General features: G+C 39.5%; 1 protein-coding gene and 1 pseudogene across 2 annotated transcripts; one reads left to right on the top strand and one right to left on the bottom strand.

Annotated features, from left to right (window-relative positions):
* The first annotated feature begins 2,393 nt into the window (after nt 1–2,393).
* On the top strand, nt 2,394–8,335 carry LOC129734959 (molybdopterin synthase catalytic subunit-like; annotated as a pseudogene).
* Nucleotides 8,336–44,396: 36,061 nt separating this feature from the next.
* LOC129734122 (polyadenylate-binding protein-interacting protein 1-like) lies at nt 44,397–65,605 on the bottom strand. 2 transcript variants are annotated; one of them, XM_055700216.1, is made up of 11 exons: nt 65,277–65,605; nt 63,874–64,055; nt 57,321–57,509; nt 54,128–54,240; nt 52,112–52,223; nt 50,706–50,831; nt 49,619–49,725; nt 47,772–47,889; nt 47,591–47,645; nt 46,883–46,976; nt 44,397–44,780 (listed from the first exon to the last, which is right to left on the bottom strand). In XM_055700216.1, the coding sequence occupies exons 1-11, from the start codon at nt 65,482–65,484 to the stop codon at nt 44,687–44,689; spliced, it is 1,398 nt and encodes a 465-aa protein (XP_055556191.1). In that variant the 5' UTR covers nt 65,485–65,605; the 3' UTR covers nt 44,397–44,686. The 2 variants fall into 2 exon arrangements, with proteins under 2 accessions (XP_055556191.1, XP_055556192.1); XM_055700217.1 differs by lacking the exon at nt 46,883–46,976.
* Nucleotides 65,606–72,089: the final 6,484 nt, after the last annotated feature.

Below are 72,089 nucleotides of genomic sequence, written 5' to 3'. Positions count from 1 at the left end.
GAGAGGAGGATGGAGAATGTCTAACCTGGCAGGAGATGAGAGAACAGCTGGGTATTGTGAAGGAGAGTAAGAAACATAAACATGGTTATCTAGTAGCAAATAGGTGTCTGCATGCTTGTAGTGATATATAGCTATGTAACTGCATGGATGGTTTCTGCCCTGAGCCTGGTGGTACATATAGCTGGAATTTGTATCCGGGCTCAGAGATATAAATATGAGCTTCTCTGTACAATAAAGGGTCTCTGGTTGCACCACAACTGGAGTCTGTGCCTTCATACGCCACAATGGTGTTTTAAGAGTATGTAAAGATGTGCATAAGAAGACAGAGATATAAATTTTCTTAAAAGGAAACAAGAAAATTTAACATGGTGTTGGACAATAATTGGACTATAACAAGGTTAATTTGATATATTGCCAAGTGATGAGTGGTCCAGACTGAGATATGAGGGACAAGAGTTCCTTTCTTAGTTTTGCAAATGCTCTAGTTCTGCTATGTAACTCTAAAGCTCAGTCCTCTTCTTTCTGTTACTGAAATTAGTCTTCCCAAATTTCTGCTCTTCAGCACCACCAATCCTCTGGCTTCTTCCTTGTCTGGGGCACTGAGAAGTCATGAATGGGGTGGTAGGTCACGTCTTTCAAATGCTCTTCACTGCAGCCCTCATTTAAGGGCAATTAGTTTTTCCATTTTACTCCTCCAGAGCAGCAGATTCCAGCAAGTCACATGATTCCAGATCTGTAGATATTAAAACTAGAGCTATATCAATAACTGGATGGCTGAATAACCCAAATATCACTAAGTGGTGACCTGAACCTCCTTTTTTCTTTCTTTTTCTTTTTCTTTTTATTTTTCTTTTATACCTTTCCCTCAGAGGGAGACATGCATGCACACCTCTCTCCAAATGTTTCACTTAGTTTTGAGGTGTTGCACCACTGAAAACCAAAAGAAACTGTCTAAATGGAAGTTTAAGGTCCACTTTAAAACAAAAACAACAAAAAAAAACCCCAACAAAATATTTCCTCTTTAGACTGCAGAGAAATTACATCTGTTCTTAAATTCCTTCCCCCATTATTTTCGTTCCTAGGCAATTACCACATTTGACCCAAGTTTGCACATAAGTCTGCACCAAGTTTGCACCAAGTCTGCATTTTTCTGTAGGTATATTTCATCTACTGTTAGCTGAACAGTGATAGTAGTGTGCCAAAGTGCACTGCAGGGGATTTTCAATCCTCTTCATGCTAGTAATCTGAAAGTGAATGACCTGGACCAAAAAACCCCAAATTCCCCCGCACCAAAGACACCAAAGGATTTGCTAGCTCCCTTTGAAGGAGCCATGGAGGGCTAGCAATGCCCCAGAACCCACTCTCCCTTCTCAGGCACTACAACAGAGGCTTCTGAATCCTGCACTTAACCTTCCTGTTTGCTTACTAAGGCAGAAGCTCTGTGGATTCCTGTGCAAAAGCTATTTAGCTCTCTTAACAGCCAACTCTTCCTGGCTCATGTAGTTGGTCATCTTGCAGGAAGCTCTTTTTTCTTCTGCAGTTGTTTAAGTAGCTGAGAGTTTAGGCTAAATTATCTCATAAAAAGCTCATTTGCTGTTTGAATAATGATACTTCAATATTTATACCATCTGAACTTCCTCTTCTGTGCTCTCCCAATATGCAGTTTTATTGCATTTAGCGACTCAGTACAGTTAGTAAATATTATTAATGTTGGCTTGTTTCCAGAGCTTTTCTTGGTAATAGGTTGGATATTCAGAATATAAGAATAATATTTTTATTTTCCTAACAGAATGCCTTCTGCCAAGCTAGTTACCCTGTAGATCCCTTAAAAGATCAGCACTGGGAAACCATTTGTGTTGCCAAAAATAAAAGAACCTACAAAGGATACAATTATGGTAAGCCTACGCAGAGTATATATGTTCACCCTAGATCTTTGAGCTGAGTATTTCTGCAACAAATATGTAAAACCTTCTTTCAAACTGTATCCTATGAAACCCACTTTGTCATAATAGCCTGAAAAGGCATCTTTATGTAGACCAGCTATATTTTTTTCTTTTTATTTGGCTACAAAACTGTATGTGGAACAGAATTTGTTGTGTGTTGGCTTGTTTGTTTTTGTTGGTGGTTTTTTTTTTTATTATTTAGTAAATGTATAAATAACAGTAGCACATTTGACAGCTGAGTAAAGAATCTTCACCTTCCATATTCCTATATATATATTCTATATACTACTAAATAATATTTTTAAAGCTTCTCATGTCCTTTGCAACATTTTTAGACACACAGTTGGAAATACTTTCAAATGCTACCACTCTGATCTGGCAGATTTCCATGCACTTGGTAGAAATATAATTGATGACCCCATTTGGAAAGGATTAGCCTCTCACATTTAGATGGAAGAGTTGCAAAGTATTATTTTGCTGACATAGTTATATTGGCATGTCAGGGGGAAAACCATCATACTGCCTCCTCAGCATAGAGGTACAAGTTGAGTTTCTGGTGTGAATGAAACCAAGCCGTGAGAGGAGTATTTTGCCATGCTTATCATATGTCCTTCAGAGAGGTGATAAAGGTCCAGGTTAAGCAAATGTTTCTTCTGCTGCTAAAAATTGCTGCTAAAAGTACAAAAAGTCTCTTAGCAGTTTTCTTCATTCCAAGGTTTTTCAGCATCAGATTTGGCGACCCAGATGGGACAATCTCCGCTGAGCTGCAGAGACCTTCAGAGCATGGGACACCCTTAGTGCACACCTGGGTAAGGTTTACCAAGAGAGACTCCCTTTCTCTGGGTCTCTTGCATCCAGTGGACATGACTCACTGCATTCTGATAAAAAAGGTATTTATATATTTTCCTGATCTGTTCTGTCTGGCTGTAACCCATAAGTCGACACAAGAGACGTCTTGGTCACAGGATGGAGAAGGAGAGATGTCTCCTTAAGAGGGATTAATTCCCTGTACAGGGATCCACTCCCTCTACCTGGTATGTACAGCATTCCTGGAATTAAGGATGCTTGTAGTCCTCCGGAGGGAAGTGGGCTGTGTCCCTGGTGTGATTGAATGTGGGGACCCCTCTCGTCTTGATGTCTTGTTTTGACTAAGCCTTTAGTGATTGTATGTTGTGAATTGGAGTTGTGATTGTGTTTGGCGTTTTGTATGTTAGTATTGTCATTTTGTGTTGTCTCGGGTTTTTTTGGAAAAAGGTATTGTGGATCTAGAATATTTTTGTCACCTTGTCCTGGTTTCAGCTGGGATAGAGTTAATTCTCTTCTTAGTAGCTAGTATAGTGCTGTGTTTTGGCTCTGATGTGAGAACGATGTTGATAGGACACTGATGGTTTTACTTATTGCTGGGTGATGTTTATACTAAGTCAAGGACTTTTCAGTTCCTTGGGCCCTGCCAGCCAGAGGGCTGGGGGGGCACAGGAAATTGGGAGGGGACACAGCCAGGACAGGTGACCCAAGCTAGCCAAAGAGGTATTCCATACCATATGACATCATGCTGAGTATATAAACTGAGGGAAGAAGAAAGGTGGGGACATTTGGCGTTATGGCAGTTGTCTTCCCGAGTAACCGTTACATGTGATGGAGCCCTGCTTTCCTGGGGATGGCTGAACACCTGCCTGCCCATGGGAGGTGGTGAATGGGTTGTTTGCTTTGCTTTGCTTGCGAGCACGGCTTTTCCTTTACCTATTAAATTGTTCTTATCTCAATCCCTGACTTTTACATTCCTTTCCGACCCTCCTTCCCATTCCTCTGGTGGGGGTGAGTGAGCAAGCGGCAGCGTGGTACTTGGTTGCCAGCCAGGGTTAAACCATGACACACCTAAATCATGTGAAACACCTGTAATTGTTTCTTTGCCTGAGTCGCTGGAGGAAACTCATTGCTGAGGGCAGTGTGCCAAATGATTTGGTTCTTGAAGTCTTAGTAGCTACATCGTTAGAAGATTTATGGGAGGTGATGTTGAAAAGTTAACTATAAGCATACTGCACCATGTAAGACCAAGAATAAGAATATGTTTCTTTTGTAATTGCCCTCTTTATGTTAGATGTAAATGTAATAGATGAGATAAATATATTTTGGGACCAAGGGGAAACCAGGAAATAAGATTAGATAGAACCTTGAATTTGTGGTGTATTTGGTGTGGGTTTACCCAGAGATTAGAAGAAACTCAGTGGACTAGATACTATTGCCGTTTAACTCATGCATATGTTTTTTTTATATAGATAGTTGTGTGATTGATGGATAAATGACCCTTAAGTGGTTTGGATGTCCGAGATTTGAATACCTTGAAAAGTATACTCATAGTGTGATTGGAAAACCACGCAAAGGCACGGAAGATTGTAGTGGGATATATTATACCATTAACAGTAGATACTTAGCCCTAGATTGGGAACATAAAGACCCAAGACAATTTTCTCTGAGAGACCCCCAGGTATTTGAAATTCCATGCCTAGAGTGTCCCACTTTGAGAAACATACCACTTTGAGAGACCATACTTGGGTACTGTGTGAATGTTTAAATTGTAGTCACAGGTGGTATTGTATATCTTGGCGGTGAAGTAAATTGTGTCAGGAGTGTGGGAGAAAAATTAGATTTTCTAATCAACACTGGAGCTACTTTTTCTGTTTCAAATCAGGACTTGGTACCTTTGTAAGCAAAGATGTGCCAAAAGATTTTATCCAGCTCAAGTCTGAAAAGCTCTCTGTAGATGAAGTGTCAGAGCTGGTCATTTCACCATACTCTGGGGCAGTGTCTCTGTTCATTGGTGAGTTTAACGTTTCTGAGCTGGGTCTCTGGGTGTGTTAATAGTTTAATAAAAGGAACCTAGATTTTTCACACCCTAAACTTGTGCTTCTCAAATAAATACATTCCTGGACTGAACCCAGGAAGTTTAGAAAACATTCTGAATTATTTAGAACAAGACTATGGCAACTCTTAAACAGTTGCATTGGAACAAAGTGATAAGAAGCTTCCCTGCTGGTGCGGCTATCCTAGGGCTGAACAGAACAGCAGCTCTGGAGTACAGGACTGCTTGGCAGCTATTCTCCTTGGACATAGCTTATTCAGGGTGGGAAGTGGGATGTTGTGGCTATACAAACCACAGGTCCACACCTGTATGAAAGCTGCTGCAACTCAGATCTTGGTTGAAAGCAAAGTACTATTTTACCCATGAGCTGGTGAAGGTCAAGGTGGATGGCTCTGTCCTGTTCCTTAATGTACATGATACAGATCTTGAAACTCCTTTGTGCTCAAACCTTAGTGCCACTGGGCTCCTAAATACTGAGCACAAACACTGCATGGGCAAATGCCATAATAGCACCTTAGCAGTTACCAGAGAAGATGTCCCAGCCTTGGGCATTACAGATTGCAGACTTGTGTATTCTGTAGACTAAATTCTTCCTTGTATATTATAGATTTCTCTTGTTCAAAGAGTCCCTTTACACAGTCATGATTAGGGGAGATCATTTATGTTTGCACAGTGCTGACCTTGGCTATAGTGGGAGATCCTGGGTTTTACTCAGTATTTATTGGTGCTTTTGGTTGATAGCTTATTTGTGTTTAGGTACTACAAGAAATAATTTTGAAGAGGAAAAAAAGTGGTTCACTTAAGAGTATGAAGTGTATACTTCAATGGCATAGACCAAAATAAAGAAAATCAGAGATGTTAGAAATGGCCATCAGTCAAACACACTGCAGTGCACCATAGATTTGCATATGTGTGGCCAGACCACATCCTTCTGCAAGTGGAATATTAATCCTTTTCTGGTACATGGTTTCATGCTTACATAGTTGCAAGATGTGCAGGAGTCTATAAATACTGTAATACAGTAAAGCTAGCTGCAGGTCAAGCTCTCGTTGCACAGCTAAATTTCAGAATTAGTCTTTTTCAAAATGTATGTTTTGGTTGTGCTTGCTGGAATCCATGTTTAGACTGCAGGAACCTTGATGCTGGTGTGATAGTTTGAAAGTGTGGAGAAGGGATTGAGATCTCATTTCTGGGAAGGGGATGCTGTTTTTTTTTTTTTTTTTAAGACATGAAGTTGGCACCACTTTGCTTTTTCTTCTTTCTTCCACTGAGGTGCCACAGAATATTGGTTTCTTATTGTCAGATTTAAGTCAAATTATGCCATAGGGAACCTGAAAGCTTAGACTATGGGGAGGGAGAAAGGCAAGTAATTTTCAGTCATGCTTGTAGGAGAACCTCCTGTAGTTTGATGCACTTAATTTCTTCTTTCACAAATTCTTGTGCAAACGGAGATGACTTTTCAGGTTTTCAGATAAGAACTGGCCATTCCTGACTTGTTATTGTTCATTATTAAGACAGCTTTCAGTGAGTTTCCTATGCATTGTTGCAAGTTAGCAAATCTCTTAATTCCATAGATTTTATTTAAAAAAAAAGAATAGAAGAAAAAAGCCTATGGCTGGTGGGTTTATTTATTCTAAAGCATGGAATTCTCATGTCTGGTACTGATTACGATTGTGGTTTTCTTTTTCTTAAAAAGTGTATAACCTTTTGGGCATGGCTTGACACTTGCTCAGTATGAATGAGTCAGGACAGCATGTGGCCAGAATACTGACGTGACATGGTCACAATTTTTGGGTGCTCTTGATGTTGAGCATTAGCTAAAGCTGCTGTTTTTCCTCTTCTCTCCCTAGTGTAGTTCAAATAACTGAAGCAAGTGTAATTATTGTAATCCCCTCTTCACACAGAGCAGAATACCTCGAAGCTGTAATGTACTGCATTACATGTCTCTTCTCCCAGATAACTAGTGACAGGACAAGAGGAAATGGCCTCAAGTTGCACCAGGGGTGTTTAGATTTGATATTAGGAAAAACTTCTTCACTGAAAGGGTGGTCAAGCATTGGAACAGTCTGCCCAGGGAGGTGGTGGAATCACCGTCCCTGGAAGCGTTTAAAAATGCATAGATGTGGTGCTTAGGGACATGGTTTAGTCCTGGGTTAACGGTTGGATTTGGTGATCTCAAAGGTCTTTTCCAACCTAAATGATTCTATGATTCTATGATAACACCTTAAAAGCATCTGTCCCAATATGGAAAAAGGTATGTTTGGGACAAATTTGGTTGTAGGCCTGTGCCAGTCTTATACAGATGGGCTGGAGGCTGCTGCTGCTCTTAAGGGAAGGAGCTGAAGCATTATGGGCAGCAGTTGCTCCTGACGGGATGCCAATGTCTAGCACCAGTGAGTTTCCTCTAATGCAGCTGGACCCATCTGTGGCAGGTAGGGCACCTGGGAGGGTCTCCCTTGACTGTACCATCCAGCTCCTTTTCCTCTGAACTCCATCCTGGGGTCAAAGTGAAGGAGTCCTGAGCTCTCTTCTTTTGGGTGGCGAAAATTCAGTTCTGCACAGGCTTGTGGAAGAGCTTTGAGTCAGCTCTGCTTTGGACAGTGTCGCAGTTTGCAAGTAAAAGTGGCATTTCTTGTCTTTCTGTTTTCCCCTCATCCCCATGGCCTTGAGAAAGCACAAAGCATTAAGCAACAGCACATAATGAAGGGATGTGCAGAGGTCCCAAAGCTACTATGGGCACACAACAATGTGTGGAGAGACCAACCTGGGTCTAGAAAGTCTCGTTGCATAACAAGTGTTGCATGCAAGTAATGAGCATTACCTCTGCCTTCTCTCCCAAGCAAAATTTGGCATGTGGTAACAGTGATGTTCTCCACATTGCTCCATTTTTCTGATATCTCTTTCAGGAGACTGGAGTTCTGTGGTCTCAGAAAGAATAATCAGGGGCTCAGAACCCTTCTGAATCTGCTTCTTAGGATTGAACAGCTGCTGGATAGTCCAATCTGTGCTGAGGATGCAATACTGTATTTTGGGTATTGTTGTAATCTTTATTTTTTTAATATCAACATTTTATATACACTTAAATACTCTCATTCCTAAATATGATGGTACAGTAGGTTAACATAGCAACATGTGAAAAGGGCAGTGTTTCAGACATGAGTGCTGTGTGCTCTACAGCTTTTACATCATTTCTTCTAGAGCTCTTTCCTGAAATGACTTCAGCATAGATAGGCCCTTCTAAATTTAATGGGACTCATCCCAAGGTTCAGGATATGCCCATAAGTAAGTCAGTATGTTCTAAGGATGCTGCCCTCTTTTCTGTTTGCCAGCTAAGTGCTATGTAGTCCTGTTGTGATCAGTAAATAACAGCAGGATGGCTGTTGAGTTGTTTGGCCTGGCTTGTGGCTGAATGTAGCGGACTCCATTATTTCCCATTCTTTCTTTATATTTCCAGGAGATTTATGAGGATGAATATTCTTGGAAAGAAAACAAGGAATGCTTTTGGGCAAAAAGTGCTCTGTGCTCTTTTTAAAATAAAGTGTTCCTAATGAGCGTTGTGGTTTAGCTTTGAGCTGTTTTACAGAGAATCTATGTGTTTTCAAGCAGTTGTAATAGACATTTCAATCTGAACAATTTAATTAAGACTGAATTAAATGAATGAGTAATAAGTAGGGGGTTTAAGTGTTATTGACTCTCCTTTGAAACCATCTCTTTATACTTCTTAATATGGAGTCAGTTTTTAAAACAATCTTCCCTAAAATTCTTGGTTGCAAGGTATTTAGTCCTCTAATATATACTGCTTTAATGCATTTACATTGGTAGTCTGTGTTCACTGTCTGCATGGGAGGTCACAACAGGACAATTGGATATATTTTTTTTAACCTTAAAATCATGAGTTTAATTTTATATAAATGCAGAAATAGTTTGCAAGATTTATGCTATTTTGACATTCTTGTAACATGAAGGCTACTTGAAGTAGATTAAACATTTTGGTACAGACAGAGAAGAAAATATAAACTATACCCGAGAGTTATTAACTTTTAATTAGTGGTTACTTTCCAGTAGCTGTGTCTCACAGAAACATTTTTACTGTGCAGCTGATATTACAAGACATTACATTAAAAAAATATGGACAGACCTCGATTCAAAGTTAGATCTAATACTCTACTAGCAACAAACTTTGATTAGCAATAACATGCAAAGCTGTAACTACTTAATGATGTCTAGACATGATTAATATTGAAGGAGCTTTTTTTGGCTGTGTAATTGTGTGGTGCTGCAGGGGAAAAAAAAGCCAGCTATTATTACAAAAAGGCAACTATAAGAATAAGTTTAATATTTTAGTAGTTTGACTTTAGACCGGTTAGGATTCAAAGCCATCAAAGTGGATTAGTTTTTCCAAAGGAAAGTGCATCTATTGAACTTTTTGCAGTTTTTATATTTATTTATATTTGCATTTATGTTTTTAATAGTTTTTCTCTTGTTACTCTTTTGAAACATAGTTAAAGAGAAAAAGAATGACATAGTATGCCTGTGCTTCCTCTGGAAACAATGGTCTGCTCATCTGAGTAAGATAATTTTATTTATATTATTGTTCTGTGCTATGATAGTGTTTAGGTACTAAAAGTTCAAAGTCCAATTGTGTATGGCATTTTTACTCATACTGAGAGGTAATTTTATCTAGTATTCATTATCAATGTAGACAAGATAGATATAAATGAAGGGAAATGAGGTAAAGAGAAATAAAAAGTGATTTGCTCAAGCTTATATATCATTATATCACACAACACTTAAGCCTCAGCTGTATAAACCATTTCATTGTGTCTGCAGTAAAAATCTACAAACAGCTGCTAGCTGCACAAAATAGAACCAGAAAATCAGGCAATGATCTTTTTTTTTCCCAGTTATATCAATCAGTTTTAATACTTAGTGATGGTTAAAGTATCCATCTTAAGTAAAACTCAGTGAAACAGACAACTTCAAGCAGAAGCATGGTTAAACTGTGCTCATTAGCTTACTGATGTACCTTCCTCAATGGAAGTGAGCAAGTCCTTGCTTTGCAGGACAACAGATGCTCCTTGTGTGCATACACATACACAGCCTCCAAACCGTGTGGGCCCTGTTATCTAGGCAGAGCTGAGCAAGTTCAAGGTTGATTTTTCCTTTGCTTTGGAGGTTGGAGAGAAGCTCCCTACTATTTGAATGTCATTTTTACCATTAATTGTACAGAACCTTGAGTACAGATCACTTCCTCTGTCAAATAATTCTTTTTGGGTTTAGAGGGGGAAAAAAGAAAAAAGAAAACTAATATGCAAACTTTCCCATTTTTGGTATTCATTTTTCCATGTTCATGTTTGCTGTTACCATGCAACTAATTAGTGTATTATTTTCATAAAAATAAAAATAAATGCCTAATTTGCCTTGAGGTGGATGGTTTATGAATGAAATAAAACCTATGCAGTGCTTGCATACTGGTGCTCTGCTTTGATACAGAAAACTAGTGGTATTTAGAAAAGTTAAATTATATTTGGTGACCTATGATCAGGGGCAATTCCTATGGATTCACTGTGTTGCACTAGTGCTTCTCTAGTGCTGCAGTCTCCTGGAAAATTTCTCCAGGGTGACCTTAAGTGTACCTTCCCCATCAACAATGCAGCTGGGAAGGAGGGTGCAGAAAAGAAGAGAAAGAATAATTGTGTACTTCCCCACAATTACCAGGAACAACGAATGGAAGAGATGATGTACTGAGTCACAGCTGAGTGTTACAATGTGTGTATGCTACCATGGTCAAAACAATGAAATGTAATCTTTTGTCCCTAGCTGTGCATGAGGCAAATACTGCTTTGTTCTGGAACAATGATGTATCAGTATTGTGTAACTTCAGGTTCTTCAGGTGGCATCTAAAAGCAAAATGGAAACGCCCTTAGGAGAGATGATGTGCATACTTAGAGGTAAAAGCTCTGTCACTGCGCAGAGCTCAAAGCTCTGTCACTTTGAGAGTGACAGAGCACTGGAACAGGCTTCCCAGAGAGGTTGTGGAGTCTCCTTCTCTGGAGACATTCGATACCCACTTGGATGGGACTCTGCAACCTGATCTAGATGAACCTGCTTTAGCAGGGTTTGGACTAGATGATCTTCAGAGGTCCCTTTCAACCCTAACCATTCTGTGTTTTTAAAATGTCTGTCACTGAAATTTAAGTCCATACTCAGAGTTCAGTGTTCCAGCTCCCTCTGTAGGCCTACTCTCTCTGCTAGGGAGATCTTATCTTAAGAGGGCAAATTACTCTGTTCTAAGATAGTTGCCTAAGGCTATGTCTAGAAGTGCTTCCAAATTTCCAGGCCAGGGGATGAATCCCAGCTGCATCTGACTGCATGTCAAGGAACGATGTGGCTTCACATGTCCTGGTTTCTGCACACACAGGACTAGGCTGCTGGATGAGGACTAAACTGTGTTCTGGTGAGGTCCATGAGTGGGATGATAGGCAGCTTCAGATCAATATACAATGCAGTCCTAGCTTTCTGGGACGAGTTCAGCTGTTTCTCTGCCTTGGCTATTAACCTTGAGAGGTTTATCGCACCTCTCTGTGGCTCTTCCAGCTGTGTCACAGCATGCTGCAGAGATGATAGCTCCAGGTACAGACAGATGTTCCCAGGAACAGATACTGAAGACCAGAGGGTAAACATGTGACTTGAGTAGAGATCTGCCAGATGAGTGATGTTTATGGGAGGGAAGCACATCTCTTCAGAGTGAGAATTTGTCCTGAAAAGATGTCTTGGTCTTGGCTGGCAATATTTGAATACACTGATCCCTTTGTCTGGAAGAATGTTCATATACTAGCATTGCTTAAGAGTTTTCTGGCTCAAAATCTTTCATTTGTTCTATTCTCAAGAGAAGCTCAGCCCGATGCATACTATGAAAACAGTAACCAATGGAAGATTATCATGAAATAAACTGGCGGAAGGGTTGTGTTATAAGGAGCCTACTCAGGAGATGGCAGCCAAGAGACGGCTGTTGGGAAGGAGCAGCTCCCAGCCTGCCCGGCTTGCCCAGGTGCTGCTGTGCTGGGAAATAAAGGTGTTGGCTTCGGCTGTCACTCATGAAACTGCTACAGTTGCACTCAGGAATGAAGCTTTTAAATTGCTCAACTTTAAAATATGTTTTTTGGCCTTTCTCTCAGCTCACTTTCCCCGTAGCTGTCAAAGGAATTTGTAGTTTTACAGACTAATGCATTTATTTGCTCCATCAAAAACATTAGAAAGAGGAAACTGCTAAAACTAATTATTAATTAAATGTAATGAAAACAGACAATGCTAACCACCCCCCTTAAGCTCTGAAAACTCAATCTTGATCTCTTCCATTAAGTGTCCTTTGAAGATACTTGAAGAAAGGGAGTTAAGAATAGGCTGATGACTAAATCAGCAGGGATGGTGGGTTTTTTTAATACCTTAGGCCTGTTTTTTTAAAAACAAACTATGCAATTTGATCTTATCAGTTGTTACAAAAATTAGCATCCTGATGTATCTTTATAACAGTTCTGTTTTAAACATTTCATTTCTACTGCTTTAAGAAAAAGAGGCAAATAATACATTTTAAAAACTGCTAGCACACCAAAGCCAGTGGTTGCCTATGAATAATCAATCATAAATGAGGGCAGAAAGGTTGATTTAAAAGACAGAACTCAACTTTTCGGAGGCTGTGAAAATTATGTACACTTTATTACCTCTAAAGGCAATAAAAAGTTGAGGCAATTAGCTATGGATTTTGAGATGCATTTTCATACCTTCATTTTCTTTAATCTTTAACATGCAAACTTTTGTTGCACCACAGTTTTGGATATAAAGGGTAATACACGCAAGTCAGGTTACAAAGAATCTGTCTTTCAATTCTGCAGAACACTGAGACTTGCTGAAAGATGGAGTTTTGTGCCTTAAGATTAGGGTAATCTGATTCTATATTATAGAATTGTTAAAGTTGGTAGCCTAAAACTTTAAGTACCACTGTTAAAAAATGGAGGAGTTAGAAGGAAAAAAAAAAGGAAAAAAAAAAGAAAAGGAAAAAAAAAAAGAGGAAGCTCCATGAAAGTAGCTATTTTTCAGGTGGCAGTAGCTGCCGTGACTTCCTATTCACAGCCAAGTTCCTCCCCCAGCATGCTCCTGCTGAAATGTTGCATTTGGTTTTCCAACACGTGATGGGGAATAGCCAGAGCTGGTGTCAGAAGATGCTACTGCCAACCAATTCTGTGCATGGTATAAAGTGCAGGGTACAGGGCTGGCAGAATATAGTGTAATTTTAAATGCCAGTGAAGATAACCTCATGTTTATAGGAAGACCTGACCATGGTAAGGTTTTAACACCAACATGGCTGCACTCAAAGCTATCCAAATAGATATTTTGCACTAATGTGAACTGACTTATACTATAATATAGCTTACTGGTAGTGCTCTATTCATAACTATAACCTACAAGATTTTAACTGCAGCTTCTTTGTATACCTAGCAGAGTCATTCCCTTAGGGTTTTCACTGATTGCTACTGGAACAAAGATATATTTGCCCCCTTTTTATACAGTGCTTTTTCAGTAGCATTTCTTCTCTTGAGAGTGCTGTGTAAAAATAAATGCCATATTCAATAGTACTCTTGTTTTTATTGCAGTAATGCTGTTAGGCCCTCAAGTAGGCACCACAGAGATACAGTCCCTGCTCCCATAGAGCTCTACACGCTAGCTTTCAGAAGTCAGTTTGATTATAAACTCTCTTGTACATCCCAAATCTGCACATAGGCTCATATGAAAATAACTCTGAATTTGGACTTGATTCTAGCACTTCAAGAAGTCAGCAGCTAGATTCAAGATCAGAATCATACAGAACTTAATTTTGCTGAAGGTATTCCTGACTTCTCTTGCTGAAAGCACAAACAGAAGCACATGCCAAAGCTCAGCATTTCAGAATATTATTTCACCTGTAACATGCTGTTTTAAAAAACTAAAACAAACAAAGCCCTTGTGCATAATACAAAATATACATATTTCTAGCATTATTTGCAGCTATGCCAACGTAAAAGTACAATAAACTAAATTATATAAAATATATTAAAATTATATAAATTATATAAACTATATAAAAATAAATAAAATTACAAAACCTGAATTATCCATTCAAATTGTAAAAGAAAACTAAACCCAGTAACTTGAAGTAGTCAATCCTAACTAAATCCTAACAAAACCTTAACCATTGCTATGTCTTTCCTTTATTTTGGGAAAAGTATTACGGCCAGGCTGGGAGGAAAATCCTGTTGTCTGGAACAAAATAAAACCCAGTGAAGACTAGTGAATTGAATCATTGCTGCCTAATTGATAAACTGTTAAATCCCCCAGGAAGTTGGATGTCAGATATTGACCTATACCTCCCACCTAAGGTTGAAGAAGGAATTCTGGTTGAATGCCTAAACTTCCTTGCAAAGCAGTACCAGAAATGAAAGATGCTGTAATGTGCTCTGTTGTGAAATTCTCCCTCTGGCCTAGAGTGCATGACCGTAGTTATGTAGGAGCTTCCCACATGTACAGCTGTAGGGTTTTTTTTCTTCCTCACAAGTTTATACAAGAATTGAGGTAGACAAATTTCTATCTTTATTGTCAGAGCATTTGCCCTCAGAGTTCATAATTACAAGTCAGGAGCTTATTCTTTAGATCTAAGCGTCTATTACTTTTTTTTTTTTTACTTTTAAAATAATTGTTTCAGTCACAAACTCAGCTGATGGCAACAATCTGGTTTGACAATTGAGATAATAATCTAGATTGCTTTTCAGAATGTTAAAAAACCCCACCCCAAAACATAACATTTCATAGATTTATAATAAAGGCCAGTGTAATAGTATTGGTAATGCTTCTCAAGATGAAATTTGAAAACCCATCATAACATTGCAGAGAAGATGCTGTAAGTGATTACAAAATTCATATTTTCTTATCAGAGAGAAGGTTCCAAAGGTTTGCAAAGGTCGGGAATGCATTTAGGACCTTGGTGGCAAATTCTGACTACTCTTTGCCAAGTGTGGACTAATTCTACTAACGGTGCTAAACCAGGGGAGGCTGTAAATTCCACCGACAGCGCGACTCTTCTCAAGACACCGTCAGTGATGGCGATTCCGTCCACACCTCCTCTGCCCCCAAAGCTTCTGTCACTGACTGCAGCGACCCTCACAACACAGGACCAAGCACGGGAACAGGACAACTCGGACAATGATTCCATTGACACTGATAAACCTTTTGATCCAGGTCCTATAGATCTGGGAAAGGAGCTAGACTCTTCCCCCCACCCCCCCCCTCCGGTCTCTCCGATGCATTGACTGTATTTTCGGGGAGGGTGAAAAGGGGGTCTGAGGGATCGGTGGCAGGAATGCAAGTGGGAAACGCTTAAGCGAGGGGATTTGGGAGTTGCTATGGCATGTTCAGTATTTTGTCAGACAAATCAACCTCGAGAGTGGCAGCCTGTGCAATACGAGGCTGTTAAAGAGTTAAGCAAAGCAGTGCGGGAAGGGAGGATTCATAATTCATTTGCTATGTCCCTTCTTGAAGTGATGGCAGAGCCTTATACACTCACACTGCATGACTGGAAGTTATTGCTTTGTATGGTACTAACTCTGATACAGTATATGATGTGGTTATCTGATTTTTGTGAGCTATGTGTAGTGGCCTTGATTGAAAACCTTAATCGGGGAATTGCTGTTAACTATGAGCAGTTGGCTGGAGAAAATGATTGTGCCGATTCTGTGACTCGGGCAAGGTATCCCAGGGACAACCTTTTGCAAATGAATGAGATGGCTATTAAGGCAGTTGGGATGCGGGAGTCTTGCCACAGTCTTGCAGGGTCCTAGAGAGTCACTAACTTTAATACTAACTTGATTGATTGGCTTCAGAATATTTTGCAACAAGTCGAACATCAGGAAGCTCAAGGGTTGCTTTTAAAACAACTAGCTGTGATAATGCCAATGAAAATTGTAAACGGGCAACTTTCACAATCGCAACCCCAACATGTGTCAAATGATTATAACGCAGAACTCACAGCAGACTGTAACTCTCAGGCTGAGTTCTGGAATGCAGCATAACACATTTTTTTTGCTTCTCTAACCTCTTCTGTAAGAATAGTACACGCTCTTAACTTGCTTAGTAAATTAGGCTGCTAGCTTGCAAAAAAAAATAATACTACAAATACTATTCTTTTTTTTTCTGGCTTATTAACAGATGTTGATTCTGTCCATCATATGTTGCTACAGAACCGAGTTGCTATTGATTTTTACTATTAGCACAGGGACACAAGTGTGAAGACTTTGATAGGATGTGTTATGTGAATCTGAGTGACCACTCTGAATCAATTCACAAAAGCATACAAAACTTAAAAGCCTTAAAACAAAGATCTGCAGCAGAGCCAGGGGCGGGATGCCTTTGGTCTCTTCTCACAGCTGGGAAACTTTGGGCCGTGGATCAAAAGTATTACAGGATTTATTATAATAATCTTTAACCCCCTTATTGATGTTTGCCTTATGTCTCCCATGCCTTTTTTCCTGTATTCAGCGTTTAGTTGTTCGTAACATAAATCAGGTCATGGTCACCCAGCTACAGACAACCTTTGCCTCGTCGCAATTAACAAGCAAAAAAGAGGAGGACAGAGAATGTCTGAAGAGAGATACAGGAGAGGAAGCTGGAGAATATTTGACCTAACAAGAGATGAGAGAACAGCTGGGTATTGTGAAGGAGAGTAGGAAAGATGAGCATGGTTCATGGTGTTTAATAGGTGTCTGTATGCTTGTAGTGATATATAGCTATGTAACTGCATGAATGATTTCTGCCCTGAGCCTGGTGGTGCATGTGTTACCGAAATCTCGGAATGAAAAACTTATCGACACCAATGTGATGTAGATAAGCAGACACTTCTTTATTAACGGCCGGGTGCGTGAGCGAGTCTTCTCACGATCAACGCACACCAAGTCTCAAAATTAAACACCATATATAGAACTTTTTCATACATATTCATTAAGTATTCATGCATAATCATAATATTCCCCGTAAATCATTAACATATTCTCCTCCTATATCCGATTCTGCGCAGTAGAGCTTAGAAAGGTCTAGAAATGGGTCTGGGGTACGATTTGGGTAGGTGGTGTATGAGTCGGTGGTCGCGATCTCCCCCTGCCGGAATTACCTTTTACTAAAGTTCACGATTTCTTGGCAGGTAACTACAAGCTGTTCCAGTCGACTCTCCCCGGTTTCCATTCATCTCATATTCTGACATTTCAATACACCTTCTACATACAGAAGACTGGTCAAATACAAAGAAACCTTTCAAACCCCAAAGTTATTACCTAAGTTTTAACAATGGTTCTAGCCCCTTCTTCTAGCCGTGGTACGGGATATACAGAGGATCTCATAGCAGCTTTTACTGTGCAACTATAAGTTTCATTAAAATATATTTCTTATCCTTCTATATTTCTATTCTATAAAATAATTTTATAAAATCAAATAATCAATCAAATAAAGTCAATCAATCTTAACTTATTAGCAAATCTATAACACATGCAGCTGCGGTTTGTGTCCGGGCTCAGAGATGTAAATATGGGCTTCTCTGTTACGGTAAAGTGTCTCTGGTTGCGCATATATATATAAAAAAAAGAAGAAAAAAAAAGAGTGAGGGAATGAAGGGAATGACCCCAGAGGCACGTTCAGAGAAAGCATGCTATGTTTTGAACTTTTTGACTGAACCAGTCCTTGAAACTGACTTGCAGACATTGTTGCAAAAAAGTGAATGTATGTGGGGAATGAAGAATCTTTCTGAAAGCCTTGATATTTGGGATAATTGATTACTTCTGTATAATGTTAATCCAAAAGAAGTTGATATTGTTTACACTTTGAATGTCGATAATTTTCTTTCTGCAGATGCTAATGTAGTAGGAGGCTGTGATGGGAACGTATTGCAGCGGTTCTTCTCTTATCCAGAGTAACAGCAGGGAAAGCATTAAAGAGTTAAATCACCTTGTTTGGTAGGCAGTTCAGTATGTGAGTCAAAATTGCCACCATTACATACAAAACAGAGCAACTATTGGCTTTTGTTGTTGGCTCAAGGACATGGCTGTGAGGATTTTGATGGTATGTGCTGCGTGGATTTTAGGCGCCCCATTGCAGCAACGTGTTATCAAAATCTGAGAAAATGTCAGCCTTTTTGGCATCCATTCACTCAATTGGCAGTGTTGTTTGTTTGCTATTGCCTTGGTTGCTGTCATGTTTGCAAGGGCCCTGCAGAACATGTCAAACCTGGTACTAGCTGTTCAAAAACAAAAAGGGGAAATTGTAAAATTGTACGGAACAGAGACAGTGGGTTGTTTTGACATTGATAATGTGCAGCTTTGGCCTTGCTTTGACGATGTGCAGCTGCGATCCTGCAGCAAAGAGTTAAATAACTTTGAGGGAGTATGAGAAGAAACTAGGATGAGACAGAAACAAAGGAGGAATGTGATCTCACCTCTAGAAGATAAGGAAACAGCATGAACAGTAGAGAGTAGCCTAGAGTGAACAGCACTAAGGAAAGTGTTGTGTGAATGTGACTGATCACTCGAACTCTATTCATAAGCAGCTTGCTGAGTTAAGAAAAAAATGTACAGGCCATAAAGACTGAGAACGGGTTAACGGACTGGCTTTCAAGCCTTGGGTTAGGGGGATGGTTACAAAGTATAACCAAAGGAGCATTGATGGTATTGACAGTATTGTTGGTTTTAGTATTAGGTGTTCCTTGTTTGTTTCAATGCTTACAATGAGAACATGCAAACGGGATTTGGATTGCTCAAAAACAAGAAGGGGGAGACGCAGGAGGGGGCCTGGAAATCAGGACCTTAAGCACCAATCAGTCAGCTGAAAGGAATATGCTCGAGCCTGTAGGCCACAAACCCTGGGAGGACAAGGAGGGTGAGTAAATAACAACCAACAGGATGAGTCAGGCTGAGAAAAGATAAGGGAATGAGGCACAGATGGGCCAAGGTAACACCTTGCTGTTAATTGATGACTGTAAACACTTACTAAAAGTGTCCTTTGTTTGTAGTTAACCACCAATCAGGAATTGCCTAGCCTGCAATGCTTAGCTTAAAGAACCAATCTGTTTAAAGCGTGCAGCTTCTGAAAACATATATAAACTCGTGATTGTGTACAATAAATTGACATTTGCTTGCATCAAGCAGCGTCCCGTCTCTCCATTGCAGCACTAGGACAGAAAATAACTGTACTGGTTTCTCACACAGTGTCAGCAGTGTTGGAGCGGAAAGGAAATCATTGGTTATCACCCTCTTGATTTCTGAAATACCAGGCAATCCTGGCCGAATCAGAAGACATAACTATTCAAGTGACTAATATTGTCAACCCAGCTTCCTTCCTAGAAGGAAAAACCTCAGCTGAACCTGTCATGACTGCCTGGACACCATTGAAGCAGTCTATTCCAGCCGTCCAGACCTCAAGGAAGAACCTCTCCCAGAAGCAGAAGATTGGTTTTCAGATGGGAGCAGTTTTGTGAGACAAGGCGTGAGAATGGCGGGCTATGAAATTACCACAACAGAACAGGTGATTGAATCAAATCCTTTGCCTGCAGGAACTTCAGCTCAGAAAGCAGAACTGATAGATCTCATTCGAGCTCTAGAACTGGCAAAAGGTAAATAAATTAACATTTGGACTGATTCTAAATATGCCTTTGCCATTGTTCACGCACATGGAACGATCTGGAAAGAACAAGGACTTTTAACTGCCCAAGGAAAAGCTGTAAAATATGCTGAAGAAATTCTACGATTGTTAGAAGTCATCCAACTCCCGTCACAGGTGGCTATAATGCATTGCCGGGGACACCTGAAAGGTAACACTGTTCCAGAAATAGGTAGCAGAAAAGCTGACACAGAAGCTAAATTAGCTGCTGCAAGAAGCAAAGAAATACCGGTAGCTGCACTGGTACCAGAAAAATTAGATGCAGAGAAAAAGGTTGAGTATGAAGAGTCAGATTACCAATGGATACACGAAAATGGAGGTAAGTTGCTAGACAGTGGATGGGGCCAATTGAAAACGGGTCAGTTAATGCTACCAGGGAAATTAATGTGGCATTTTGTGAAAACAGAACATGATAAGACACACTGGGGATTAAATTCTTTGTATCAGCACTTGACAAATCACGAGAAGTGGTTAAAGTTTTGCTAAACAAAATTATACCACTATTTGGAGTCCCTAAAAGCATATCATCGGACAGGGGCTCCCATTTCTGTGCACAAATTGTACAAGCAATAAGTAAAGCACTGCAAATCGATTGGCGATTGCATACTCCATACAGACCACAAGCAAGTGGACAAGTAGAAAAGATTAATCACCTCATTAAACAGCAAATAGCCAAAATTTGTCAAGAAGCAAATCTACATTAGTATCAAGCTTTACCTGTTGCTTTAATACGCATCAGGGTCAAGGGTTAAGATTTATGGGAGTGATTAAGGGTGTCCAGGGTTTAGATTAGAAACACTGCAGAGAAGCCATAGCTGTGATGGCAGAAAAACGCTTCTTGCTGTTACAGGCTGTGCCTCCTTTAGGAGCTCTACTGATTCCTTTTGCTGTGCACCTACAGTAACAGAGCTTCCTCAAGGCTAAGCGAGCCTGCAAAAACTGGGACTATTCTACCACAGCATGAACATCTCAATTCAGTTTATATACTGCAGTGTCATTTTTATGTGAAAAGCCCCAGTAATTAATACCAACTTAGTGTTGATGTCACAGCAAATCCATACATTCCAGTTTACATGTTTTTATTTTAGTAATGTGAAAAATCTCTTACTATTAACTCATGCTGGTGGCTTTTAAACAGGACTGTGATACATGCAGCTGTGCATCTATTAATTGTGCCCTGGTCCCATCTGACATATCTCAAGTGAATGTTTCATTAAGAGTATGGAAACCTGCCATCATAAAAGTAAGTAAATACCATTTGCATTCAGAATACTCTTGGGTTTGAGAAACTTAAGCCACCGTTTGTAATGTCTATTGAAATTGCATCTTTAATTTTCTTAAGTTTCCATAGTCCTCTAGTATTTGAAATAATTTTTCTGGCTATTTTTAAATTTCCTCAAAACTAACTTGCATGCATTTTATTATCCTTAAAGTAGGTACTTAAAACTTAGGAATTTCAAAACACATAAAAAAACCCCCACCCCTTATTCTGTATTGATGATCCTTCTTTTTTACTAGTTACTTATGCACCCACAAATTCTAATTCAGCAGATGTAAGGAGGGGGTACATAGAAGTATATAATTTTAAAATAAGTTTTAATCTGGGAAGTTTTCTTAGGTCTAGAAAGGGGTTTTTTGATCAAAAAGAGCAGAGGAGAGAGAGTACACTTCAGAGCACACCTCAGTATTGTCTTATGGCTATGACAAACACCAGTATGTTGTCTATTTTCCTCAGTTGATGAATATTTGATATTGAGTTCCTGTTCTGTGTCTTTGTTTTTCTCTGGAAAATAACAGGACAGGAGGGGAGATACAGCAGACTTTTAGAAAGCCAGAATCTCTCCCTGTGGCCAAAGTAGTATTTCAGGATTGATTAGTATTTCTTTGAAATCTCTGCTTTCTACTCTTTCAACACTGTATTGCTGTCTTGCAAACAGTGATGTGTGTGCTGAAGGTGACACAGATGAGCAGCTTCTCTGACTTGTATTTTTCAGCATCTCTCCCAAAACTTTAGCATTAAGTTTTGCTTTCATCCTTCTCTCTTCTACAAAGCTTTCTGCTTCAGAATACCTAATTGTGAACCGTAGGCATTTCTCTCTTCTTCCAGGCAAATATTCGCAGCTTAACCTTTGTTGTGAAAGCATTACTTAGGGGTGAAAGCTAATCACTGATTTTAAGAAATGACCATCAAAAACTGGAGGTAAGAACATGATAATTCATGGATTTACTTTTTCATAGGATTTATTCTACTATTGAATCATTTGTTATCATTCATTACTAGTGAACTGATTGTTAGCTGTTGTATTTAGAGTAGGATAAGTACATTACAAGTAAGTGATTTCATATTACAGTAGAAAATGTCAGAATTAGCCAACTGATGATACTGAAATCCTGTTACCCTCCAACGCACCTGGGTGAAAAGTACCGTCTGAAGTATTTCTGCCTGTTGCAGTATAAATGCTTTCTGTATCTGTGTAAAATGAAAGCATAATTAAATTTCTTCTTTTAGTGAATCAATAGTATTTTTGAAATTGTCCTGGGTCATTTAGAAGTGAACTTACTTTATACATTGTATTTTCTTTATTATTTCTTTCCATTTCATTACCCAGGACATATATTTGAAAAAGGATCTTTTCTTTTCCAGAAGCTCCCTGCCATTTTCTTACATGCTACATCTGAAACAACATTGCACTAATAAGCTCCTATTAAAATCCAGAGTTGTTTATTCATAGGCTATTAATAAGAACTTGTATATAACATTATAGTAGTGGTATCAGATATAATGAGAAATGTAGAAAGAAATTTTCTTAGACTTGTTATTTATCCTTTAATACTTTTTATTCCAAGAGGTTTATGGTGGCTAATGCATTGCTTTTCTGTGATAACTTGTACATGCAGGGGCTTATTTACTACAATGTACATGTTTAAGCACAAGTCTTATTATGTGTTATTACAATTAATGACCCCCAAATTTAGAGCAAAGTAACATTCAGCGTGAATTAGATCTTGTCCAAGATACAAACATCACATGTCAACTTAATTAGCTGGTACTGTATCCAGGCATTTCTTTTAAGTGATAGGTTGAAATTAAATCCAGGAGGGAAAACACAACTGAGAGGCTTGCAATTAATGACAGCTGCCTTACCAAACCAAAGAATCTCAGAATTAATTTTTTAAAGGACATAATTTCAAGTTGAATGCTTAGTGTTCAGCACTCTAATACTTTTTGGAACTATAAAGTTGTCTCCTTAAGTTAAGTTAAAATAATTCAAACTCATATATGGTCATTTTCATTTAAATGTGAATATTCCTTAGTTTAGTTTACACCAGATAAGCCTGCTTTAAAATTAAATTAGTATCAACACAGCCTTTTACACTTAATTGAGTTAGAAGCTTGTTAGTCACTGCTACCTTTCGGGGAGGCAGGCATTGAGCGATAAAGAATATACGAAAGAAACTCCCTAACATACACTTCAACTACTCATGGTTTTGGTACTGAATCCTCTATATAACAATGATTACTGACTTATAGCAGGACCAGTCCTCATTAAATGAATGCACCTACAAAGCGCAAGATGTTATGTAAATACAAGGCTTTATGTTGGAAATTTTCTCAGTTCCCTCCTCTTCTTAGAATGAAGTGGTACCCTGGAAAATCAGTGCATACTGATAGAAATTGTGCTAGTCTTTTGATGTTTTAGAGGGACAGGTTACTTATTTCTTACATTCTGAACACTTTCAGAGAAACTTTCAGAGTTCCAAAGAACTCCTACCGGGTACAGTCCCCTTATGGGTTATCCTCCTGAGTATCTTTGCTGGACTCTTGGTTCTTGCACTGCTTATATTTGCTTTGTGGAAGGTAAGCTGCACATTCTTGTCTTCACGAAAATGAACAAATATGCTTAACTCCTATGCCATGTCCTTCTCATAACTAGAACCTCATAGACACTAATAGTATCTAATAAGTAGAGTGAAATCTTGTAGAAATGACAAAATAACTAATAACACTACATTTTTCTGAAGCGTAACATGCAATGCTAACCAATTAAAACCTGTACTGCCAGTATGTTATGAAAATAATAATAAAAAAGAAATTTTAGTACTATTAAGGGTTTGGGGTTTTTTGTTTATTAGCTTTGGCTGTGGCCTTTGATAACCAGGTTTTCTTGGTGCAAGAGATGCTAGGCCTGTTGTGTAAGTATTGCCACAAGTGGGCACTCTTCTCCAAGCTAAATATTCAGTTTATACTTGTGTTAGAAGGTTACAGTTTATAATTTCAACATGCATGATCTCTTGAAAAATTTGACAAGTATAAAGTATTATTTATTCAACTGAGTACTAACTAATATTAATTGGTTTAGCCTTTGACATTATGTGAGCATAACAATAATTCAGCAATCACTCACTAGATATTAACTGTACTCCTTTTGTCTGCTTTCATGGTATGTCTCTCTAGTGTTTCCATTCCAGGAAAAAAATGTTGTACTTCACTGATAAAATATTAAATGACTTTTTACTATATTGAAAGTATTAAAATAGTAGTAAGAACCAGCATATGAATGCTACCAGTATGGGTTGTATACTTAGTCACTTTTTTTCTCTTCTGCAGGCTGGACTTTTGTTCAAGAGACCACTAAAGAAGAAAATGGAGACATGAAGAGAAAAGACAATGCAGACATTTTTGCTCAGATCTGCCTCAAAAATTATAAACTTGGATACACATGCAGTGGTCACAATGTTTTCTAGACTCTGGTGCATTAAAAAAGCAGAACAACAAGAAGCAAGTCGAGCACATAGGTGAATGATGCAAAGGAAGAATAAACAGCCTTATGGCATTTTGTGATTCTCAAGGACATACTTTCAAGTATTACTCATTTTTGGAGAGTAACCAAGTTCAAAGATTCTAATGTTTTTTTAATATGGAAAATGTATAATTGTATTTTTATATACCTATGTATGTGGAATCATTTTTCATTTCAAATTATACAACAAGTCAGCTTGTATGTAGCAATCCCAGAGTTTTTTATTACCTTATGATTTTCAAAAGGGAAAAGCACCATTTTCTAAATTTCCTCTTTATGTCAGTTCTGTGAAAGCAGACTGTCAGTTCACAAAGTAGAACATGCAAACTTTGAGAATGCACCAAATACTGTAATGACAATTCAGAAGATAAAAACACCTGCAGAATTTTTGGTGAAAATTACTGAAATACCTTGGACTTCTCTTTCTGCTCACTTTAGTGTGTCCAGCTGAAACCAGGATACTCTAAGAAAGAGATTTTTATGGTCAAGAGGACCATAAAGGAATGATCCATTAAATCACATAACTGAACTTGAAACAGATTTTTGGCAGGCCTAAAAATATATGCACAAAACATTCAAGCCTATCTGATTGCACACTGTACTCAAATAAGCAGGGGCACAATTGTATCTGCAAATTGAAATGTCCATATTTATGCAGGAAATGTTTAGAGGTACCCTGAAAGTTTGACTCTTGCTATATATCTTGGAGTAGCCAGGAGGGTGCTTCATGAACTGTCACTGTAAATTTATTGTGTGGCTATTTAATCCAATGAGTTTAACGTGTGCAAAATGATAATTAACAAAAGAACACAGATAGGAAACTTAGCACTGACAAGCTTCTTCTAGTACAGGGGTCCTCAAACTACGGCCCGCGGGCTGGATACGGCCCCCCAGGGTCCTCAATCCGGCCCCCGGTATTTACAGAACTTCCCCCGCCGAGGGTTGTGGTTGGAAACCAAGCAGCCGCAGATGACTGCCTGCCACTGCATCCGCGCCGGCCTCCGCAGCCCCCACGCGCCCGCCGGGACTGGGCTGGAACCAGCGCCTCGTCCTCGACCTGCCCCCGCCAGGGGGCGCCTGTCGGCTACAAACAGCGCCGCCGCCGCCCCGTCCTCCTCCTCTTCCTCCTCCTCCTCTTCGGTGCGCGGCGGGCGAGAGGCGCGGGCATCTCCTCTGCCGGGCAAGCTCAGTCGGCAGCCTCTGCACTGCGAGGTCCAGCCAACTCGGGCGAATCGCCAGAGCCCCGGCGCGGCAAAGTCCCTTTATAATAAGTAACTAAAGGTAATTTACTGATCAACCAAGTTAAGTATGAGGAACGAACCCATTGTGGTGGTCTTAAGAACTTCCTATTTAACAAGAAGAGACATGTCCACAATGTTATCTTGCTGCACCAAACATGGGAACGTCCTGTCTGACAAGAAGCCACGATAACAGAAGCAGCAGAGGGGCGTACTGAAGGCTTGGGGTGGAGCGATCCCCCGTGCATCTGCGCGCAATAAACATACCTACTTTATAACTTTCGAGTTATAGAGTTTAATTCCGTACGTCAGTTAAACAAATCACATCAGAGACAGGGAAGTTAGCCCATGTTCTCGTCCAAACTCGGAAAGACTGGATTATTGATTTGTTTTCCTGGCGTCCCAGGAGCCCCTGGGTAAAACGAATCCTATTTTATTTGTTATGTGGATTAGCCACCTTATTGTTTTTGTCATGTGCTGTTCCATGTTTTATAAGATTAATTCAACACGTTATAACTAACATGCAATTTGCTACTATGATTTCACCCAATGGCGTTAAACAAATTCGAGTAGTACGCCGAAATGTACAGTCGAAAATACAGATTATATAGTTAACACAATAACAATTTAATAGCAAACAAGAATCTGGGAATAATTAACTATTAACAATTCATATAACAATGTAGACTGATTAAGAATACAAATAGAATAGCAAAGAAAACAACCGTCAGGAACGCACAGACGAGGATGTGGTAACGTCTTTTATACTTTTCCACCTCCGCCATAAGTTCTTGACGTGTGACAGTTGAAAAACGCACCCTCTGCCTAAACAATGAAAAAAAAAAAGGTTTTGATTCCCCTTTATAATGAACCATACAGGTTAGACGTCTAAAAAACACTCACCTTACGGGATGTTCAGAGGGGGAAATGCGCACTCCAGACCCTTCCTCCCTGGCAGGTGACGTGGCGGTCTGATGGTGAGAAAACATTGCATTGCAAGCAAGGACCTGTCATTTGGCCATAGTGCCATAAATGTTACCATTAACAAACTTACCGGAGTGGTAAGCTCGGGAAACGGGTCCAGGACTTCATCTGGACACTCAGCAGACATTTTTTAACGTGTATGCCTTTGAACATGCGCATGCACAATTTTAAACCCCACAGAATGTATTGGAAAAATCTGGAAAGACCGCGCATGTGAAATCCCTATAGTCTAGCCATGATAGTGACGCATATAATAAAAAAAAAAAAAAAAAAAGGAATGTTTAACGAAACTATAGTATTTATAGTTCATTTATTACTTAAGTGGAATGTATAGTTATAAGTGTTGGTTTTAGCTTTTGTTTTTGTAGGTTATTATTATATGTATTACCCAACCCTTTGAATTTATTTTGGAAACCATGTGTTTGACGCAAAGTAACTTCGATGAACCATTTGACAACCAGTAAACAACAAAAAACCATTTATTAACAAACATGAACTAGAAGTTGAATAACAGAATAACAGTCCAGCAAAGTCTCATGTGACGTGGAAAACAGGCTTCTTCACTCGTGAGTCCAGCACAGTCCTGAATAATGTCGGGGTGGTAACTCCATCTGTTCCCTCCACGATAGTCTGTCTCTGGTCCTTGGTATTTTTCTTCACGAGGTAACAAAGATGAACAGAAACCAATGACAAGTCACATGGTAACTTTGCTGGAGATCAACAGGTTTCTTTTGTTTATATAACAGTCTCTCGCACTCTGCTTTGGTATCCCATGGGTTCCACTACTTGGGGCGGACTGCGAGGAAGAGATCGCACTCTTCTGTACCGGCGTGACCAAAAACACTCACAAAAGCACATACTGATGGTTACTGTAGTCACGATGAGACAAAGGCTGAACAGCAAAACCATACAAAGTGTGTCGTCTCCTGCTCTCATCTTTTCCAAAATGATAAGGATTGTTTGTGGCGAGACAAACAAATTGGTCCGTGACCCTCCTGGTCAAGATTCAGGCTAATGCCCTGACCAAAACTGCACAATGAAAACACATGCGCGGCCTAACCTTAAAGAGGCATGAAAATTTACCCTTTTAAATGCCCACCTCTTGGCTCTTGATTCTTAACCCCCACAAACAAACCTTATATATGCTAAGAAATGTTTTATTTTGTTTTGTTATGTAATCCTGTTATGATAATGTTTTGAAATTAGCTTATGACATGTTTGAGTTTTGAATTGTTAGCTAACGTTTGTTAGGGATTTATAGTTATTGTTAGTCATTTTTAGTTATTGCCTGTTATTGTTTATTGATAATGGTAAATGGGTTTAATGCTTAGATAAAGATTGTTAACCTCGTTTGTATAGTTGGCAGAATCTTTTCTCTATCTCTATCTATGCCACCCACGGAGCAGCAATGTTGAGCCACAGGGTAGTGTGAAGGACGTTATTGGGACATCGCTATCTGTCTCACCATTGCTGGCTGACCGCAAAACAACACAGAGACGGAGATACCCGAATCACCCAGAAGAGGAGATCTCCGGGGAATACCCAACTTAAAACACCCTACTTCCGGACATTTATGTTAGGTTGTTTGCCGATGTCTAAATTGTGATAGGGATTGGTCCTGTGTTTCATTTAAGAGACAACCTTACTGTATGAAATGTCACAATGATTTGATACGTACCAGGGGACCAGAGGATCAAGTGGAAATTCGTAAATTATTTTGTGGATGGGAACTGTCAGTACCTGAACTTTGGGAAGTATATGAAACAGACTGGTATAGAGTTTTAAGACAGCGTACTATAAGATTCGCCTGGAAACGGGCACAACAAGCAAACAGGTGGAAATATATTTAAGAGATAACTAACTCTTTAGACCTTGGAAATTATTGACAGGATAACAGTAAAATTCCCCTGAAGACTACCTGCTGCTGCCAAGAAGATATTGATATCCCGTTGTTCTCTGCAAAAGAGTAGACGAGGAAAGGCAGAGAGGTACTGAACAGTGGGGAAATGAAAGCTACTATCCTATTAATGGTATTGATTACCATGACTTTAAAAAAAAATGAACATCAACCCTTCAATTGGACCTTAGGTTGATGGGAATATTCAATAGAAGTTCGGTATAACGTGACAGCCGGATCCCCAAAATTCCAAGTTAAATTGGAAGATTTAGTCTTTTCTGAACTAGACCCACCCGGTCAACGAGAAAGAGCAATAAAACCATTTTATCTCTGCCCCAGTTCGAATCCAGGGAAAAGCTATTGCAATTTCCTTAATCACTATTACTGTGCATATTGGGGATGTGAAACCATAGCTTCAAACTGGGACGTAGCCATTAAAAATAGATTCTTAAATATAACATGGGGACCCAGAGGATGCAATCCGCCAGCTCCTAGCTGGGATAGACACGTAGAGGGCCCCCATCTTGGCAACTGTAAGCATGTTATACTAGAAATCCTGCAGCCTAATGACCACGGATGGCTATTAGGACGAACCTGGGGAATAAGATATTGGGAACCTGGAGCTGATAGAAGGGTCTTAATATTTATTCAGAAACATGAACTATAAACGCCACAAGCAGTGGGACCCAACAGAGTTATTAAAGAACAAAAAGGTAAAAAGAAAAAGCTAAAGGTAAAGAATTTTACAACCACAGTCACCCTGGCTGACTACTTTAATTTCTACTTTGGCGGGACCCCTCATAATGTTGTTATTGGTTCTGACTTTCGGACCCTGTATCATTAATAAATTTGTAACTTTTGTGAAAAGCAGGTTGGAAGAAGTGCAGCTAATGGTGATGAAGCAATTGGAACTAGAGATGAAAATCATACCAAATGAAAATCCTGAATTAGATGCAGCTTGTGAGGTATTGTCTAGGTTTGATCAGCAAATTATTTATAAATAAAAGAAGGGGGGAATTGTAATAAGTAACTAAAGGTAATTTGCTGATCAACCAAGTTAAGCAGGAGGAACGAACCCATTGTGGTGGTCTTAAGAACTTCCTGTTTAACAAGAAGAGACATGTCCACAATGTTATCTTGCTGCACCAAACATGGGAACGTCCTGTCTGACAAGAAGCCACGATAACAGAAGCAGCAGAGGGGCGTACTGAAGATGTCAGAAGCGACCTCGGGGAAGATAAAAAAGAGCTGCTCAGCTTGCTTGAATTTGCGTGCCGTTGGTGGAGCAGGAGACTCCCCGGCCGCCCAGCGCTGTTCTGCTTACTTGTCGCTTGCTTTAATAAATCAAATTTTCTAATCGGCCAGTCTCTGTCATTTAATTGGACAGGTAAACTATAACACCTTCAGTCCCTTCTGGCCACCCTGTCCAGACTGCGCGGCCGGGCTGAGGAGGGGGGCGGCGGCATCAGCGAGGGGGGCGGCTCCCCCATCTCTCCCTCCCTCCCTCCAGCTCCCAGGCAGGACAAGCAAGCCAGCACCAGTGGGAAGCGCGCGCACCATCATGTCAAAAAAAAGAACAATTGACTCCGAGTGCGGGGTGTTCCAAGAAAAGTGGACTTCTGATTATTTTTTCACGGAGTACAAAGAGCGAGCTGTTTGTCTGATATGCCAGAATTCAGTGTCTGTGTCAAAGGAATACAATTTGCGTCGACACTACGAAACTCAACATAAAGGTAAATATGATTCTTTGGTCGGACAAGTGAGAAAAGATAAAATATTAAGACTGAAACATGGATTGACAACTCAGCAAAATACGTTTGTGAAGCAAAAGCAGCTCAATATATCATCACTTTGAGCAAGCTATCAAGTTGCCAAGCTCATAGCGCGCACTGGCAGAGCATTCACAGAGGGAGAATTTGTTAAAGAATGCCTTCTTTCTGTGGCCAAAGAGGTGTGTCCAGAGAGGGCGGATTTATTTAGTACAGTGAGTCTTTCAGGACCTACAATTACATGAAGGACTGAAGAAATGGGGGAAAATTTGAATCTGCAGTTGCAAAACTCCTCAAAAAAACTTTGCTATTTCTCACTGGCACTCGACGAAAGCAATGATGTTCGTGATTCTGCACAACTTCTAATTTTCATTCGTGGGACAAATGATTCTTTCGAAGTCACAGAGGAGCTTGCTGCACTGAAAAGCACCAAAGGAACAACTACAGGAGAGGATATCCATGAGAAAGTTTGCCAAACTATGAACGATTTGGAGCTGGACTGGGGTAAACTATTCAGTGTGACAACTGATGGTGCTCCTAGCGTGGTGGGGTCCGTGAAAGGAGTGGTTGCACACATTAACAAAGAGATGGACAAACACAGCCATTCACATCCAATAGCCATACGCCGCATCATCCACCAGCAAGCCCTGTGTTGTAAATCACTGAAGCTGGACTCTGTCATGAAAATTGTGCTTTCTTGTGTTAACTTCATTAGAGCTCACGCACTAAACCACAGACAGTGTCAGGAATTTCTGTCTGAGCTAGATGTTGCCTATGAAGATATTCTGTACCACACAGAAGTCCGTTGGCTGAGTCGAGGGAGAGTTTTGAAACGATTTTATGACTTGCTTCCACAGGTTTATGATTTTGTGCTTTCTAAAAACAAAGAAGTACCAGAGCTCAAAGGTGCAGAATGGAAATGGCACCTTGCGTTTCTGACAGATGTAACAGAGCTACTCAACAATTTCAATGTCCAACTTCAAGGAAAGGGGAAGCTCATCTGTGATATGTATTCACATGTGAAAGCATTTCAAGTCAAATTAGACCTGCTCATTAACCAAGTAAAGGAGGAAAACTTCTGCCATCTCCCCACAACTCAAAACCTGTCTGCAGAAAAAACAGCAGTTGCATTCCCAAACAAAACATGTATGGATGTACTAGAAACGTTGCAAAAGGAGTTTCAAATTAGATTTAAGGAGCTTCATCTCCACAAACAGGACAGACGGCTTTTCTGGAACCCATTTTCTGTTGACATTGAAACTGTTGATCCGATTTACCAAATGGAATTGGCTGAACTACAGACTTGTGACTCGCTGAAAGATGCATTCCAATCAAGAAGCCTTACTAATTCCTATGCCTCTCTCCCCTCAGAGACATATCATAATCTCAGGAACCATGGACTCAAAATTGCAACCATCTTTGGCAGCACCTATGTCTGTGAGCAGACTTTTTCCCGAATGAAACATCTGAAATTTCCAATCAGATCCAGACTAACTGATGAACACTTGCATCACTTGCTACGACTGGCAGTGACAAATATGGAACCTAACATTGACCATCTCATTAGCCAAAAGCAGGCCCATAGTTCACATTGAAATATTATTTGGTTTTGTTGATTACAGTTGTTCTTCATTTTAAATATTGCATTCTTTTCCCTGCTTTTTGTGCACTACTACAAATAAAATATGTGCAGTGTGCATAGGAATTTGTTCATTTTTTTCCAAACTATAGTCCGGCCCCTGACAGTGTCTGAGGGACAGTGAACCGGCCCCCTGTTTAAAAAGTTTGAGGACCCCTGTTCTAGTATTATAAGTCACACCTCATCTTTGTTACTTATGCATTTAAATGATGAAGAATTTCCATACTAAATAAGCACTTAAATTATGTTTATTTTGTGTTAAAGATTAAAAGTTTATATGAGGATACACTAAAATGTAGATAGCAAAAGATTTCTTTAAACTTAATTAGAATATTCAGTTTCTTTCTTTCATGCACTTGTTTTCCTTCTACAAAGATCTCTTCCCAGGGCTCTCGGGCTGTGCATTGTCCTCAAGAGCTTCCTACATTACTTGCAGCCACACAAAATTAACAGAAGAAAATGGAGGCCTGCAGGCAAAGTGCAGTGTTGCCTCAGCATGAGATGACTCTATTGATTGCCAATAGATCAGAAAATGTTGAGGAACACTTCGATAAGATGTACTCATTTGCAGAAGTGCCTTTGCCTTGCCAAGGAAGCCCGAAAAATTTGTTCCTTTTCTTGGTGCAAAGTTCACTGAAATGAAAAAAAAAAAAATTGCCGTTTTTGAAAAGGTTTTAACTTAGCAGATAGGCTCCATTCGCTTTATAGTAATAGTTTAAAAAGCAGTAATATATTTTATAAAGACTCTTTTCTATTTTTCTTTAAGGGGAGATTGAGTTGAACGTGCTGGAAATGAGGAGGAAACATGCCAGAAGGTGCTTTAATATTTGAAATATGCTGTCACTCCTAAGTCCCTTCTATTTAGTTCCTAAATTAGGGAGAGTAGTTATTGGGAAAGGCTGAGACTTATGCGAATGCAGCAAGTAGGATTAAGTTTGAAGGTGTTTGCAGTTTCTCCTTGTGTCTGTGCAAAAGGTAGTTATTTCATAACAAAAGTCCGCTGAAGGTAGTAGCGTGACTCAGGGGAGAGGGCAAAGCCCTCCGTGGGAACACTGTGTGTGGCTGTGCTTTGTAGAGCCTGAGAGAGCCACTGAGTCAGTGGACTTGCTTGCTGTGCTCATCTGCATGCCTGAAAGCGCACCGGATCCAAAGGGGTACAAGATGAGTTGCCCTGGTTCTGAGCACAGAAGGAAAACTTGAATGGAAGCAAAACAAAAATGACATAGAAGAGCTGTGGACAGGATCCTTGCTTCATTCATCGTGTGAGTTAAATAGTCCTTGAAGGAAGGCAAAAATCCATTTGTTGAACAATGAAGATATTTGCAGAGGTGTTTTCAGTCCCATGTGAGATGCAGGTTTTATTTTAAGAAAATGTATGATTTTGCCAACTTGAAAGATTTAGATGGCACTTTTCACAGTAGCATCTGAATGCTTCAGAATTATAAATGTTTTATCTTTATAGTATGTCTGTAAAGGCATAGCAGTGCTATTATCTTATTATGCTTTTGTAAAGGAACAGAATTATGTAGGAATTCTGACTCACCTATAAACACATAGAAAATCTGTAGTAGCAGAGGAAATACTTCTATTTATTATTATCCAGCCAGTTTGTTAACCATGTGAAATGTGTTCATTTGATTCGTGTCAATATAGAACAATGCTAGGACCGCATGATGAAATGCAACCTTCTGTCTTACATACCCTTGTATAACCACACGCTTAAGGAAAACAGAGTGATCAATGTATATAGTTCCTGTACCTTACAAAGAACATCTGGTTACACACCCTGATATGCAGGCTGAGCTGCTAACCGCATAGTGTTAAGTAAGAGAAGTTTACAGGGCACATGTGTAAAATCTAGGGTCATCCTAAGGGTGAGCCGAGGAAGACTGCTGACTTCATCCATCGACCACCAGATAGGGGTTAAGAAGACCCTCGGAGATAGAAAGAGCATGTGCCACGAAGTACATGCCTATTCCAAGGATCCATTTACATAAACCAACCCTTTCTTAGAAATAGCTATGAATATGTATTAGTTTAGGAAATATAAACCAAAAATACATTTTGTACAAAATTTTGTACGTCTTGGTGGAGCGGAGACTCCCGGCGCACCCAGTGCTGTTTTCTTGCCTCTATTTGCTTAATAAATTGCAAACTTTGATTGTAATCCTATTTTGGGACTAAGTTATTTATCACAATTGGGGGCTCGTCCGGGAAGGCTTTGGTTCCTGAATTCTGACTTGATCAAGGAGGGGCACCCCACCATTTGGTGGCTCCTGTTCGAGTCGGGTCGGGACTAACGCCATCCTGAACCTGAATAAAGGCAAGCAAAGAATTTGATTTTTTTTTATGAGCTCCCTTGCCGGCTGCAGCACTATATTTTGCCCGTAATTCTGCGCGCAAAGATCCAAACGAAGATGACAGAGTCGTAAGTATTTAAGGCGCGTACCGTTCGGTTGGGTGGGATTTGGTTGCCTGTGTGTGTAAGAGTGTGACTGAGACAGAACTTTGTTCCAAAGCGATTGTGGAGGTCTTCTAACCACGGTTCCAATCTCCCACGAGGGACTTGGCCAGTGAAGGACCGAAGCGATTCCTATAGGATTCGTGGGTGGGTGATGGGTCCTAAACCCCCTGCAAGGCACTCCTACTAAAGTAACCAAGGGCTGTAGGAATTGCCACAGTAAAATTCCTAGATGGGTCAGACAAAATCGAAGACCAGGGACCAGGAGAAAGGGAGCAAATTACCAGACATACCACCAGAAAGTCCATAAGGAATAATGATTAGAAATTGGAACAACAGGGGCCCCAGAAAAGGAAAAAGTAAATTAAAAATGATCCAGTATTGTATGGTAGAATGGCCGAAGGAGCCTATAAGACCACATGTCTTTTGGCCTGTTTTTGGTTCCTTTGAAGACTGGATTTGCCAGGCCTTAAATATACATGTTAATTCAAAGGAACCTTTTAGTCAGGAGGAAAGTGATTATGCAGGATTATGGATCAGGACTTCATGTCCTTTTCCAGCCTCAATACTTACACTAAAAGCAGCAGAAGAAAAACAGAAAAGAGAAAAAGATGATAAATGGTAGCCATTAGATAACCTACCACCACCATATCTTAACAAACCACCCCCGGCGGCAGCTCCCCCTCCGGTGGCCGTGGTATCTCCACCAGTACCACCGTTGCCCCTGCCTCCACTACCAACAGCACCGGAATTAGATCGACCTCCAGCTGCACGTACGAGAAGTAGGACTGCCGTATCTGAGGGAGCTTCTTTTATATCCCTTACGAGAGGTATCCCTCAGAGGCAATCAGGGAGGCATCGGGTTTGTGGCAGTCCCATTAAATACTACAGATGTAAGACATTTCAAGAAAGAAATGGAGACCCTATTAGATGATCCCTTCGGAGTAGCTGAAAAACTGGACCAATTCTTAGGCCCCAATACTTATACATGGGAAGAAATACAGTCCATTTTAGGGATCTTATTTACTGCTGAGGAGAAGGGAATGATTAGGCAAGCTGGAATGAGAATTTGGGAAAGACAGAATCAGGCAGGACCCCCGGGAGACCAAAAATGGCCAAATGTAGATCCCCACTGGGATCATCAACAACCCCAAGGAAGACAGAATATGAGGGACTTGAGAACATTAATCATACAGGGAATAAGGGAAGCGGTTCCCCGAGGGCAAAACATTAATAAAGCATATAACGAACAACAAGGGAAAGATGAATCTCCAACAGAATGGTTGGAGAGATTAAGGAAAAGCCTACAAATGTATTCTGGAATTGACCTGAATACAGTGGTCGGAACCGTACTCCTTAGAACACAATTTGTGGCTAGATCCTGGGGGGACATAAGAAGGAAATTAGAAAAGTTGGAAGACTGGCAAGAGAGAGGATTAGAAGAGTTACTTAGGGAAGCACAGAAAGTATATGTTAGGAGAGATGAGGAAAAACAAAAAGCAAAAGCCAAAATCTTTGTAGCAGCAGTAAGAGAAAGCCAGAGAAATAAGACCCCGTCTGGAGAGAGAAGGGAAAAAGGAATAGAGAAAACACCCAGGGGACAATCTTATCGAGAAAGATCCACAATTCCCATCTGTTACTATTGCAATAAGAAGGGACAAGTTCAGAAGAACTGTCGCAAGCGGGAACAGGATGAGAAAATATTCAAAGAATAGAGGTGTCAGGGGCTATATCTTTTGGGGACTTCAACATCAACAGAGCCCTTGATAAAATTATTAATTGGTCCCCATAAAGAGGAAGTTTTATTCTTAGTGGGCACAGGGGCTGAAAATCCCACTATTAGAAAACTTCCCAAAGGAATAGAAAAAGGGAAGAGTTATATGTCAGTAGTAGGGGCAAAAGGAGAGCCTTTTAAAGTACCTGTCTTGAAAGATGTAGAAGTAGAAACAGAGAAAAAATTTGTCTTAATGATTTACTTTTGCTCCCTGAAGTGGAGTACAACTTATTAGGAAGGGATTTGATTTTGAAACTAAACTTGAGCATTCAGAGTCAAGGGGAAAAATTGCAGATTAAATTATACATTTTAACACAAGAGGATGAAGAAGCCATTAACTCTTCAGTATGGTATAAGGAGGGGGAAACTGGATAGAAATGGACCCCATAAAAGTTCAAATAATAGATCCGCATTGTCCAATTAGAGTCAAACAATACCCTATACCAATGGAGGGTCGAAAGGGATTAAAACTTGTAGTTGACAGACCTCTGGAAAAAGGAACTTTAGAACCATGTATGTCACCTCATAATACACCCATCCTCCCTGTAAAGAAATCTGATGGGTCATATAGGATGGTACAGGACATGAGAGCTGTAAATCAGCGAACAATCACTAAATTCCCTGTGGTGGCAAATCCTTATACTTTACTGAGTCATATATCTCCCAAACATACTTGGTATAGTGTAATAGATTTGAAAGATGCCTTTTGGGCCTGCCCCCTGGATGAGGGATCCAGAGATTATTTTGCCTTTGAGTGGGAGGACCCTGAAACGGGACGAAAACAACAATTAAGATGGACTGTACTACCACTGGGGTTTACAGAATCACCAAATTTATGTGGACAAACTTTAGAGAAAATCTTACAAGATTTTACATTACCCAGGGAGGTAAAATTATTGCAATATGTGGATGATCTATTAGTAGCAGGAGAAAATGAAGAAGGAACCCGAGAAACTACTATTACATTGTTAAATTTTCTAGGAGAAAAGGGATTAAAGGTGTCTCGATCAAAATTACAGTTTGTAGAACAGGAAGTGAAATATTTAGGGCATTGGCCGAGTAAGGGAAGAAAGAAGTTGGATCCTGACAGGGTATCTGGGATCCTATCCTTAAGACCCCCACAAACTAAAAAGGAAATTCGGCAGATACTGGGATTATTAGGATATTGTAGACCATGGCTTGAAAGCTACAGCAAAAAGGTTAAATTCTTATATGAGAAATTAACTAATAACCAACTTAAGTGGTTCACAGAAGATGATCAGAAATTTGAGGAAATAAAAAGGGCATTAATACAAGTGCCTGTATTGAGCCTCCCAGATCTGGGAAAACCTTTTTATCTTTTTGTGAATACATCAAACCAGACAGCATATGGAGTCCTTACTCAAGACTGGGCAGGAATTAAGAAACCCGCGGGGTATTGTTCTAAGTTACTTGATCCAGTAAGTAGAGGATGGCCTGCTTGTCTCCAAGCTTTGGTCGCTACAGCATTACTAATAGAGGAAGTTAGGAAGATTACCTTTAGTGCTCCTTTAAAGGTGTATGCTCCACACAATGTCAGAAGTGTTTTACAACAGAAAGCGGAGAAATGGTTAACAGATAGCCGGATCCTAAAGTATGAAGCAATACTAATTGACTCCCCTGACTTAGAACTGAGGGTAACCTCTGCACAGAGTCCAGCACAGTTTTTGTTTGGAGAACCATCGGAGAAATTACAACACAACTGTTTAGAGGTAATTGAAACCCGGACTAAGGTAAGGCCAGATTTAAGGGATACTGAATTGGAGAAAGGAGAAGCACTGTTTACAGATGGCTCCTCCCGGGTAGTGGAAGGGAAAAGAAAATCAGCATATGCAATAATTAATAAGGACCTAGAACCTGTGGAATCAGGACCTTTGAGTCCATCATGGTCAGCTCAGGCTTGTGAGCTGTATGCCCTGTGTAGGGCCCTGGAATTATTAAAGGGAAAAAGTGGGACTATATTTACAGTTTCTAAATATGCATATGGGGTGCTCCACACTTTTGGAAAAAATTGGGAAGAAAGAGGTTTAATTAATACTCAAGGGAGGAATCTTATACATCAGGAATTAATAGTAAGAATTTTAAGGGCATTAAAAGAACCAAGGGAGATAGCAGTGGTACATGTAAGACGACACCAAAAGGGATTAGATTACCAAACCAGAGGAAATAATTTAGCAGATAAAGAAGCCCAGGAAGCAGCCTTGAGGACTCAGGTCGTTAAAATTAACGTAGTACAGAAGGAAGAAAGACGAGAGGAATAAGAAAAGAAGTTTACCCCTGAGGAACAAACAAAATTGGAGAGAATAGGAGCTAAGTTAGAACGAGGAAAATGGACACTGCCTGATGGGCGAGAGATGTTGCCAAAAGCCTACGCTAGGCAAATATTGGAACGTTTGCATGCACAAACACATTGGGGTACAAAGGTGTTACGTGATCATTTCCTTAAATAATTTGGCTGCATTGGGATTTTTGAAATAGCAAAGCAAATCACACAGGGTTGCTTAACTTGTCAGAAGATAAATAAGAAAGTGTTTCGACAAGTAGCCATGGGGGGGGAGAAAAACATCTTACAGACCTTTCGAGAAAGTTAGTTTAGGAAATATAAACCAAAAATACATTTTGTACAGGGCGCGTCTTGGTGGAGCGGAGACTCCTGGTGCACCCAGTGCTGTTTGCTTGCCTCTATTTGCTTAATGAATTGCAAACTTTGATTGTAATCCTATTTTGGGACTAAGTTATTTATCACAACCATGAGGTCACTCTTCCTGGCTTCATAAAATTAATCACTCTAAGTTATACAAGCCACACATCATTTTTAAGCAGCATACTTTTTTTTTAAGTGTTTCACTTTTGTGTTATGATAATCTGTTAACCAGAGCTTTTTATTTTTCTGATGACATTTCATATCTTATTTTAAAGCATCAGCCTAACTGAAAAAATATGTCAATAGAACAATCTATTTCCCTAGATAAAGACTACCACAAATGCATAAGTATTTTATCAATGCAAAGTATGTTTGAGATTAGTGTTCCACACTTTTTAGACTCACTTTGCACTGTAAAAGCAGTAATAAGCTTCGTATAACCATGTTGGGGTCTGCAGCGGGTCTGCAGACAAGTTAGTTGACTTCAAAGACTTAGCCGTGTACCTTTAAGACAGCCACAAATTGTCAGGTCTGTAAACAGGGTGTGAAGAACCGGAACTTAGAACCACAGCATACGGGCACCTACAGCAACAGCAAATAGCGAGCAAGAAGAAGGACACAAAAACCTATCAGGGTCTGACACATGTACTGTGTCACTTGGCTGGTTAACACCAGCGGATCTGCTAACTGTCCTGGTCCTGCCCAAACAAAACCCATACATACTGTGGGAGGAGATAAGGTCCCCATAGTGCACATAGGGAAGTGGCTGGGGAAGGCAGTGTGGATTGCTCCTCCCATGGGAAAAGGCAAACCTGTTCACAGGATTGTCTTTGCTCAAGGACCTGGGTGTACTTGGTGGGTAATGTGGAAGGATGGGGAGACCTGGTGTGTGCCTCAAGGAGATTTAACCTTGGGGGAAAAATAATCTGTTGTGTGAGTTGTACATTGTAGGAGGTAATATAGCAGGAGTGACCTGAACCAACAAAGAGTGAGTTTTGCAAGGAACCAGATGAGTGCAGCGATGACCCAAGCCAAGCTGTTACTGGTGCCCAACAACTGAACATACTGCTTCTGTCCTGAGTACCCATCTTGACAGGTGGGGCCCAAGTCATAGTCTGTTCTTATAGACATTTGGAGGAGTGGAGGAAGCCCATGGAATAATAGCTATCTGTTAAGGAACAGGGGATAGCATTTAATGAGAATGTATAAATCTGTATGTTTGGTATAAAGGTGGCTTAAGTATGTAGTTGTCATGGTTTAACAAATGCCGGCAACTAAGTATGCAGCCTCTCACTCATTCCCTGCCCCCCAGAGGGATGTGCAGGAGAATTGGGAAAAGGTAAAACTCAAGTGGTGAGATAAGAACAATTTAATAACTGAAATAAAATAAAACAAAATGAAATAAAATTAAATAACAATAACGTAGAGGGATTTTTAAAGGACCGAGGACATATGTTACCATTGTCTGGGTTGGACAACCCAGGCCTGTTAGTTGAAACTGCAGAGCAACTTTAAATTGTCCTGGGAACAAGCAGTGTGAGAAAGAAAACAAGCTCTGCACAAACAAGAAGCCAGGTGCAGAGCAAGTCCTGGGAACCGCGAAATCAGCACACTCTCATCGGCACACTGATCAGGCGCCTGCAGCATGCTCACCGATCAGCGACACGGACGCCCGCGTGGGCAGAGACTTTTATCCAATCACCTGTGTGTAAAGTCTTGTGAGCGGTTGGTTTAAGTTATAAATATGACCTGTTTGTTTAATAAAGTGAGCACGGCATGTAGCCATATAGGTGTGATTGTCGTGACTTGGCCGACTCTCCACAGTGGACCCTCTTCACCAAGCAACTACAGAGAAATAGAATTTAATAGGAATACTATATTATAGCAGCATTTAAAGAGGTGCAGATATGCAGTTGCACATTGTGAAATGCAAACAGCATTTCTTTTAAAAGAGGTGAATACAAGAGTTCACAGGAAAACAAATAAATTCAAAAGGCTAATTGATTTTTTTAGAAGTGCCATAAAGTACTAAATTCTCACTAATACTTAGCATTTATATAGTACTATACATTTTTGAAGCACTATACAAATGCTATCTATACGAAATGTATTATGTAAAGGCAGAATACAAATCCAAAATAAATGGTGATCAGATAAATGGCACCATGACAGTAAAATGTAATGTAATTACTACAGAGAGACTAAGTACTTTAAAAATCAGCTAGCTATGCATGAACTATAATGGAAGACTACATATTTTACAAGGGGAATGTATAGATATAAAATTATTACCATTCATGAAATAGGTTTCTATGACCACAAGGCATTGTCATAGGAGCTGTAACTGGCTCCACAGGCTTAAAATGCCTAACTTGGAAGCTGTAGGGAACATAAGTGAACAACTTCAGTGATAAACGTTCAGCTTATTTCAAGTGATAATATAAACAACTTTTAAGATCCATCATCCTTATACATCAGTGCAGATTCCATATTTTATATACATTAATTTTCTACTACCTGTTAAATACATAATAAATGAGCATAGATGAGGAAAAGATGCTGTAATTGCTACATACAGCCAAAATGGCAAAGGAAGAGTCTTTCCAAATGGGCCGATCCAAAGGCCATGACAAATCCCATCACAGATGAGCTGAGAAGTCCAGGATATGAACATCATCCAGGGAAGAAAGCACCATGAAACCTTAAGCTTGAAAAGGTGCATAATAAATAATGTGAGAGCCACAACAGGAATCACAGTAGAGCAATGAAGAAGTGGTCTCAGTAGAAGAGTCAGAGCAGTCTGCAGAAAAGAAAAATACAATTGACAATGACTACAACTGTGATAAGAAAATAAATATTTCATGGATGTTTAAAGGTGTATTATCAAAGGGGAAATGCAAAGAAAAACATACTGTTCCTTTCCACTGAGCGCTGATCAAAATCAACAATATGACTAGATCTATGAGTTGTGTGCTGCCCTGTCAGTAGCAGGGCTCAGGGTGCTGGGACAGGCTTTTCTCTATTATATGACATCAATCATGCATCTTACTAAAGCAGTACCAATGGCAAAACAGGGAGAAGGATGAGGTATGCTATTTGTCATATAGCCATGTGGCATTGTACTGGTTTGGGCTGGGATAGAGTTAATTTTCTTCATAACAGCTAGTATTGGGCTATGTTTTGGATTTGGAAACTGTTGATAATTCACAGAACAGTCAGGGTTGAAAGGGACCTCTGGAGATCAGCTAGTCCAACCACCTATTAAAGCAGGTTCATCACCTAGAGCAGGTTGCACAGGACCACATCCAGGCAGGCTTTGAATATCTCCAGAGAAGGAGACTCCACAACCTCTCTCAGCAGCCTGTTCTACTGCTCTGTCACCCTCAAGGTAAAGAAGTTCTTCCTCATATTCAGGTGGAACTTCCTGTGTTGCAGTTTGTGCCTGTTGCCCCATGTCCTGTCACTGGGCACCACTGAAAAGAGCCGAGTCTGGCCCCATCCTCTTGACATTCGCCCTTAAGATATTTGTAGGCATTGATAAGATCCCCTCTCAGTCTTCTCTACTCCAGGCTAAACAGGCCCAGCCCTCTCAGCCTTTCCTCATCAGGGAGATGCTCCAGTCCTCTCATCAACTTCATAGCCCTGTACACTCTCCAGGGCAGAGTAGAGGGGAAGGATCACCTCCCTCGACCTGCTGGCCACACTCCTCCTAATGCCCCCCAGGATCCCATTGGCCTTGGCCACGAGGGCACACTGCTGGCCCATGGGCAACTAGCTGTCCACCAGGTCTTCCTCTGTGGTCCTCCTCCACTGAGCTGCCTTCCAGCAGGTCAACCCCCAGCCTGTACTGGTGCATGGGGTTGTTCCTCCCTAGGTGCAGGTCCCTATACTTACTTCTGCTGAACTTCCTCTCCATCACAATCTCTGCTTCACACCACTCGCCATCCTAGTGGGGAATCCTACGTCCAGGATTAGAGGCACCCTGCCTCCAGTCAGGGATAACTGGGTTTATCAGACTGTGTGGATCCAATGACCTGGCACATCAGACCCACAGGAACATAAAGCTCTAGTAGATACAGGTGCACAGTGTACCCTAATGCCATCAAGCTATGAATGGGCAGAACCAAGTAGTATTTCTGGAGTGACAGGGGGATCCCAACAGCTGAATTGGAGGCTGAAATAAGCCTGACTGGGAATGAGTGGCAAAAACATCCCATTGTGACTGGCCCAGAGGCTCCATGTATCCTTGGCATAGACTGTCTCAGGAGAGAGTACTTCAAGGATCTGAAAGGATATTGGTGGGCTTTTGGTATAACTGCCTTGGAAATGGAGGAAATTAAGCAGCTGTCTCCTTTGCCTGGCCTTTCAGAAGACCAGTCTCTGGTGGGGTTACTGAAAGTTGAGGAACAGCAGGTGCCCATTTGCTACTACAACAGCGCACCAGTGGCAATACCGCACCAACCAAGACTCCCCGATTCCCATCCAGGAGCTGATTTGTCAACTGGAGAGCCAAGGAGTGATCAGCAGAACCCGTTCACCCTTTAGTAGCCCCATATAGCCAGTGCAAAAGCCTAATGAAGAATGGAGACTAACATTGGACTATTGTGGCCTGAATGAAGTCACACCGCCATTGAGTGCTGCTGTACCAGATATGCTAAAACTTCAATATGAACTGGAATCAAAGGCAGCCAAGTGGTACGCCACAAATGATATTGCAAATGCGCTTTTCTCAATCCCTTTGGCTGCAGCGTGCAGACCACAGTTTGCATTCACTTGGAGGGGCATCCAATGCACCTGGAATTGACTGCCCCGGGGGTGGAAACAGCCCTACCATCTGCCATGGACTGATCCAGGCTGCACTGGAAGAGGGTGAAGCTCCAGGACATCTGCAATACATTGATGACATCATCATATGGGGCAACACAGCAGCAGAAGTGTCCTGGTTTCAGCTGGGATAGAGTTCACTTTCTTCTTAGTAGCTGGTGCAGTGCTGTGTTTTGGCTCTGATGTGAGAACAATGTTGATAGGACACTGATGTTTTCAGTTGTTGCTGGGTGATGTTTATACTAAATCAAGGACTTTTCAGTTCCTTGGGCCTTACCAGGGAGAGGGCCAGAGGGGCACAAGAACTTGGGAGGGGACACAGCCAGGACAGGTGACCCAAGCTAGCCAAAGAGGTATTCCATACCATATGACATCATGCTGAGTATATAAACTGGGGGAAGAAGGAGGAAGGGGGGGACATTTGGCATTATGGTGTTTGTCTTCCCAAGTAACCGTTACATGTGATGGAGCCCTGCTTTCCTGGGGATGGCTGAACATTTGCACATTCCAAACTACAGTATGATTGTAAGCCCTCTCTATCACATGACCCTAAAGAATGATTTGAAATGGGGCCCTGAGCAATGGCAAGCCTTTGAACAAATCCTTCACAAACCACTTCTCATGATTTCATGATTTTGATCTAAAAAAATAAAATAAAATAAGTCTGTATTTGGATCATATGCTCTTTAGTTAAATACCTTTTTACCATATACAAGATCTGATAAGTCCTAATGTATATTAAACCAAGCAAGCAATTCAATTTAGATGAAGTTATTCTTCCTCTTTATCCCCCCTCAGAGAAATTTTATGGGACAGTTCTCCATTAAATTTTAATTTCCATTATGATACTTTTAAAATCAATTTTATTACAGCCAAAACATTGTTCATATACCTGTTCATAAAATAAACTATGATATATACACAGCATTTTAAGTTACAGGGCATAAGTTTACAGGTTTTGGCAGATTTTGTTTAACAAAATGGAAATTATATAACTTTTTCCAAGTACTAAGGTAAACTTCCTTATTTTGCTACAATTTTTGTATCCCCCTGTATTCTATCCATACCTAAACTGGTTTAATAATCTAACATTAATGTGTAACATCTCACTGTTCTCTCTTATGTTCTGATTCTAGACAGAATTTTTCATATGCTTCTTCAATTTCTGGATCCATCTGGTCATCAAGGTCATCAAAACACCTTAAAAAAAAAAACAAAACACACCCCACAAAAAAATGTTAAGTTTACATACAGGTTTTCAGAAACAGTAAATAAGTGAAATATTTATGTAGATGTCAAATATAACACAGAGCTTTATAAGTAGTAGTTAATTATGACATTTACTAAAAGGTGACAAAGAAGTAAAAAATTATGGGTACTAGGGAAACAAACAGAAGCCTTAAAGCAGCATAGATACATACAAATTGCTACACTCTCCATTTTAGATCATCTTATGCTGTCCACAGATTAAGAGACGAAAATAGTTTCCAAGATGATGGCAAAATACAATAATACGATAAAAACTTTCCAAGATTTAATAATGCACTTGCACGGATGTATTTACAAAAACATAATTAGCATAATATTAGCATAATTATAGTTGGTTAACATCCAAGTTCAAATACTGCATCAACTTTCTCAGTTGCACGCTAGTCAGAAAAAATATATTTATATAGAAAAACCTGTATTCCTATTTGTTCATATATGAAAGAAGGCAAACTTAATTTACCTCCCTTTTGCATCTGCCTTATATTACCTTCTATTACATGGTAACGAGTCTTTCAGAAAAAATCCGTCTCATTTAGGTCAGAGAAAAGACCGGATCCCATTAATGATAATTAGTATTGCACAGAGTGGAGACTACCACAGAGTTTCAAAATAAAGCTGGGAAGTGATGAGGATTACTGAATAGCTTGCTTTCTCCTCACAGTTATTGGGAAGTAACTTGAGTGTTCCTTGTTTAAGTCCAACTGGAGCATTCATCACCATAAACTAGGACAACAGAGTTGTAGCTTGAACATGATAGTGTCTATAATGCTAAATGGCCTTAAAATAAGTCAGCAGCTATTGACTCTCAAAGTGTGCATTAGTTTCAGGTGCCCAGCTTATTATCTTCTGTGCCTTAGTTCCAAACAAGGGAATCGGCATACACATTAAAGAAGCGGTCTACATATTTATTTGTTCCTCCTTTCCTGTAGAAGTATAGACTTTAAAAGGAACTCAACATAGAACCCTTCTCCCTGATGTCAGTCATGAGAAATAGTTGACAGAGGATCAGGACAGATTTGTCTGAGCTTTTCTTAAGACTTCAATAAAGAAGGTTCCACAGTCACCTTGCATGAAGGTTGACTCACAGTCTTCCACATGTCACTTCAGATTTGCTGTGTTTAACTGCTATCTGCCTCCATTTTGCATTTAATTTGTTCTAAGTACAGCAGTTCATGAGGGTAGTTTTTTCCACAGTATGAGCTTGTTGATTTCTGATGACATCTCTAATTTATCTTCCAAAGCTCCTGCAACTCCCCTGAGCTAGGTGTCATCTAAGTTTTCTAATTTACTAATAAAAACATCAATCCAGACCAGCACTCTTATCACACAAAACACAACACTGAAAATATTTTTGTGTATCAAATAATGATCTGAAACTCCTCCTTCAACCAGATGAGTACAAAGTTCAGAGCAATTTATTTTAGACTGTAATTCTTTCACTGTTTTCCTATCAAATTCTTATAAACCAGCGTCAGAAAATCAGACTATATTCCCATCTATTGCTTCCCCTTTTGCCATTAGGTTGCTTTTCTTGTTCTACAGAAATATCGAATAGCCATTTAATTGAGGGAATGCTACTTATCCTGAGGAGAGAAACTTAATAACCTCCTCCCTTTGAAAGACACTGAAAATTTTGTAATTTCTAGTTAGGATGTGTATGTGCATCAGTTGAATTTAGGTTGCCTCACTACCAACACCTGAAGGTCTATTGCTTCATTTTGCTTGCATGTTTGGTTTTTTTTTAAACGTAGAAGAGAGTATGTTTGTACATGTGCAAAAAATATCTGAAATTTAATTGCCCTACTCGGATAAATATAAAATTTGTTTCAAACTTGTGTGATTACAAACCAACTTAAACCTGAGCAAATACATAACTTCCATTGTAGAGCTAAATAATAATTATATTATTTAGTTTCATTTTTGTCAAGATTGGATTCCTAAGTCTACAGTAAAAATAACTACTGTTAAAACCAACCCAAAACAATGAAACAAACAAAAACCACCACCAACTATCACTCAAAAAGAAAACATACTGATCTCCAGGTCCTGATAAATCTGTTCCATTTTCTTCATAATCTGGAAACAAATTCACTCTTTCAAGCAACTCTTGGTATTTTTCTTGGTAATCTGGCATAGTAAAAATAAGACCAAGTAATACACAAGACTAGCCCTCTAAATTAACATACATCTATACAGTTTGAAAATAGCCTATTTAATGAAACTGTAAGTGGCATGAAACATTATAGAAAAAACCTCCTGCTACAGTGTTTTCTCAGGACATTAATCAACCTCTAAGAATGATATCTATCTTCCCAGAGAACTGTAAAGGTAGTCACAGATGTCTTTACCTCAAATGATGTCATGCCATGTTGTGCTCAGATTATAGAAAACAAACCAACCAAGGCAGAAACAAATCCTTTTGCTACTAACAAAGGACAAACAAAAGATGACTTGAAGATTTCTGGCTTCCTGGAGGTACCGAGCACCGATGACTATGGCATAAATTCTTCTGAACTATATGAACTCAAATGCACATTCTCCATTTCAAGCATTTACCTTCTTTTAATACAGAATAAGGCATGTGTTACACTAAGCCAGGAATTCTGACATAATTTTGTCTTAAGTTGTATGAGTTTCAGATATTTTAAGAACAACTTTTTATGTACTTCAACAGGACATAAACTTAATTACAACTTTTTAAAGAAGATTGAGAAGACAGGTATGCTAAGCTTGTGACATACCTGGATCTGCTGCAGTGAAAGGAACACCATCAGAAGTATAAAATGTTGGTTCATTCTAAGAATAAAGTTATACAGTAAGTTATATGCGTTCAGAGACAGTTGTTTGCAGCTTTCAGCAATATGATTGTCTATAAATCAAGTTAAATTCACATTAAGGAACTGAAGTTGTCTACATTCTTACCATAAAATAGTTTGGGTCATTTTCAGGGGTAGCTTCTGTATGTGGAGAAGTTCCATGAACTCTACCCCAGTTACTTGATCGTAGTTCTACTAGTTTCAGAAGCATGTGTTTCACATCTCTGAAATAAACATAAGCACCATAAAAGTTAGAATGTTTTGTGCTAAGCAATAATTGGGCTATATCTTGCATATACTAGATATCTAAATGTCAAGAAAAGCTCCAAAAAGGACAAAATTTGGCCCAGTCTGCAGATAATTTTGAGTTAGGGGTTTTTTTCTCCTGCAAGTCTAGATGCTTTATGTGTCCCTCTCAATTATGAGACACTCACTCCCTCTACTTCCTCTGTGGTGCAGGAGTCCATATGAAATAGAAACTGCTATAGTTTTAAAATCAAGATATGAAACCTGCAGCACAAGTTGAGGAATAAATCCTTTTCTTATAAAAGGATAGTACTGAGGAAAATAGGGGGTGATCTTCAAATTGTATTTTAATCATCTAATTTGTGCTCCTAACTTTAGCTCTCTAAATCACATTGCAGTTCTGTAGTCAACAATGAAAAGTAATGTCTCCAATACATTAGATGTCACCATCTGTAGAGGAATGAAGGCAGGTTAATTAGCATTGATAATATACAGCTGTGGGCTGGCTTCAGGGGTGGTGGGTTGGATGATGTAGATAAGGTGCAGCTGTGGCTGGTTCTGTTGAGAGGTTGGGCAGCTAATGAAGAGGGAGCAGCCAAAGAAGAGAGGAAGAAGAAGCAGAGAGAGGAGAGAATGTATGCCCTGGGTGAGGAAAGACAAGGAAAAGGCAGCAGAGGGACCTGCATGAAGAGTGTGTTGGTATGAGATGGTAAAAGACCTTGTTGCAGCTTGATAGTTTGGGGAGTGCTGCGACAACCATCCATTTAATCCCTAGAATAAAAGAAATTGCTTTCTTCTTTTAAGCAAGTCCATGAAGAAAAGTTCAGTGAGTCTCATTAAGGGGAGGAAAAAAAAAAATCATCAGTTGTTTCCTGTATTAAAAGAAGTTCATACTTCTGTGTCTTTGAAGCCTTGGGCTTGTGCTATCTATTTTCTCTGGTTCCTGAAGCAAGATTTTTCCTCATCTTCCCTGGGAGACAGCTAAATTTTAACCAACAGATGCTACAAGCTACATGCTGTCCTCCCTCCGTGTGGAAAGAGTTGAGGTCACAACATCTGAACCCTCTATCTGTTTTTTAGTAAGTTTGCAAGAATGAGGATGAAATACAGCAGGCAGAATAAGATAACCTCATGCATGCAGTTAATTGCAAATTGAGAAACAGAATACATTAGCCAACTATTTATTCTTTTCCAGCTTGTACTAAGAACCTGCCAAAAAGGTATATTCTCCAGGGAGAAGAAAAATAAAGCATATTCCATTTTGCCCTTACATTTATAGTGATTTGTATACTATACTTTTAAATCTGAATATAACAGCATTAAATATAAACTATGAGATATCACCAGTACTGCATTTTTTTATTTATACATGCTTTTATAGCCTAAAGCACTTAAGGGAGATTTCAACATTTAAAGGTTTTTAAAAAAACAAAACAAACAAGAAAACCACCAAACACACACCACCATCTCATTAAGTGAAACATGCATCTCTAATAAAAGATAAAAATAAAAAAAACCCAAAAGTGAAACACACACATCCCAACTGAAAATTACTTTTTGTTACATAGGAAGTGACCAAATATCACCTTATTTTTCATAAATGTAAATTTTTAAGGTAGTTTTGGACATGTTCCTTGTTCTTGAAGATTTTTAAGGTGTTCCGTTTAATATAAAAACAAATCAGTGCACACAAATTTATCTTCTCACCTGCTACAGTTTGCATCCAAAACAACATTTTCAATTCTCTGAATCATTTCCTCCATATCATTCTTTCCTTTTTCTTTCCAGGCATCTTCTAAAACTGAGCCTGTCAACTAAAGACAAGGAATTAGTAATATATTCTTTTTTAAACAAATTATAAACTTTAAGAAACTGTCAACAGAAGAGATTCTGTAACAATCCATAACATTTAGATGCAGTGTGCAACTACCAGAGGGTCAAAGGTCCCAATCTCCTATATCTTTTTACTAAACAGATTAATAGACCTTGCGCATAGTTTATCATACTGTCTGTAGTCTAAAATAACTCTATGTCCAATGTTTATGTTGCCGAGAAGTTCACTTTCCTCCTTTCAGTCTTGAAACATGATTTTGAAACAACTCTCCAGCAATTTAATTACACTGTGAAACAGTCACATTACAACAAAATGCATACATGTAACATTTTTTTAATACTGCAGTGATTTCTTGTGAAAAATCATTACACTTCATCTTTCTGAAGTTGCGCATCAGTGGGACATGGAGATTGCATTTGACCATCCTGTTACTTGGGATGCATTGACACACTCCCTCCCATCCTTTTACCTAATAAATTATCAATTTCTAATTACCCATAATTAGAAATCTCTCCATATTACTTCATTTATAGCTGTTAACCACATACTATAGTGCTGACCTACAGAAGGGATCATGTGATGTGGCTAACTCTGTTAGGCTGGATCTTGAATCTGTGGCCCAGAAATCCATTCTAGCCTGTGGCACAAAGAAATAGGCTTTTGATTCCCACACACACACACACTGGTTCACCAGCAGGAACTATATATGACCATGTCTCATTTTCCTCACTTTCTACCATCAGCTGTCACGTATCCTATTTTTACTTATTCCAGATGAAAAAAAAAAAATCTTAAGAAGAAAAAAATCAAAGTATCTTAGTATTTGTATTTAAAATATATTATGATCTACATTATATAAACAAGTAGTGCTCATGAGCTTCCCTCTTTCATTCAGAACTATGATGATATATTTAAAAGAATTAAAAACTAATTTTTCTTCTTTTAAAACTACTGTCTCACCTTCAGCAGCTTCACTGCACACATCAAATTATTATCCACAGGATTAGAGAAGAGCGCATTTAGTAATTCCCGAAGGCCTTCTTGAAGAATTTCTGCACGTGTTACCTGTCCCTTTGTTCCTTTAATCTGAAAAATATATTTTAAAAAAACAAACCACATCTAAAAGACTTCAGGTTTAGAAATTAATTTAGTCACATTTTCTCTCTCAAATGCTGTATGATTTGATTTGTGATTAACATTGCTGACCTTTTCAGTTGGAAGAATATGCTAAATACTGTAACTATTCTAGAACACAGACTTTGAGTAGTATGCTTAGTATTCTGACATATACATAACAATGCTTGCATAGCATTTTGTTTCTTTGCTAATGAATTGCAAAGAAAAGCTGCAAAATGCCTGGCAAGTAGTCCACATCATCCCAAATTCTCAGAATCCCATGCTCTTTCCCATCCTACATTATGCATTCTCTATAGCTGTAGAGTAGCTTACTTCTAGAAGGCACTCGATACATTTAAAAATTATAGAAAACAGTTTAAAAATAAATGGTATACTCCAATCTGGGCAGCTCCGCCTCCCCCAAATCCTTTGGAAAAATTCCTTTTTAATTCTAGCAAGTGAAAACTAGATTTCAAGGCCCACTTATGAACAAAAATGGAAGAGTCAGAGAGTTTTCTTTCCTCATGCCAGCAGAACGTTTTTTTATGGTGTCTGCTTAAATCAAATCTTTGAAATAATCCAGTGAAAAATATATTTTTAAGGGCACTACAGCAGTCAGTGACCTTATCAAACTCACAGGTATAAGAGTAAAAGAATTATGTGCACATACAGTTTTTTGTACAGATCAGATACAAAAAACTGATTTAGATATAAGATTTCATGCTTTATGTATAAGCCTAGGACTCAACCTTTGAAGAAATCTCTTTAAAGGTCTGCATTTTTAATTGCTCATTTTGAAGATTCCCACATCTTCCTCAAGCATTTGATAATAGCTCCTATTAGTAGCTGAATATTGATTTACATGGGTTACTGATACTGATCTGCTTCTGCTAGGTTGTAACATTTCCTATGTCGGTTAAGTGCAATAATATGGTAGTTTTACCAGACAAAAGAAAATACCAAAAGCTTAATTCCAAAGGTGATTTATGGCTGGTTCTTTTTATGAATTCTTACTAATTTTTCTTTTTATTAAAAAAAAAATATCTTTATAGACTTCTCTTCTGGTGATCTTGTCCTTTTTTGTTTATCTGTTTCTTGGACACACATTATAATGAAACTGTTCTAAAGTTCTTTTACTTTATTCCCCTCTCCCTTAAAAAAACACATCTCAAATGATATTCCATTTTAGTGTTTACCTAAACACAACAAAAATTAATGAAGAACCATCTGACATGCAACTGCCATCTTACCTCTAGGTTAACGTAAAGTTCAGCTAAGAACAACACAAAGGCATGAAATTGTTTTCTAGTAGTCTTGTCTCCTTTGGCAGCTTCATCTCTGTTTTCATACTCTGTTTGACACCTGAAGACATTAAAACAAAAATCATATAATCTGTAGACATCCCAACATATGTATCATGCTACTTATTTAATAGAATGCTAAGAACTTATTCACTGCATTAAAACTGTTAAATCATACTTCCTAGCATTCAGCATTTGTGAAGGAAGTGAGAGGACTTCACAAAGACAATGTGGATTTTTATTCTTCTAGATGAATACATATGATTACATGATTGTTTTCAAGCACTGAGATGTCCAAGACAGCAGAATGAAATAGAGCAAATTGCAACCTGTAAAAATCAAAAGACAATTAAGTTACACAGGTTATATATTAGAATATGGGTCCAGGAAGTTTAACATGGGCATCCAAACATAACAGAAATAAAAGTAGGTATACTCTGAAAGACATTTTCCCCCTTTCAGGGTGCTGCCCACATTGTCTTAGAGGCCTTTACACTTATTAGATAAATTCTTGATCCCATCATTTTAAGTGAAAGTGATGCATAATTTAGATATAAATGCAGATACTGAGGATTAAGATAACATGGCAGTGGGGTAATTTTCTAGTATTTAACACCTGTGTCAAAAATATACAAGTTCACATAGCAGTTCAAAACCAAATTAAAAAATATTTGAAATAAGAAGGAAAGCAAGACAACCTCCAACATATTCTCAATGGTTATGTAATAGATTAAGAGAAACTGAGAAACTGAAAAATTTAAGGAGTTGAAATAAAAAAATTTGAAGCAGAAACTTAGGCTGAGAAACAGGAGTTCTCTGTATTCATATTGTTAGCTTGTTTATCTCCCTCTTTCCCCCCAATTCCATCCATATTAGCAATAAAAACATAAACAACTTTAAATTTATGGCTTCAGGGTGCCAAAAGGAATGTTATCCGTTGGATTGGCTCTAAAACCAGGAGTCAGATAATCCAACATTAACAGGGAATTCCTTCAATGTATTGTTCAAGTAACAAACATAGTTTAAACAAAAACAAACACACACACACAAAACACCCACCAAAGCCAACCACAAGATAAAAGTGATAACTTTGAAGGCAAAAAGACTCATCTGCTTTGGGATAAGGGGGGGGGGGGGAAATCAGCTTCTCCATAAGGTACCATTCTCAATTAACAGCAATGCATTTTGATGATCTTTTAAGTTTATCATTCCTTTGCTCCTAAACATAAGTGGACTAAATGAAACTTTTAAAATAAGGAGCAAGCCTGAAGCTTAGAAAGCCAAAAGTCCTTAAAGAAAAAAGGCTAATTTCTAAAGAATTCTTAAGTATTGAAGTGTACTACTCCTTCAAATGTCATACAGTAAGATTTAAAAGGAAATGCATCCATTTGAAAAACATTGCTTTTTTTATCAACTATGAAGTCTAATAATTATTAAACCATAAGCCCTCAAATTCTGTAGTAACTGAAAATTGAAGAAATTTATCCTGGATTTTATGCATCTACTTCATAGGCGTAAAGTCAGTTAGCCAATCAATGAATAATCTTTACACAACTGCAGCCAGAAAAGTAATTAAAGAAAAAACACAATGAAATAAGAGTCAAAGGACAAGGACAGTACATGTATGTGCATTTAGTATAAAGTTGACTAGCTTTTCAGTCCAGGGTTGGGGATTCTCTCTATGTACTGCATTACATTTACCCTGTAATTCAGTACCAGTCTAATATACACAGATCAAAAGAGCCTACAGAACCCCGAATTGAGTCCTATTTCCATATTTAAAAATATAAAATTATTTTAAATATATGTATTTGATATCCAGTATGTACCTGTGCATTAATAATCCTCAATCTAAACTTCTATTTTAAATATGTACCTCTCTGCATGCTATGTTAAGAGTTACATACAAAAAGAGAAAGACAACCTAAGAAAGTAATGCACTTAAAATAACATGCTGACACTGACCTTTGAAGTAACAACTGTCGGAAGTTCCCACTTTGCGAACTAATAGTTAGATGGTGAGATAGATAGTTACACAACCGTGCTCCCATGTAGGAAAAATTTGGGACAGATGTGGCCTTCCAAAATAAAAATGGAAAAATAAATTATTCATAAAAGTCATTATTAGGTTATCAGGAAATGCCTTTAAAAGCTTTTTGGAAAACTGTGTTTAACAACAGTTGACTAGATAATTGAAGAGCAGAAGATTAATTAAACTACAGAATAGCAAACTCCTGATTCAGATATTAAAACTGTATCATTACAGTTAATAGCTCTTGATGAGTCCTTTTTTCTAAAACAAATACAGTTACTGTTGAACATTTATACTTTTATCATCTAAAAACAGGTGGTGGCAACAAGATTCCACAACACACACTGTCTGAAAAATATTTTGCTTTAAATCCGATACTTGAAAATTTCAAGAGATGAATTCCCAATTACTTTTTTCATGAGTGTCTACATTCAACCTCTCTTAGAACTTAAAGCAGAACATCCCCTTATTTTGGCCATTTATTACTGCTCATTTGTTTTGAACTCTCTTTTAACAAGAGTTGAATTTGAGATTATTTCTCAGATACAGCTTCAGTGAAAAGATGTTCTGGTCTAAGTAACTCTACCAAAAAAAACCCCCAAAACCAGGGATACTTATAATTCATTAAATTTCTCCTTTGGCTTTATCATCTTTGAACGTTCCTTTTACATCTTGATCATCTATTAGTGCTATAGATGTCCTTGCATACTTCTCCTTCTAACATGTTTGAAAAAAGCATCTTGCCATTATCATGTCATTGCATTATAGCTAGTTATCTTCTACAGGCAGAGGAAAATATACACTCAATGTAACTGTACTATGTGCATAACATTGCTGGAAAGAACTGAGGTATCTTTGGAAGATACAACAAATTTAATTACTTAAGTTAATTACTTAAGATAGTCAATTCTACTTTAGTTTCCCATAAGAGGCATGTGAAATAGCAAACGAGCTTTTTGGTGCTTTGATTCAATCAGTTCCTTGGACTAGAAGAGATGCCTCCCTTTTTATAAGGCAAAAAACATCACTTAAATTACTCTTCCCTAAAAATAACACAACCAAACCCACACCCGACTTCCTCAAACCTCGTGTATTTTTTAAAACCATTATCTTCCTAATTAGTTGGTCTGTATTTGTGGTTGCATCAAATACTGAAACAATTCAATTTTGGGTATTATGACCTGGCATAGCACACAGAGACCAAAGAAAACCACCTCACATCATCTTCATAACCAATCATTATAGTATAATAACATCTTCCCTGAATTACTGTTGCTTGGTAATCCCAGTTTACCTCCAACTCAAAAAGTTACAATCTAAACATGAAGGCTAGTCTACCAATATGTATCTTGAGAAATTTTAGTTGCTGTAACAGCAACTATCCACTGTATTAACTAAACAGTCAAGATTCTTAATCCATGAAGTCAGAGTGTTCAGCTTTTGGAAGACAAGAGAACTGGCACTTCACTCTGTTGAGACATAAATGGATTAGGAAGAACAGGGGGAAGTAGATAATTCATTCTTATAGACAGGCTATGATACCCGATACCCAGATGAAGAGAAGACTGTACAGGACTTGGGTTTCTTTCATTTTGGCCTTTTTCCTTCACAAACCTAGCATCTATAAATCTGCTCAAACATCACTGAAGCAGATGCTTATAAACATACTTCAGAAATTTTAATTGAAGTTTTGTGATAAACCAGGACGAGGAAACAAATACTTGAGCAGAAGCTCGACAGAAGAATAATAAGCATATTTGACTGACACTCAAACACTATTGTACACAGACATATAACAGCTAAAATCATATGCTTTTGGATACTAGGACAGCATTTTGCATTGAGCTATATTTTATTTTTCACATAAAACTGTTATATTTCAGACTGATAACACTCAATGCTTCTCAGTTAAGGAAGGCATAGCCAACCTTAACATTGGACTCATTTTAAATAGGTAGAGAAGAAGGGGCAACATTAAAAGACTTACATTAAATGAGTCTATTTAACATATATAAAGTTATAAATAGGATAAATTCATCTTTTTTTTTCTTCCAATAAAGTTATATGGAATATTTTCATCTTTTATTAACTATTCTCCATGAGTCCAAATAAAGGATGGGAAAATGATGCTGCCAAACACAGAACAGGTAATCTTAACATCTAACTAAACTGTTCTGAATTAAACGTGCATCAATTCTGTAATTATAATAAGAAACTTAAGACTCTACAGTTCTGTACAATGACTAGTCATGCAGCTTCTACATACCCCAGATTATTTCACAGTAAAAAAATTCTGCAAGTATTTGCACTTAAAAGGTAAATAAAGTTTACATTCTTCAAGGCAGAATTTGAAAGCAACTCAGGAAAGTGACACCCCCAATGTAATAAATAGCAAGCACAAGCATGACTTCATTCTCTGCAGCAAGCCCAGAAAATTGTAACAGCAGCTCATTTGCTTAGCAACACACATTAAGCTGTTCTTTCCAATGGCTCCCCAATTAGTACAGAGTTCAGTTCAAGGTCTCTGTCCTCATTTCCATGGCCATCAATGGGACTGGACCTAGTTACCAGCAGACTAGCTTTCCTTTTTTCCAACTACGCTGTTCTGAAATAGGTATAATTCCAAATGAAGAACAAAGCCTGTCGGTAAAAGAGCATTTCCCAAAGGGTGATGTGTACAGTAGGTAGATATTTAATTCCTTGGTATTTAAAAAAAATAAATTTATAAGTATTATGAAGAATTTTTTGTAGGATAAAAATGTACAGCTGACATTGCTTAAGAGTTTCTTCAGTCCATACTATATAAATCCAGCAATTCAAATGTAACTCCTTTATAACTGTTGTAATTTCAATTCTAGTATGTGACCCAGGAGATTCAAATACACAGCAAAGGAAACAGAGTAAATCATGGAAATCTATCAACCAGCCAAGTATCCCATACTTGAGCTATCATTTCAGTTTATTGAGAAAAATCTTTCCCTGTACGTTTCAGTCTAAAAAGAAAAAAAAATCAAACTGTTAAAATACTATGTAGGGAAAATTATATAATAATACTAGCATGCATGTCTTGGACACTAGGTAACAGAGGCATAACATCCGTGTTATAAGACAGAATACACAGGCTACCTGCTGATATACGAGTTCAACAAGTTCTTGCAAAGTTTCATCTGCAGTGACCCAGCCATTCAGTGTTTTGGCAAACTGCTCTATTTCAGTTTCAAAACAACCTGGTTGCTCGGCGAGATGATTTAGGAAGTCTTGTACATATTCTGCCAAAGTCAGATAGCCATCATATCCATCTTCAAAGGATGAATCCTATAGTAGTGAAACAATATACCAGCTATTTAAAAGGAACCTAAAATAAAGTTGTTACACTTATTATCTCCTGAAGTAACCATATAGTCCTTAGTCTTGAGTAACTCCTGATACTCTGCATATTTGATAGTGATTTTCATTACACAGTTCACTTAAACATTTTTAGAGAGCATAGACCTCAATGTATCAGAATGCTCCAGTAGTCCTATCATCTTAAAGAACTAGGTAACATGTTTTTATAGATTAGGGTCTCCCAGCAAAAGACATCAAAATACAGATTTAAAAGAAATCAGTTTGCCAAATTAGGTGTAAGATCAACTAACAAAGTAAAGAATAAAACTACCAAACTGAGGCTCAACACTCTTTCCTGATGTGCACACAATCTGTGCTACAGATATATGAACTGTAGAAGGAAAAATAATTGAAATTGGAAACAAAATATTTTGAGCTTACATAGAGTGCAAAAATGCTCCAAAATATGCAGGAGGGGGAGAAATTACAGAAATACAGTACAGCATAGCATTCCCATGTATAAAACACAGCCAGGAAAACTGATCTTTTAAAGTCAACAAATTTGCATCTCTTGGCAATGGATGAAAGACTACAAGGCATGAAATGAAACTATTCAAATGGTATTGCATTAATTTGCAGTTACTGAGGTTAAAAATCAGACCTAAATGCACCTAGTCCCTAAAGAAAGGGGGAGCTGGGAACAATACCACTTTATCAATGTTTATGCTTCTGCTGATGGAACAGAAGGCTGCTAATTTTGTCCATTCAAAAATGAATGTATGCAACAGTCTCTAAAGTCAATGCTGTTCTGAATTATTACAATGCTAGTATATGAGAGGAATAACATAGGAAGCAACATACTTTGTGATGTAACTAGTAATAACAGTACAAAAAATTTACTTTGTCACACTATACAAAAGATTGTGAGAAGTATCTCATATGAGATCTCAGAAGCACAAACAGGAGCCTGAAAAAAGATTGCTAAAGAACTGACTTCTAATTAGTGATTCAAGACATAAGGGTAACATACAGGATATCAGAATTCTCAACTGATCTACTATTTAGCATGAAAAAGATTTAACATCTATCTACTGTAATGAAAAAATGAGCTAAAAACGATAAACCAGTTCTTCTTTACTTAGTGGACATGAATATATTTATAAAGTCAATAATTATATTCTCCTTTTCCCCACCACCCCTCCCTTAATGAGGGGATATCTTTACTTTCTGTCTTCAAAACGCTTTCGTCTCTTCTCTACTGTGAAACGACACGAATCTGTGAAAGATAAAAGCCCTGGATATGAACTGCGGAGCAAGACAGCTATACACTGATGAAAATCAAGTACTGACATTAATTTCACAAGTTGTGAAGAACGTGTGGGGGGAAATGCAGATTTTCCAAAATTCTTCAAAGATCCATGTTGTAAGGGTATACAACTTAAGCTAATGAGGGACACATCAATATAACTGAAGAAAAACTAGAAACATTTCTTATGACGTTGTGGTAATTTGACCCTGGCTGGATGCCAGGTGCCCACCAAAGCCACTCTGTCACTCCCCCTCCTTAGTTGGACAGGGGAGAAAAAAACCAAACAACCAAGAGGCTCATGGGTCAAGATAAGAACAGGGAGATCACTCAACAATTATGTCACAGGCAAAACAGACTTGAATTCGGGAAATTAGCTTAATTTATTACCATTCAAACCAGAGTAGGATAATGAGAACTAAAAAACAAAACTTAATAACACCTTCACCCCACCCCTCCCTTCTTCCCAGGATTAACTTCACTCCCGATTTCTCTACCTCCCCCCCCCCCCAGAAGTGCAGGGGAACAGGAAATGGTGGTTACGGTCAGTTCATCACACATTGCCTCTGTCGCTTCTTCCTCCTCACACTCTTCCCCTGCTCCAGCATGGGGTCCCTCCCACAAGAGACAGTCCTCCATGAACTTTTCCAACGAGTCCTTCCTACAGGCTGCAGTTCCTCACACACTGCTCCAGTGTGGCTCCCTCCCACGGGGTGCAGTCCTTCAGGAACAGACTGCTCCAGCATGGGTCCCCCAAAGGGTCACAAGTCCCACCAGAAAACATGCTCCAGCATGGGCTTCCCATGGGGTCACAGCCTCCTTTGGGCATCCACCTGCTCTGATGTGGGGTCCTCCACAGACTGCAGGTGGATATCTGCTCCACTGTTAACCTCCACAGGCTGCAGGGGGACAGCCTGCCTCACCATGGTCTTCACCACAGGCTGCCAGGGAATCTCTGCTCCAGCAACAGGAGCACCTCCTCCCCCTCCGTCTGCACTGACCTTGTTGTCTGCAGAGTTGTTGCTCTCACATATTCTCACTCCTCTCTTCTGCTGCAATTCTGTTGTGCAGATTTTTTTCCCCCTTCTTAAATATGCTATCGCAGAGGCACTACTATCACTGATTGACTTGGTTTTGGCCAGCAGTGGGTCCATCTTGGAGCCAGCTGGCATTGATTCCATCAGACATAGGGGAAGCTTCTAGCATCTTCTCACAGAAGCCACCCCTGTAGACCCTCTGCTATCAAAACCTTGCCACACAAACCCACTACAGATATTTAATTAAGTAGAATATTTGCCCAGTGAATACTGAAGACAGTTACTTAATGTGTCCCACCAGAAATAGGAAAAAAAAAAAAAAAGGGTTTAAGGAAATGGTGGCAAATTGTTACTACTCATAAGGATAAAGCCTTCAACAGCCTGATCCAAATTGGTTTTGCTTTGAGTTGGGGATTGAACCAGAAGAACTTCAGAGGTCCTTTCCAACCTAAAGTATTCTACGATTCTAACTGGAGCTTATGAAGCCAAAAATAAAAGCTAACAGGCCTCTGTGTAACTTGCTAAATACTCTATTTCTCTAAAGGAAATCAGCTTTTACTAGGCAATTTCAAATGGCCCAGTAAAAGTTCTGTACAATAAAGTTAAACTATTTTGTTCCACAGAACTAGGACATTACCTTGCAACAACTGCAGCTTAGTCACATATGGCTGAACTAGCATCTCTCCAAACCACCTGTTCAAAACCTCTCCATACAGGTTGTAAGGGATACAGTTGCTGTAGCTAGTAAAAGCTGCTGCTCTTTCTGACAGCCATCAGGTTGTTAAAAGATCCTCATTTAGCACAGAGGAAGGTATCTTCTCAACCTCACCTGATAAAAATTCAATCTTGGAGGAAAACATCCTTGTTCTGGAAGGGGCTCCAATCCCATTTAGTATATTGGTGTCCCTGTATTCATACTCCTCTTCCCATTTTGTAATTAAAAGACTAAACACAGAGGCTAAACTCAGCACCACATTCATCTACCTATACTAAATATGCAACTTCAAAGGCAGTCTAGGTTTTAGTAACTATTCCAGGGAACATAAATTAATAAATCAAACATTATTATATGTTGTATATTGGTAAATTAGTAACACTTGATACTATCAAAACTAATTAGATTTACTCCAGTAACTTCTAGACATAAACCACTTGTGTTTCTCACTGGCAGATTTTAAGATTTAACAGAGAAGACAACACCACATATTGTAACAGTTAAGGGAAAGTAAAGCAAATTCCTCTTGGTTATTTTTAAACAGTAGTTGGCTAACAGGAGTGTATAGGTTCACACGGGGGGGGGAAAAAAAAAAAAAAAAAAAAAAAAAGAGAGAGGCTGGGGGGAGATTCCACCTAAGATAATACAAATCTCACTCCTAAAACTATAAGTGAGAACATTATGCCCTTCTGATGGAGTGACAGCCATATTATTTTCATATACCCATGCCAGAGAACAAGCCTGACATTTCCTACTGGCAATCCAAACCTAAATCTAGTCACCAATTCTACTGCAGACATCCACAAATTCCTATGGGATAGACATCTGTATAGAAACAGAGAATACCACAGATGTCTTTCCTCCCCAAAGTCCTGATGTATTGGGTCTGGCTGAGCCCCATAGCAGCCCTCACAGTGCTGTGCTTTGTATTGGTAGCTAGAAAGGTGGTGATAACACACCAGTGTTTTGGCTACTGCTGAGCAGTGCTCCCATGGCATCAAGGCTGTCGCACCAACAGTCCCCCTGCCTCTCACCAGTAGGCTGGGGGTGGGCAAGATCTTGGGAGGGGACAGCCAGGACAGCTGTCCCAAAGTGACCAAAGGGATATTCCATACCATATGATGTCTGCTCAGATATAAAAGCTAAGAGAAAGGAGGAGGAAGAAGGGGCATTCATTATTTATGACATTTGTCTTCTGGAGCAATTGCTATGTGTACTGAAGCCCTGCTTCCTGGGAAGTGGTCAAACATCACCTGCTGATGGGAAGCAGAGAATAACATCTTTTGTTTTCCTTCGCTTCCTCACATGTGACTTTTGCTATTGCTTCATTAAACTGCCTTTATCTTGACCCACAAGTTGGGGTTTTTCCATCTTATTTTCTCCCCTCTCCCTGTTCTTCTGAGGAGGGAAGTGATAGAGCAGCTTGGTGGGCACCTGGCATCCAGCCAAGGTCAACCCACCACAGTCCTTTTCTAAAAATTCTAGTATGCCTTGGATGCTGTACCCCTTAAAGCAGGGGTCCTCAAACTTTTTAACCAGGGGGCCGGCGCGGATGCAGTGGCAGGCAGTCATCTGCGGCTGCTTGGTTTCCCCCCCCCAACCCCCGGCGGGGGGGTTCTGTAAATACCGGGGGCCGGATTGAGGACCCTGGGGGGCCGTATCCAGCCCACGGGCCATAGTTTGAGGACCCCTGCCTTAAAGTATCTTCATAGGTAACCGATAATTTTGAGTATCAGAACTAACTGGAGATTAATTAATCTAATAATCAAGTGTTATATGGACACAAATAGTAATTACAGTAATGTACAATCAAACAAGATATCAACACATTATTTCTAAAACAATAATTGCCTAATAAATAGCAAAACCAATGTGAGTTTTCAGATCTAAAAATTCCAGGCAACATTATAAGTGAAAGCTAATTATTAATTCTAAATCAGAAAAACAGAAGTTTTTCAAAACTTTGTTTTGATTCAAATTCTAAAATTCATGATAAAAATCTGTGTAATAGTAAGGTATGTTAAATTCCTTATTTTTATTGCAGGTGGACCCAGTTTATGAAACCTAAAAAGCAACACTGCTGGCCTCAAAACTTTGTAATTATACATATGCACAGGCATGCCATTCAAAATGGCATTTTTTCTTTATAGGAAACATGTAACATACTGGGGCAAAGTAGCATTTTTCCCCCTAGATTATCCATTCACTGAAGCATGTTCGTATTGGCATTTGTCAACAGTTGTATATTGGCTATGGGCTTGTATTATCCAGGATAGTGATTTTATTCAGTAAGCTGGCAAAGCTGGTAACATCCAGACAACATAGATTTTACTGTGAGGAAAAAACTTCAAAACACCAAACCACCATGTTTAGCATTCAAATAAAGTATTTTTCTGCAAGTTATTAAAAATCTATTTGTTTCAGTATAATTGTTGATTATCACTTGATTGTATTTGTAAAATAGTTCCCATCTATTTATACATAGTACCAGAATTTGTCTGCTTGCATAACATAACAAAAAGATATTCCAAGAATTCACATAGATCTTCCCTGGAGTAGAATTAGTGCAGCAATAATATGGAAGACAAGGGGAATAGAAAATAAGAAATATCAACTTTTATCATGTAACAAACCTACAATATTGATCTGAGATTACCCTTAGTCTGGCTGCAAATATATTTCATATTACGTATGTGGGTAGGTTAACTGCTAGGAATAAGCCTAACCCTGCTTTTTTGCCCTTTGGCAATACAATATCACTGAAGGAATTAAAAAGACACATACACACAATGGTACATAGAAGTTAGGCAGTCATGGACAATCATACCTATAGCACAGTAAATTTAGGAAAGACAAAGCCTGTGCTTCAAAAAACTAAAGTTCAAGCTTTCTCCCACACTTGCTTCAAAAAACTGTGAAATCTGAATAAAAGTGCAGCTAAGCTTTTACTTAAAATGCAGTGCAGATGTAACTACAACAGAGGCAGTCACCAAAAAGACAGCTTACTTTGATGTTGGGTATAATCAATGCTTGGTGTAATCAACAAGGAATGCTGTTATGTGCAGCAAGCTTTAGCAAAATATCTCACACTAAAGGCACTCACATGCAGCATAACATTCACTCATTATCACTTAACATTCTGGCTGTGTCTCTGGAGGCTGTCATCTGAATTTTTTGGAATCTCTTCAGCAAATGCAGCATCCAAGTTATCTGATACACAAGATCTCAAGAAAACATTGTTAATTTGAAGATAAGTAAATTTGTACATACTAAAAAGAGAAGATAAACACTCACTGCAAAGTTCTGATTGAAGTTCTGGTTGTATCCTGATGGATAAAACTCAGGTGCTTTAACAGACAACTTTGATGTTACCACAGGAGCCACAGCCACCTGAGATTCAGCCATTTCTGGTCCAGAATCAGGAACTAAAACTTTATCTTGCGATCCAGATGGAATTCTTGCAAGTTGCAGGTGTTCTGAAAAGTTTTTGTTAACAGCTTTTCTTAGAAATTGCTAAATTAGTATTTATTCACAGAGTACATCACTTTTTGGATTTTAAATACACTTATACTAGAAATATACTTCAAATATTTTGGTTTCTTCTTAAATGTGGATAAAGTTTTCACTTTAGCAAACTATAGATGCCTTTCTGTCATGTAGAAAGCAAACACAATGTTCATGTGAAGGTGACACAAAAAAAAGGGGGGGGAAGAGCCTTCTCCTCCCCTATGAAAACATGTTTTCTAAAAGAGCTAACCTGAGAAACTAGTACATATTTTTCTGATATGATTGCTGGTTTTGTGGGGTTTTCATAGATTTCAGATGCAAAGGCAAGGCTTTGAAGGTCAATAAATGGAAGACATGAGTAATTTTTAGCATAATCCTGAAAGACACTTAACTATCATCGCTCTCGTACACCATTTGCAAAAAAACCCTATGTAACGGGGGTTTTAAACCACATTTTCCAAATCTATCTTTATAGATTAGCTCCTAAATTTATTGAAAACAGAATCTGATATCTACCTGAAAAAGCTAACCAGCAAACAATACTTTATGTTACTGTTGGGTTGGGTTTATTTTTTGGTAAACCTTTAGATCAGAGTTAAAGAGCTCTTCAATAAGGGGAAGACTGAGACCATTTGCAATCAGATTAACAAATGGATAAAACACACATACAGATGTGCAGGCACAGAAAGGGAGGGACGGACAGAGAGGTGTTGTTAAGCAGGCTGCAAAGCAACATCACACCTTTACTTAGGCACAGGTCCATAGCTCAGAAACATGAGCACTCCATCTAAGGAAAAGTGCACTTGTCAGGCCAACTACGCAGCTCATCTCCATACCGTGCCGTGAGTAGCCAGGCAGGCGCCCGGGATGCGCAGAGCCCTAGCCCTCAGGCCATGGTGGCCACTCAGTACTTAGGTGTAGGGTGTGGGAGAAAGGACGCGTCTCTGTGAGCAGGCCGAAGGGAGGAGTGTGTGTGTGCGCGTGTGTGTAAGTCCCGGGACCCCACTCGCAACAGAACGGCGAAGGGGATGGGGGGGGGTGGGGGGTTGTCGGAGCAGCAAGCGAAGCAGGAGCAGGGCAGTGCACGCAAAGGAAGGGAACGCGCCGGAGTTTAGGAGGCCGCTCCCCAACAGCTTCGGCATCAGGGGCCTCCGGAAAAGCGGAGGGGGCCGCTGCACGGCAGCCAGTACCTGCGTTTCCAGTGCCCAGCGGCGCCGTCCTCGGAGGCCGCAACGGTTCCTGCTGCGGAAAGAGGCCGCCTGACTTGTGCTGCTCAGCCGAGCCTGAACTGTGGAAACCACTACCCCCGAAACAGGCCCCACCGCCATTCTCCGACACACCCACGCTGCCTCCTCGACCCCGGCCAGCACCTGGAGCTCGGTCGAAACTATCCGACATGCTCGGGCCGGGAGTAGCTCAGGCACTCATGGGAAAGAGCCAGCGACTCAGTTCCGCTTCACCGCGGCCCAAGCCCTTCACTTTCAGTTTCACCCCCACACGCACCGCCACGATGGTCGCGACCCAGAGTGGCTCACAGCGCCCCCTCGCGGCCTCGCACAACCCGTTGCCATAACAACCTCGGCGTCGCAGGGGCCTAGCACCGCCCGCCGCCGCCGCCGCGACGGGGTGGAGGGTGGCCCGCCGGGCGGCCGTTGGCGTCCGCGACAGCTGCCACTATTGAGGAGGCCAGCTCAGCCGCCACGGGTTAAAGGCTCTCGCCCGGATTTCTGGCCGCGTTGCCAAGCCCACGCGTTCAGAACTGATGAGTCAGGCTCTTCCCCCCCCCCCCCAACACGGGATTGACTTGCAACAACAAACAAGTGTGGGGTTTATTTATATCAGCAGCCGGTTCTGGGGACTCGGGATGTATTTGAGTCGCACCTTCCTCAGAAATTACAAAAGCTTTGAAACGGCATTTTCAAAAAGACAATATTCTCTTGTAATTGCTTCCTTACAGGAACAAATAGCATGCTGTGACTGTAACAGGACCAAGATTACAGCTACCCATGGTTAGAAAACCTGTAGCTACAGAAGCCTGCTTTTAAAAGCATCACACCACACTGTGCATATGTAGCTGTTTTCCACAAGAAAGGGGTTTGTGTGGAAAAGCTGCAGGCTAAATTGTAAGTTTAAGCCAATAAAGTTAAGCCTCCAATTGTACAATATTGTTGTACTGTTAGGTCTACTTGATAACACTGTTCAAAATAATGTATTTTATGTAGAATGTATACATGATGTGATAACAAATGCTACTCTGATTTAATTCTTAAAATCTTCCATGCCAACAGGAACTGAAGGAGACTATCCGTTTAATGCATTTTGCTAATATTATCACATTAACTGGGAATTATTCAATTCACATGTCCATTCACAATTTAATTCACCTATTTGTATTCAATTCCAGTCCAGTCTTGCTCTACTCACTTTGCAAACTCCAGATGACAATCTGCTTTCAAGATTAGGAAGATAAGATAACTGAGAACTGGGGTGCCCAGAATACAACTCAGCTGATGTTTGTGTTTTTGTTTCCCTGAACAGTCTGGCCCTTGCTGACTGTGAAATGTGTTCATTTGATTCATGTCAATATAGAACAATGCTAAGACTGCATGATGAAATGTAACCTTCTGTCTTACATACCCTTGTATAACCACACGCTTAAGGAAAACAGAGTGATCAATGTATATAGTTCCTGTACCTTACAAAGAACATCTGGTTACACACCCTGATATGCAGGCTGAGCTGCTAACCGCATAGTGTTAAGTAAGAGAAGTTTACAGGGCACATGTGTAAAATCTAGGGTCATCCTAAGGGTGAGCCGAGGAAGACTGCTGACTTCATCCATCGACCACCAGATAGGGGTTAAGAAGACCCTCGGAGATAGAAAGAGCATGTGCCACGAAGTACATGCCTATTCCAAGGATCCATTTACATAAACCAACCCTTTCTTAGAAATAGCTATGAATATGTATTAGTTTAGGAAATATAAACCAAAAATAAATTTTGTACAGGGTGCGTCTTGGTGGAGCACCCGGCGCACCTAGTGCTGTTTGCTTGCCTCTATTTGCTTAATAAATTGCAAACTTTGATTGTAATCCTATTTTGGGACTAAGTTATTTATCACACTGACCTTTCCACCTGTTACTTCCACAGCCAAAGTCAAAGGCTTATGTGGTGTTGCTTCAAACTGTTCATCACTCATGAGGGGATGAAAAATATGCAGGTATTTATGAAACATTATACAAAAACAGAATAGCGCTGTCTTGTACTTTAAAAAATATGATTGTACACTAAAACTGTGCCTGTAGAAGTTATGTTCCTATTTACTTTATTATTACATTTTGCTATTTTTAGCTATTAAAGACAGGGATAGGGAGTGAAATATTTGTTACTTCCCCAAGGCATGAATTGGACTGATTTTTGGTGAGAGAGAAAGTTGGCCAGACAGTAAAGGTGAAAGGATTAATCAGGCTCATGGGAAAACTGTTCCTAGGCAACTATTACTGAAAGTGAAGACTAATCAATTAACAAATCCATACTCCACAATGAATGATGAATGATGTACCACTTATCTATAGGATGATGTACTTATGTTTATCTAAAAGTTGGGAAATGTCCAAGGACCCTTATTGCTAACATGATGGATGCACTAATTGCTAAGTCCTTGGATTTGTCATCTTTAAAAAGCCATCTGGTCCTAAGTTCCTGTTGTTTATACAGCGTGGCAAAGACAAGGACTTAAATCATGGTCACTAGTTTAGCGAGATATGTAAATGAGTTCCCGGAGTTGTAATGAATATGTAAATGATTTCCTGGAAAGTTAATGAATAGGTATGAGTTGCTTGTATAAAGAGGGGACTGAAAAATCCCCTCGGTGTGCATGACTTTGGTGGAGCGATCCCCCATGCACCCAGCGCATGAATAAATATTGGTGACTGATTCTTTAAATCAACAACTGAAATGAGAATATAGGAGATTTTGATGAGTTTTCAATAAAGCAGACTTTCCTTGCGCAAGCAATTGTCAAAACTAGTTTATAAGCAGTATTACCAAGCTTTTAAAGGTCACAAATTAGCTACTAAAATAACTAAATAAAATATATCCATTGTTCTTGTGTTATTTCACTTCTGGTTTGTTCTGCTGAATTAAACTCTATAACTCAGGATAGGTTATAAAGCAGGTATGTTTAATTCACCGGCGGGCATCACGGTGGATAATTCCAAAAGCACCTGCTGCCCTGACTGCTTTGTGCACGTGTGATTTAAAGTATACATTCATACAGATTCAGCAGATGCCCGAGAATAGGTTATAGGTTGGGTTAGGATAATTAGTTTATCGAAAAGTCATTAACATAAGTCGCCTCCCATTTGCGCTTGTGCACTGTCTCCTGGTGGTGGTTGTGGGGGTCGAGTTTCTTCCAAACCAAAAAACAGGACAGGTCACATACCAGTGTTTTATCAGCACAGGAGTATCCCAGGTCCATCTTATCAGTACAAAGGGCCCCTGGACCTGGCCTAATCTGCAAAGTCATACTGTGAAGCTCCTCTTTGTACATACAATGAGAGTTTTAATTATTCTAAGTTTTCCATATCCTATTAATCGAGTTATTTCTAAGCTTTCTATCAGTGCATACAATAAGAGTTTTAATTATTCTAAGTTTTCCATATCCTATTGTTATAAATTCCGAGCCAATTTTTAGTTTTATATGATTTAATAAAAGGCATGTAAACGGTGCTGGGTCAGGGCTCCTCTAGCACACACATGTGTTACATCGGGCAGCTGGTTTTTATGTTCCTAAGCTAATACATACTCATCACTACTTCTAAGAAAGGCAGGGTTATTACAATTAGTTTCCGGAATTTGACCCCTTCCACTGGCGCATGTGTATCAGTTCTCCGTGGTCCCTCTGGGGGTCGTTTGGGCTGAAGGCTCGCAGTCTTCCTCCCAGGCTTTGTCCTCCAGTTGTCCTTCAGTTTCCTTTTCTTCCTTATTTGGTAATCTCTTGGCTGGATGTCAGACTTGTGTAGGGTCCTGTGCAATAGTTAACAGTCATTTTGAAACTCCTTTTTTCTCCTGTCCCTTAGATCCAGGTCCCAATGTTTACCTTTTAACCTCTCTATTGACATGAACTGCTGGACCATTTCTTACACTATTAATCTAGTTATTTCTAAGCTTTCTATCAGGTTTTAAAGCCTGTTGTGTCCTCTGGTCACATTTGTAGACTTTATCTTACCAGGAAGAGAATGAAAAACTTATATCAATCTGGAAAAGAAAGTTACGGTTCTCAATCACTGGTCTCAGGATCCTGAGGCTTTAAGAAAATCAACATTATATACCGGTATCACTTTTTAATATGCCAATTTCAAGAAAGTGTTATAAACGATAACAATTAAAACAATTTTATTTTGGGTTCAATCAATTTAGGTTGAGAAACAATAAGCAAAAACAGCACTGGGTGCGCAGAGAACTCAATTAGTTCCATCACAGGCACACATGAGTCCTAAAAGCAGCATCTTTTATCCCCGGATCTTGACCAATCTCTTCTCACCGGATGTTCGTCCTGCTCTTTCCCCACTGGGCCGTTAGGGTACACCTTCTCCTCCTATTGGCTCTCCTTTGGCGCGCTTTTTCAAATCTCAAGGTCTTTGTCTCCTTCGGTGGGCCTTCTCTGGCGTGGTTTTGCTTTCCTTATGTCCTTTTCTCTAAACAGCTGGATGCCACTGCAAAAGGATGGCCTGGTTGCCTGAGAGCAGTAGCAGCTGTCATCCTAAACATCCAGGAGGCCCAGAAGTTTACCCTGGGCCAGAAAATGACTGTCTTAGTATCCCACACAGTGTCTGCAGTCCTTGAAACAAAAGGGGGGCATTGGCTCTCCCCTCAGAGATTCCTAAAATACCAGGCCATAATGGTGGAACAAGATGATGTTGAGATCGTGACTACAAACATCGTCAATCCGGCCTCATTTCTTAATGGGAATATTGGAGAATCAGTCGATCATGACTGTCTAGAAACAATCGAAGCCACTTATTCTAGTCGGACAGATCTCAAGGATGTTCCTATTAATGGAGCTGAACATTGGTTCACGGATGGGAGCAGCTATATGCTGAATGGAAAGCGACATTCCGGATATGCTGTTACAACCTCTGAAGAAGTGATAGAATCGGGGCCGCTACCGGCTGACACTTCGGCACAAAAGGCTGAAATCATAGCCCTTACTCGAGCTCTGGAGAGAGCTCGGGGAAAACCTATAAATATTTGGACTGATTCTAAATATGCCTTTGGAGTGGTACATGCTCATGGAGCAATATGGAAAGAAAGGGGACTGTTAAACTCCCAAGGAAAAATCATCAAACATGCGGAAGAAATTTTGAAACTCCTAAATGCGGTCCAGCTTCCTGAAAGGGTGGCAATTATGCACATTAAGGCACACCAGAAAGTGAGCACGGAATTGGAAAGAGGAAATGAACTGGCGGACAGGGAAGCAAAACAGGCAGCCAGAAAAGCAATCAAGGTGGAGGGTGCGCTAACACCCGATGGACAAATATCTCTAGAAGGTAAACCAGACTATACAAAAGAAGATCGCAAACTGATTTCTGACCTAGAGGGATCATATAATGAGGAAGGGTGGGCTATAATCTCACATGGGAGAATAGTGATTCCTTCCTACATGGTATGGTCAGTAGTCCGGGAAGAGCATAGAAAAAGGCACTGGGGGGCAGAAGCTCTATATAAGGATCTCACTAAAAACATAATAGCACGAAATTTGTATACTACTATTAGACAAGTAACCCAACAATGTGACCTTTGTCTCCAGACTAATCCTAAGATTACCAAGGGGCCAAAGTTGGGAAAAATTGGGAGAGGAAATGTTCCTGGGCAACATTGGCAGATCGATTTCTCGGAACTTCCTAGAAAAGGGGGGTATCGATATTTATTGGTACTAACAGATACCTTTTCAGGTTGGCCAGAAGCCTTCCCGTGCAGAACTGCTAAAGCCCGGGAAGTGACCAAAATACTACTCCAAGAGATAATACCTAGGTTTGGAGTCCCAGCAGTAATGTCCTCGGATAGAGGACCACATTTTGTGTCCAGAATAGTGCAACAGATCAGCCACCATCTAGGAATAGATTGGCAATTACATACCTCATACCGACCACAATCGAGTGGCCAGGTGGAAAAGATGAATCATCTAATCAAACAACAGATTGTCAAGTTAGGTCAAGAATCAAGAAAGTTTTAAAAAAGGTAGAACAGGATGGAAACCATAATTGGTGGGATACTCTCTTTGGCTGGTCACCTTCTGCAACAGGAATTCTGAACACTCTGGTACACCCCATTGTGATCTTATTGATCAGTTTAGGAATTTCCTTAATACTAACCATTGTGTTATATTTGTGGGTTTGGAGAATGTTTAAAAGGGTAACACTTATGTATGATGCTTTATATCATTCGGGAAGACTGCTTAAGTAAAAGAATTTACTTAGTTTGATAGAAAAGGGGGGATTGATATGGAGAAATAGTGTGAAATGGGGACAATGGACATCGATTGTGATTGTATATTTCTGCTCAGGAATGTGGGTATGGTGACTAGTCATGGGTGCGGTGTCTGGTCACATAGGCACACAGCTTTGAGGAGACGACTACAGTTTTGAGGAGATGCCTGCCCTTCTTCCTCTAACAAAGGGGCTATTTAAAAAAGAATGAGAAAAGGATGAGAGACATTCCAAGGCTATCTAGAGGGAGGGAGTGCTAAGTCTCCTTGCTGGAGAAGATCGGATGGTCACAAGAACATGAATCACCTACAAACCTGCAAGACCACCACATTCCAGGAAACGGACTGATAAGCTAATTAACATAGGAAGCGAGAGTAAGCGGGTTTAGGTAACGAATATGTATAGGCGTTAATTGAATATTCATTTGTTTTATTGTATAAATGTGAGATGGTTCGTCACTTCGGGCATGCACGCTTGTGAAGGAGCGATCCCCCGTGCATCTGCGCGCAATAA

This window comes from Falco cherrug (assembly GCF_023634085.1).
Source record: "Falco cherrug isolate bFalChe1 chromosome W unlocalized genomic scaffold, bFalChe1.pri SUPER_W_unloc_1, whole genome shotgun sequence".
Classification (NCBI taxonomy): Eukaryota; Metazoa; Chordata; class Aves; order Falconiformes; family Falconidae; genus Falco; species Falco cherrug.
The sequence above is the reverse complement of the archived record's forward strand: the minus strand, read 5'-3'. Positions and strand labels throughout refer to the sequence as shown.

What these genes read in the sequence shown, in the direction of transcription:
- LOC129734122 (XM_055700216.1), bottom strand. Translation starts at nt 65,484, where the DNA reads ATGTCGGATAGTTTCGACCGAGCTCCAGGTGCTGGCCGGGGTCGAGGA. An exon ending in TTTCACTGCAGCAGATCCAG is followed by an intron (nt 46,977 to 47,590) that starts GTATGTCACAAG and finishes TTACTATGCCAG; the next exon opens with ATTACCAAGAAAAATACCAA. An exon ending in TTATCAGGACCTGGAGATCA is followed by an intron (nt 44,781 to 46,882) that starts GTATGTTTTCTT and finishes TTTTTTTTTAAG; the next exon opens with GTGTTTTGATGACCTTGATG.